Source organism: Phyllobates terribilis, unplaced genomic scaffold (assembly GCF_046119375.1).
Source record: "Phyllobates terribilis strain yellow unplaced genomic scaffold, ASM4611937v1 Scaffold_1__5_contigs__length_1240528914, whole genome shotgun sequence".
Classification (NCBI taxonomy): domain Eukaryota; kingdom Metazoa; phylum Chordata; class Amphibia; order Anura; family Dendrobatidae; genus Phyllobates; species Phyllobates terribilis.
Genome location: NW_027362761.1, coordinates 626,491,500 through 626,563,333, shown reverse-complemented (window position 1 = coordinate 626,563,333; position 71,834 = coordinate 626,491,500). Strand labels below are relative to the sequence as shown.

General features: G+C 48.8%; 1 protein-coding gene across 1 annotated transcript; it reads left to right on the top strand.

Annotated features, from left to right (window-relative positions):
* Window positions 1–40,961: 40,961 nt before the first annotated feature.
* Window positions 40,962–41,519, top strand: LOC141154634 (epidermal differentiation-specific protein-like). The gene has a single exon (XM_073640911.1). The coding sequence runs from the start codon at window positions 40,962–40,964 to the stop codon at window positions 41,517–41,519; it is 558 nt and encodes a 185-aa protein (XP_073497012.1).
* Window positions 41,520–71,834: the final 30,315 nt, after the last annotated feature.

Here is a 71,834-nt window from a genome sequence, read left to right as displayed (position 1 = left end):
CATCCCTCACCTCCTGCTCCTGCCTCAGCTGCTGATGTTTGAAATACGCACACTGTGTGCAGATTCCCGCGCAACATGATTGGGGCGCGAGTGCGCTTCCTCCTTTTTATGGGGGCCACAAGCACCGTCCTAAAGGGTCCCCAGCCAATGGCTGGGCGACAACCATTATTTAAGGCACCTTCACCTGTATGGGGGTGCCTGTGCAACATTGTTCATTTGTTCTCAAAACACGATTGTTAGTTTTCAGGTCCCAGTGCTCGAAGAGGCAGTGGTGACACCTGCAGACACTGATAAGGGACCCATGCGTTTGGCCCACTTAGTCAGGTGCTTTGATGGCATGTGTCTGATGATGCTGTTGGGGGTCTGATTGGTAGTGGTAAGGCCCCTGCTGATTTTAGTGCAGCACAGGTTGCAAATGACCGTTTTCTTATTTTCCACACTTATTGTAAAAAAGTGCAAGACTGGGGAACAATGGACCCTTGACCTAGAATCTGGCCATGTGGGGGTGTTCTGGGGAACAGTTGAACACCTTCTCCTTTTGTCAGCCCCACTGCTTCTTCCTGCCTGTTGCAGCACTGCGGATACCTCCCCCTCTGCACTTCGGTGCTCTCTCTGCATTCCACCTTGCCAGGTTGGGTCAGTGACTTCCTCATCCACCACCTTGTCTTTCACTTTCTCACCTTGGTCCTCCTCCTGACTTATTCACAAAACATGACTTGTTGGCAACTGTGTCTCATCATCATCCACCTCTTGAGACTGTAATTGCCGTTCACCACCGTCGGCTTCTTCTGACCATGGCTGCTGAAATATTCGGGCATCAGCGCACACAATCTCCTCTTGTCCCTCTGGAAACGTGCACAGTGACAGGCCAGAAGAAGCCCTAACTGGAAAGAAAGAGCTCCTTGGTGTGTCCAAGTATGGTGTCACTTGTCTTCTGGGACTCGGCATGGTGGGAGGAAGGTGGATCAAGGTGAGTAATTACTGTATATGGTGTAGACTGTTCGCTAGTGAAATTGGACCATGTGGAAGACAGGGTAGTGCTGGGAAACAGACTGGAAGCATTATCTTCTACCATCCAACCCACAACCTGCTCGCACTGTTCTGGAATTAAGAGTGGTGTTATGCGCCCCCCTGAAAAGTGGAACAGGAAGCTAGGTCTCATGGATGAGCATGTTTGTTGTGCCCCAGCAGCACACCCAAATTCACTTGGACCACGGTCACAGCCTCTGCGTGTACCATCAGCAGCGCTTCCACTTTTCCTTCCCCATCCCTTATCTATGCAGCTAAGAGCGGTATTGTTAGGCTGTGTGCCCACTATGCATTTTTTAAGCATTTCTGCAGTGGCAATTCCGCTGCAGAAACGCTTAAAAAACGCTTGGTAGAAGGTCTGCCATGTTCCCCATTGCGGAAAAATATGTAGCACTACCAATTATTTTGCAGAAGTGCTGCGTTTTTGCCGCCATTGACTTGCATTGAAACACATGGATTCCGCATCACTGCATCTGTACATGCGGAATCCATGCATTTCAATGTGCGGATGGTACCCGGTTGTGGAGGAGAGTAGACTCTCTTCCGGACCTAGGTACCATAGAACCTGTAAAAAAAAAAAGAATAAAATAAAAAATAAATATTATACTTACCTTCTGATGGCCCCCGGTCTTTTCTCCGCTCCATCCTGGCTTGCCGGCAGCTCGCGGTAGTCTAAAGGACCTGCGCTGACGTCATTTAATCATGTGATGGGTTACGCGACCGCTGACGTCGGCAGGTCCTTAAATCTACCGCGAGCTGCCGGCAAGCCAGGACGGAGTGAAGAAAAGACCGGGGGCCATCAGAAGGTAAGTATAATGTATATATTTATTTTTTAACATTTTTACGGTCACACTATATATGCCGGTTGCCGGTTGCATGGATTTCTATAGTGTGACCAAGTTGACAAGCACTTTCCAAGTGATGCTAAAATCTCTTGTCAACCTGCATGTCCCGGCAGGAAAAACGCATGTACAATCTGCATGCGGAAATGCAAGTGAAGAACACTTCACATCCGCACGTACAATCCGCACGTACAATCCGCAAGTACAATCCGCATGTGCAATCCGCATGTACAATCCGCATGCACAATCCGCATGTACAATCCGCATGTACAATCCGCATGCGTTTTTTTCTGCCAGGGAGAGCAGAAACACTCAGGAAAAAATCCGGAGCATTTCTGCATCGTGGGCACACAGCCTGACAGAACAGAGTCTATCTGAGTTGTCCTTGAAAGTATTTTTTCTTATATGTGGAAGCAACAACCTCTGGAATACAATCAAACCTGCCAAATTGTCTCTAATTAGTGATGGGCGAACCCATAACTGTTCGGGTTCTGCTAATTGAGCCAAACTCCAAACAGTTTATTAAAAGGTCAGGTATCAGACCAGTACCCGAACCAAGAACCCGAACACGGACCCCGGGAGAGCCGCATATACCTGGTTTCCCGCTCTGTCACTTGCTGAAAGTAAAAAAAAAAAAAAATGTTAAAATCAATTAAAAAAAATGTTCAAATAAAAATAAAACACATTATACTCGCCTACACCTTGTCCCCGATGTTCTCCGCCCCTGCAAAAAATAAAAAATAAAAAACACCATATATTCACCTTACACCTAATCCCCAAAACCCATGATCACCTGTAATAGAAGTAAAATAATAAACCAACCTCATCCTCACCTGTCCACCGCAGTCCAAATATCGAGGGTCCCACGAAGATCCCATGAACAGAACGGCCACATTGTAAAGTATGACTGCTCTGATCAGCAGCCGGCAATACCATGATTACAAGGTGTAGGTATTAGAGAGGTTAGTAGAAAGGACTATAGGGGAGAGAGTGAAAACATATAGAAACATTGCTTAGTGTGAATGCGTACTATATTTTCAGTGCATAGTTAAAGAGGGTATAAAGTGTGGCTACCTGACTCCTGCAATGACTAATTGACAAATGAAATAGCTGCCCACACTTGGCACTAATGACACTTAACGCTAGAAGACACGTGCATGCACCCCACACCACATGCACCCCTTAAGCAGCTTCACACCTTAAGCAGTGTGACCTGCTGCTGCTCAAAGTCTCTCCAGTATCACCTGCTGCTGCTCGCACAGTCTCTCCAGTATTACCTGCTGCTGCTCACACAGTCTCTCCAGTATCACCTGCTGCTGCTCAAAGTCTCTCCAGTATCACCTGCTGCTGATCGCACAGTCTCTCCAGTATCACCTGCTGCTGCTCACACAGTCTCTCCAGTATTACCTGCTGCTGCTCAAAGTCTCTCCAGTATCGCCTGCTGCTGCTCGCACAGTCTCTCCAGTATCACATGCTGCTGCTTGCACAGTCTCTCCAGTATCGCCTGCTGCTGATCGCACAGTCTCTCCAGTATTACCTGCTGCTGCTCGCAGTCTCTCCAGTATTACCTGCTGCTGCTCGCTCAGTCTCTCCAATATCACCTGCTGCTGCTCGCACAGTCTCTCCAGTAACACCTGCTGCTGCTTGCACAGTCTCTCCAGTATTGCCTGCTGCTGCTCGCACAGTCTCTCCAGTATTACCTGCTGCTGCTCACACAGTCTCTCCAGTATTACCTGCTGCTGCTCGCAGTCTCTCCAGTATTACCTGCTGCTGATCGCACAGTCTCTCCAGTATTACCTGCTGCTGCTCGCACAGTCTCTCCAGTATCACCTGCTGCTGCTTGCACAGTCTCTCCAGTATCACCTTCTGCTGCTCGCACAGTCTCTCCAGTTTCACCTGCTGCTGCTCACACAGTCTCTCCAGTATCACCTGCTGCTGCTTGCAGTCTCTCCAGTATCACCTGCTGCTGCTTGCACAGTCTCTCTAGTATTGCCTGCTGCTGCTCGCACAGTCTCTCCAGTATTACCTGCTGCTGCTCGCACAGTCTCTCCAGTATCACCTGCTGCTGCTCGCACAGTCTCTCCAGTATCACCTGCTGCTGCTTGCACAGTCTCTCCAGTATTGCCTGCTGCTGCTCGCTTTGTCTCTCCAGTATCACCTGCTGCCGCTCGCACAGTCTCTCCAGTATCGCCTGCTGCCGCTCGCACAGTCTCTCCAGTATCGCCTGCTGCTGCTCGCACAGTCTCTCCAGTATTACCTGCTGCTGCTTGCACAGTCTCTTCATTATCACCTGCTGCTGCTCGCACAGTCTCTCCAGTATTACCTGCTGCTGCTCGCAGTCTCTCCAGTATCACCTGCTGCTGCTCGCACAGTCTCTCCAGTATCACCTGCTGCTGCTCGCACAGTCTCTCCAGTATTACCTGCTGCTGCTCGCACAGTCTCTCCAGTTTCACCTGCTGCTGCTCACACAGTCTCTCCAGTATCACCTGCTACTGCTTGCACAGTCTCTCCAGTATCACCTGCTGCTGCTTGCACAGTCTCTCCAGTATTGCCTGCTGCTGCTCTCACAGTCTCTCCAGTATTACCTGCTGCTGCTCGCACAGTCTCTCCAGTATCACCTGCTGCTGCTTGCACAGTCTCCCCAGTATCACCTGCTGCTGCTTGCACAGTCTCTCCAGTATCACCTGCTGCTGCTCGCACAGTCTCTCCAGTATTACATGCTGCTGCTCGCACAGTCTCTCCAGTTTCACCTGCTGCTGCTCACACAGTCTCTCCAGTATCACGTGCTGCTGCTTGCACAGTCTCTCCAGTATCACCTGCTGCTGCTCACATAGTCTCTCCAGTATTACCTGCTGCTGCTTGCACAGTCTCTCCATTATCACCTGCTGCTGCTCGCACAGTCTCTCCAGTATCACCTGCTGCTGCTTGCACAGTCTCTAAAGTATCACCTGCTGCTGCTTGCACAGTCTCTCCAGTATTGCCTGCTGCTGCTCGCTTTGTCTCTCCAGTATCGCCTGCTGCCGCTCGCACAGTCTCTCCAGTATCGCCTGCTGCCGCTCGCACAGTCTCTCCAGTGTCGCCTGCTGCTGCTTGCACAGTCTCTCCAGTATTGCCTGCTGTTGCTTGCTTTGTCTCTCCAGTATCGCCTGCTGCCGCTCGCACAGTCTCTCCAGTATCGCCTGCTGCTGCTCGCACAGTCTCTCCAGTATCGCTTGCTGCTGCTCGCACAGTCTCTCCTGTATTACCTGCTGCTGCTCTCACAGTCTCTCCAGTATTACCTGCTGCTGCTTGCACAGTCTCTCCATTATCACCTGCTGCTGCTCGCACAGTCTCTCCAGTATCACCTGCTGCTGCTTGCACAGTCTCTCCAGTATCACCTGCTGCTGCTTGCACAGTCTCTCCAGTATTGCCTGCTGCTGCTCGCTTTGTCTCTCCAGTATCGCCTGCTGCCGCTCGCACAGTCTCTCCAGTATCGCCTGCTGCTGCTCGCACAGTCTCTCCAGTATCGCTTGCTGCTGCTCGCACAGTCTCTCCAGTATCGCCTGCTGCTGCTCGCACAGTCTCTCCAGTATCGCCTGCTGCTGCTCGCACAGTCTCCCCAGTATTACCTGCTGCTGCTTGCACAGTCTCTCCATTGTCACCTGCTGCTGCTCGCACAGTCTCTCCAGTATTACCTGCTGCTGCTCGCAGTCTCTCCAGTATCACCTGCTGCTGCTCGCACAGTCTCTCCAGTATCACCTGCTGCTGCTCGCACAGTCTCTCCAGTATTACCTGCTGCTGCTCGCACAGTCTCTCCAGTTTCACCTGCTGCTGCTCACACAGTCTCTCCAGTATCACCTGCTGCTGCTTGCACAGTCTCTCCAGTATCACCTGCTGCTGCTTGCACAGTCTCTCCAGTATTGCCTGCTGCTGCTCTCACAGTCTCTCCAGTATTACCTGCTGCTGCTCGCACAGTCTCTCCAGTATCACCTGCTGCTGCTTGCACAGTCTCTCCAGTATCACCTGCTGCTGCTTGCACAGTCTCTCCAGTATCACCTGCTGCTGCTCGCACAGTCTCTCCAGTATTACATGCTGCTGCTCGCACAGTCTCTCCAGTTTCACCTGCTGCTGCTCACACAGTCTCTCCAGTATCACCTGCTGCTGCTTGCACAGTCTCTCCAGTATCACCTGCTGCTGCTCACATAGTCTCTCCAGTATTACCTGCTGCTGCTTGCACAGTCTCTCCATTATCACCTGCTGCTGCTCGCACAGTCTCTCCAGTATCACCTGCTGCTGCTTGCACAGTCTCTCCAGTATCACCTGCTGCTGCTTGCACAGTCTCTCCAGTATTGCCTGCTGCTGCTCGCACAGTCTCTCCAGTGTCGCCTGCTGCCGCTCGCACAGTCTCTCCAGTATCGCCTGCTGCCGCTCGCACAGTCTCTCCAGTGTCGCCTGCTGCTGCTTGCACAGTCTCTCCAGTATTGCCTGCTGTTGCTTGCTTTGTCTCTCCAGTATCGCCTGCTGCCGCTCGCACAGTCTCTCCAGTATCGCCTGCTGCTGCTCGCACAGTCTCTCCAGTATCGCTTGCTGCTGCTCGCACAGTCTCTCCAGTATTACCTGCTGCTGCTTGCACAGTCTCTCCATTATCACCTACTGCTGCTCGCACAGTCTCTCCAGTATCACCTACTGCTGATCGCACAGTCTCTCCAGTATCACCTGCTGCTGCTCGCACAGTCTCTCCAGTATTACCTGCTGCTGCTCGCAGTCTCTCCAGTATCACCTGCTGATGCTCGCACAGTCTCTCCAGTATCACCTGCTGCTGCTCGCACAGTCTCTCCAGTATTACCTGCTGCTGCTCGCACAGTCTCTCCAGTTTCACCTGCTGCTGCTCACACAGTCTCTCCAGTATCACCTGCTGCTGCTTGCACAGTCTCTCCAGTATCACCTGCTGCTCCTTGCACAGTCTCTCCAGTATTGCCTGCTGCTGCTCACACAGTCTCTCCAGTATTACCTGCTGCTGCTCACACAGTCTCTCCAGTATCACCTGCTGCTGCTTTCACAGTCTCTCCAGTATCACCTGCTGCTGCTTGCACAGTCTCTCCAGTATTGCCTGCTGCTGCTCGCTTTGTCTCTCCAGTATCGCCTGCTGCCGCTCGCACAGTCTCTCCAGTATCGCCTGCTGCCGCTCGCACAGTCTATGCAGTATCGCCTGCTGCTGCTTGCACAGTCTCTGCAGTATTGCCTGCTGTTGCTCGCTTTGTCTCTCCAGTATCGCCTGCTGCCGCTCACACAGTCTCTCCAGTATCGCCTGCTGCTGCTCGCACAGTCTCTCCAGTATCGCCTGATGCTGCCGCTCGCACAGTCTCTCCAGTATCGCCTGCTGCTGCTCGCACAGTCTCTCCAGTATCAACTGCTGCTGCTCACACGGTCTCTCCAGTATTACCTGCTGCTGCTTGCACAGTCTCTCCATTATCACCTGCTGCTGCTCGCACAGTCTCTCCAGTATCACCTGCTGCTGCTTGCACAGTCTCTCCAGTATCACCTGCTGCTGCTTGCACAGTCTCTCCAGTATTGCCTGCTGCTGCTCGCTTTGTCTCTCCAGTATCGCCTGCTGCCGCTCGCACAGTCTCTCCAGTATCGCCTGCTGCTGCTCGCACAGTCTCTCCAGTATCACCTGCTGCTGCTTGCACAGTCTCTCCAGTATCACCTGCTGCTGCTTGCACAGTCTCTCCAGTATTACCTGCTGCTGCTCGCACAGTCTCTCCAGTGTTGCCTGCTGCTGCTCACACAGTCTCTCCAGTATCACCTGCTGCTGCTCGCACAGTCTCTCCAGTATCACCTGCTGCTGCTCGCACAGTCTCTCCAGTATCGCCTGCTGCTGCTCGCACAGTCTCTCCAGTATCGCCTGCTGCTGCTCGCACAGTCTCTCCAGTATCGCCTGCTGCTGCTCGCACAGTCTCTCCAGTATCGCCTGCTGCTGCTCGCACAGTCTCTCCAGTATCGCCTGCTGCTGCTCGCACAGTCTCTCCAGTATCGCCTGCTGCTGCTCGCACAGTCTCTCCAGTATCGCCTGCTGCTGCTCGCACAGTCTCTCCAGTATCACCTGCTGCTGCTCGCACAGTCTCTCCAGTATCGCCTGATGCTGCTCGCACAGTCTCTCCAGCATGTGGAAGGTGGAGTTCCAAATCATATATGAAGAGGAGAGCGGGAAGGCAGAAGTATTGCTGCACTAGAGACCACAGAGCAGCAGAGTGAGAATGCCAAAATCGCGCATAGATGGCCCGCACTTTCTGACCAGATGAGGAGATGGTGGAGGAAGCAGAGTAGGTGGAGGAGGCAACATGGACAGAGACAGCTGACTTAATGGCTAGGGGACAGCCTCGGCACTTTGTAGCAGCTGACAAAATAGCTAGGTGAAAACATAATGGCTAGCGGCCGGCCTCTGCTCTTTTGCACCCTGCTCCCTCGTTTGCTGTGCAGCTGGGGAAGACCATTACCTCTTCCTCCGAAATGCCCACATCACTCAGATGGCCTTGACTCCATGTGGGGTCTAGGACCTCATCATCCCCCACCACATCATCACACCTCTCTAGTCTGTCCTTAACTGTGCTGCCCGACTAATCCACTTCTGTCCTCGCTACTCCTCGATTTCCCTCTCTGCTAATCCCTTGATTGTCTCCCAGTTCCACAATGTATCCACTTAAAGCTACTAACACTGACCTACAAAGCCATCCATAATCTGTCTCCCCCATATATATCTCTGAACTAATCTCCCTACATCTCCCACCACATAATCTCTGGTCCTCCAAAGACCTCCTTCTCTCCACAATGGTACATTCCTCATCCAATCCCCTGCAAGACTTCTCCCAAGCATCCTCCATCCTGTAGAATTCTGTGACCCAACACATCTGATTATTGCCTACATTCTGAAATTTCAAGAGGATCTTGAAAACCCATGTCTTCAGAAGAGTTTACAGCTTGCAATGACCCTGCTGCCACCTCACCAACATAGGAGCTGCTACAACCCTCGAGCCTACTGTCTCCTTCCCCATTATCATGTACAGTGGGGAAAAAAAAGGATTTAGTCAGCCACCAATTGTGTTTTGTTTCTGGTGTTGACAGCTCTTTGGTCTTCACCGTAGTGGAGTTTGGAGCGTGACTGTTTGAGGTTGTGGACAGGTGTCTTTTATACTGATAACAAGTTCAAACAGGACCCAGTACTACAGGTAATGAGTGGAGGACAGAGGAGCGAGTACTACAGGTAATGAGTGCAGGACAGAGGAGCCAGTACTACAGGTAATGAGTGGAGGAAAGAGGAGCCAGTACTACAGGTAATGAGTGGAGGACAGAGGAGCCAGTACTACAGGTAATGAGTGGAGGACAGAGGAGCCAGTACTACAGGTAAGGAGTGGAGGACAGAGGAGCCAGTACTACAGGTAATGAGTGGAGGACAGAGGAGCCAGTACTACAGGTAATGAGCGGAGGACGGAGGAGCCAGTACTACAGGTAATGAGTGGAGGACAGAGGAGCCAGCACTACAGGTAATGAGTGGAGGACAGAGGAGCCAGTACTACAGGTAATGAGTGGAGGACAGAGGAGCCAGTACTACAGGTAATGAGTGGAGGACAGAGGAGCCAGTACTACAGGTAATGAGTGGAGGACAGAGGAGCCAGTACTACAGGTAATGAGTGGAGGACAGAGGAGCCAGTACTACAGGTAATGAGCGGAGGACGGAGGAGCCAGTACTACAGGTAATGAGTGGAGGACAGAGGAGCCAGTACTACAGGTAATGAGTGGAGGACAGAGGAGCCAGTACTACAGGTAACGAGTGGAGGACAGAGGAGCCAGTACTACAGGTAATGAGTGGAGGACAGAGGAGCCAGTACTACAGGTAATGAGTGGAGGACAGAGGAGCCAGTACTACAGGTAATGAGTGGAGGACAGAGGAGCCAGTACTACAGGTAATGAGTGGAGGACAGAGGAGCCAGTACTACAGGTAATGAGTGGAGGACAGAGGAGCCAGTACTACAGGTAATGAGTGGAGGACAGAGGAGCCAGTACTACAGGTAATGAGTGGAGGACAGAGGAGCCAGTGCTACAGGTAATGAGTGGAGGACAGAGGAGCCAGTACTACAGGTAATGAGTGGAGAACAGAGGAGGCAGTACTACAGGTAATGAGTGGAGGACAGAGGAGCCAGCACTACAGGTAATGAGTGGAGGACAGAGGAGCCAGTACTACAGGTAATGAGTGGAGGACAGAGGAGCCAGTACTACAGGTAATGAGTGGAGGACAGAGGAGCCAGCACTAAAGGTAATGAGTGGAGGACAGAGGAGCCAGTACTACAGGTAATGAGTGGAGGACAGAGGAGCCAGCACTACAGGTAATGAGTGGAGGACAGAGGAGCCAGTACTACAGGTAATGAGTGGAGGACAGAGGAGCCAGTACTACAGGTAATGAGTGGAGGACAGAGGAGCCAGTACTACAGGTAATGAGTGGAGGACAGAGGAGCCAGCACTACAGGTAATGAGTGGAGGACAGAGGAGCCAGTACTACAGGTAATGAGTGGAGGACAGAGGAGCCAGCACTACAGGTAATGAGTGGAGGACAGAGGAGCCAGTACTATAAGGTAATGAGTGGAGGACAGAGGAGCCAGTACTACAGGTAATGAGTGGAGGACAGAGGAGCCAGTACTACAGGTAATGAGTGGAGGACAGAGGAGCCAGCACTACAGGTAATGAGTGGAGGACAGAGGAGCCAGTACTACAGGTAATGAGTGGAGGACAGAGGAGCCAGTACTACAGGTAATGAGTGGAGGACAGAGGAGCCAGTACTACAGGTAATGAGTGGAGGACAGAGGAGCCAGCACTACAGGTAATGAGTGGAGGACAGAGGAGCCAGTACTACAGGTAATGAGTGGAGGACAGAGGAGCCAGCACTACAGGTAATGAGTGGAGGACAGAGGAGCCAGTACTATAAGGTAATGAGTGGAGGACAGAGGAGCCAGTACTACAGGTAATGAGTGGAGGACAGAGGAGCCAGTACTACAGGTAATGAGTGGAGGACAGAGGAGCCAGCACTACAGGTAATGAGTGGAGGACAGAGGAGCCAGTACTACAGGTAATGAGTGGAGGACAGAGGAGCCAGTACTACAGGTAATGAGTGGAGGACAGAGGAGCCAGTACTACAGGTAATGAGTGGAGGACAGAGGAGCCAGTACTACAGGTAATGAGTGGAGGACAGAGGAGCCAGCACTACAGGTAATGAGTGGAGGACAGAGGAGCCAGTACTACAGGTAATGAGTGGAGGACAGAGGAGCCAGTACTACAGGTAATGAGCGGAGGACAGAGGAGCCAGCTCTACAGGTAATGAGTGGAGGACAGAGGAACCAGTGCTACAGGTAATGAGTGGAGGACAGAGGAGCCAGTACTACAGGTAATGAGTGGAGGACAGAGGAGCCAGTACTACAGGTAATGAGTGGAGGACAGAGGAGCCAGCACTACAGGTAATGAGTGGAGGACAGAGGAGCCAGTACTACAGGTAATGAGTGGAGGACAGAGGAGCCAGTACTACAGGTAATGAGTGGAGGACAGAGGAGCCAGTACTACAGGTAATGAGTGGAGGACAGAGGAGCCAGTACTACAGGTAATGAGTGGAGGACAGAGGAGCCAGTACTACAGGTAATGAGTGGAGGACAGAGGAGCCAGTACTACAGGTAATGAGTGGAGGACAGAGGAGCCAGTACTACAGGTAATGAGTGGAGGACAGAGGAGCTAGCACTACAGGTAATGAGTGGAGGTCAGAGGAGCCAGTACTACAGGTAATGAGTGGAGGACAGAGGAGCCAGCACTACAGGTAATGAGTGGAGGACAGAGGAGCCAGTACTATAAGGTAATGAGTGGAGGACAGAGGAGCCAGTACTACAGGTAATGAGTGGAGGACAGAGGAGCCAGTACTACAGGTAATGAGTGGAGGACAGAGGAGCCAGTACTACAGGTAATGAGTGGAGGACAGAGGAGCCAGTACTACAGGTAATGAGTGGAGGACAGGGGAGCCAGCACTACAGGTAATGAGTGGAGGACAGGGGAGCCTCTTATAGAAGAAGTTACAGGTCTGTGAGAGGCAGAAATCTTGCTTGTTTGTAATTAACCAAATACTTATTTTCCACCAAAATTTGAAAAAAATTTCTTTCCAAATCAGAGAATGTGATTTTCAGGATTTGTTTTCTCATTTTGTCTCTCATGGTCGAGGTCGACCTATGATGTCAATTACAGGCCGACCTCATCTTTTTAAGTGGGAGAACTTGCACAATTGGGGGCTGACTAAATACCTTTTTTCCCCACTGTAGAATGTAAGGCTGTAAGGGCAGGGTCCTATCCCCTCTGTAACTGTCTGTCACTATTAGTTTGTTCATTGTATTTTCTATTTGTATATAACCTCCTGTCATATACAGCACCATGGAATCAATGGTGCTCTAAAAATAATTAATAACAATAATAATAATAATCCTCCGCATGATGTTCCACCCAGTCCTAACTCCTTCCCTCCTTGCCAGACTACACACTGCAGAAAGCTGCAGCAGTTGGCACCTGTGTTTCATCATCAATCATCAGAGATGTGCTGCGGTGGTCCGCTGACCATTTGCACTAACCCTCTCATATACTCATCCTCAAACAGAACAAGTGGTTGGGCATCAGTGCACTCAGTCTCTTCCACTTCTGGAGCAGGGGCAGGTGGATGGGCCACGGAGCCACAGCCAGCGCAGTCACCAAAAAGCAGAAGAGGCTGCTGCATGACGGGGTACAGACTGATTGCCTGATTTGCAAGGGGTTGAGGTAGGAGACAGATGCCCAAGGGCCGCAGGTGCAAAATCTGCGCTTTTATCAATGGACCGGGTGGAAGACGAAGCAAAAGACCTGAAGGCACTCTCAGCCAAACAATCTAAAGCCGCCTCTACTTGATCTGGCCTCACCATTAGTCCAGCAGTACTCGTGCCTACAAAATTACGCAAATCGTCCTTTCACCTGTGTGCACCATAGGACGGTGTTTCATTTAAGCAAAACCTCAGACTCCTCAATTTCCCTGACTCCCGATTCCGACTACACGACTCCGACTTCACAGCACTGCCTCACTACTGAGCATGTGCAAAAAGCGCAGCACAGATTCATCTCCACTAAAAGCCGAGATCCTGAGATCAAGAACAGAACAGACATTTATAGGACATTAAATAACTTTCCCAAATTCTTATAAAAAATAATAATAATAATAATAATAATAATCACTGACAATTAATCACAGGTGAATCTCTTTTGTGATTTACGACAGATGAGTCAAAGTGTGTTTCTATACTAAATTAATGGAAAGGAGCTGATACCAGGGACTGCAGCTTTAGGTTTTTCTATTTTTCCCTCTCATTGTTTTTGGTTTTAAATTATTGTTTATCATTTGCTCTTTTGTATTTTGCTCTTTACACAAATATCACTTGACTCGTTTTTTTCAGGAGATATTCCACATTATGTACTTATCGTTATTGGCACCCATAAAGTTTGAGCAGGACTGTATACTGTATATATATAAAAAAATCAAGCTGAGGAGACACAAATAAAAAGACAACCTGATGTGGTGATTTTTGTTTTCATTTATTATTCTGTTTGTTTGAACTTTGTGTCCTTATTTTGTTTCTTTAATTTATTCTATTTTTTCTTTTTTTCCATTTTTTCTTTTTTTTTCTGCTTTGAGTTAAGTTAAGAATTTTTCTTCTGTTACGGTTTATTTACATGTATTTGGTTTTTGTATTTTGTTTGAATTTATTTTTTGCATTGTATTTCTTTGGTTTGTGTATGATTATATATGTAATCTTGTTTCTGTAAGGTTTTGATTGAAGGTATTTATGTCTTGTTCTGTTGTATGCGTATCCTTTGTAATGTAATGGAACTGTTTGATTTGTGGTATTGTTTTGTGTTTTCTGTAATGTATTTTGTTCTATATAATAAAAAAAAGACTTCTAGCTCCAGTGGCGTGCTCTAAATTCTCCCATCACTAAATGGTACAGTGAAACAGCGAATGGTCTTTAAATTAGTTAATTTTGCCTGCTTTGGTACATTTCTCACTACAGATAACCATAAAAAACATGAATTTGTCAATGAATGTATGGAGAAAAGACATCAAGTTATGGACTGTGGAAGATATGTTTGTGACCAGAATAAACATTAATTTCCCACAGATGATACCAATATGAGACAACAAGAAACACCATAATATGGCAAAAAGTAAAAATTTTACTTGGCCTCTGATAAATTTTGTGACAAATTCAAAAGTATTGTAAAGTGGATTGGATTAAAAAATGTTTTGAACATGAGGCCCTGTACCACAACTGTGTGAACACAGATCGTACAGTGAAACTGTGAATGGTTATTAAACAGTTAATTGTACCTGATTTGATGAACTTCTGACTACAGAACAGCGTAAAAACATGAATCTCTCAATGAATGTATGGAAAAATGGTATAAAGTTATGTACTGTGGAAGAGATGTACAGTATGTGACCAGAATGAACACTCATTTCCAGCCGATGATATCGATATGAAACAAGAAGCAGAACAAGATGACAAAAAGCAAGAACTTGACGGCCACAGCCATGCCCCCGATTTGATGCACTCCTCCTTTTTAAAGTGTTTTTTACTGGCAAATAACTCCCACAGATATGGTTGCAGATTAGAACAATTTATTTTTTATGCACAGTACTATAACAAACACGGGTGCGTAAGAGTCACAAAATTTGATTATATGCAAGTCAAGATCACAACTGGGGAGGTCGCATAGATCCACCCACTGTTATCTTTTTGTCAAGAACAGCCCTCTGCTGCCCCCTATTGTCCAGATAATTACGCAATTGATCGACAATCAAAGTATGAGGCCGCAGGCTATATCCACTAATAGGCAGGTTATTGGGAAACTAACAGTGAGCGTATAGTATATACACCTCTGAATCCAACCCAAGGAATATATATGTATATACCCCGGTACGGTCACTGCTAACTTCACAATAACCCAAGAAAGAATATTAGCTGCCACCACCAATCGTTTTCTGGATGATTGGAAGCCGTTTCAGGTTGTGTATGGCTTTGGGTGCGGTTTACAGAACAAAAGGAACAGAACTATTACATTTTATATTTAATCCAGAATGATATACAGTGTTCATAAAAAATATACAAATTATTTTACAAAGGGGACAAAGCAATACAGCATATACAATTACATAAAATAAAACAGGCTTAACAAAAGAACTTAATACGTTGATTACAGAGATGATTCAGCTTAAAGAAGGAGAGCACTTCGATTAGAGACATTCAGTGAATGGGATTCATGCATACAACGATATTTATCTCTCTACAGGTACAAAGATCATAAATCGCCTTGACCTTTTATCAGAACCTAAGTTACACCCACACACCACCCCTTGATGACCTCGTGCGAATCGGGTTGTGGGATGTTCTCAGCCCTTCAGTATTTTATGAAATTCCCAACTTATGATATATCATCACTACTGACGATCGCAGAAGTTCGAGATCACTGCCATATTTTTTATCTGGATTTTTCACTTTCATAGATAGTAAACATGGCATGGCCATTGTCAGTTATCTTACACTATTGATTTGGGATTTATAGGCAGGTGTTGTAGTTATGAATAAACATGCATATTTTCACCAATTAGCTGTGAAGCTGAAAATGTATGTCCCATTGATATCGGATCTATACAAACTCCAATATTCATAACTCTCCACTTTTGCCCAAGTGGCTACCAAAAGATGTTTTGATGGAATGAAGCTCATCCTGGAGGAACAATAGCTATCTCTAACAAGTGTTAGATATTCGCTTTCCTTCCTTTCAAAACTTAAGAGAACTTTCCTGTCTAATTTCTTGCCCAATATATAAATCTCATTCTTTCACAACAGACACCCTGCTTGGCACTGCAGGGGTCCACTGCTTCAAAATGAGTTTCCTGCATTTTATTTAGGATTCCTCACTACACCATATGTTAACTGTGTGGTCCTATTATCAAAAGAGGTTTGTAGATTGTAAGCTCCTTCTCCTACTGCAATTCTACGGGAGAGGAGGGGGGGCGGGGTTCATAATATTTTTTTCTATGACAACATACATTACTCCAAAGACACGGTTGCATATTAGAAAACTTGGATTTGGCCTGTAGTGCAAATAACCCTTAGTAGATTCTTATAATACGGCATACCTACTCTGCCAGCTAACCTTATGTAACATACCTGGCGGCGTCCTTGCATAGTGGTCCATCTCCCACTGTGCAGGAGCGCGCACTTGATCTTCAGTCCAGTCTGCTAGCCTGGCTTCCCTCCATGCTGTTTGTTTGTCTCTGTGTCTGCGGCTTAAGGGCGGCGCCCGACCACTTCCTGCTTTTTGTACCTGCTGCAGGCACACCCCTTGTGCGTTCTCAGCCTATTGCTGTCTGTCATCAGGTATTTAACCCACCTGCTCTAATGAATCCCTGCCTGAGCATTGTGTTCTGTCAGTTGGCCTTTGGTCACTGATATGCCAGGTCCCGTTTTTGTTTCCTGCCTTCGGTATCAGTTCCCGTGTCTGAACTGTGTCCTGTCTGTATTATCTTCTAGCCTGTTGTCTTCTGCCTATCCTGGAGGCTGTATTTCCAGGCCTGTGTGAACCCGCTCCTGTATCTTGCTGCTGTGTCTGTTCTTGTCTGAATACTCTCCTAGCCTGTTTTGTTTTTCTCTATGTCTGTACTTTCCCTTTTTCTGAAGAGTCTGAACTCATACCTAACTCCTGCTCGTTGTCGCTGTACTTCCGTTTGTGAGTTTGTGGTCTACTCGCTACTTCTCTGCAAGTACCCTGTGGGTATCTGGTTCTGTCTTTCCCTTCTAGTCTGTTCCGTGTGAACTGAGCTCTGTCCACCGCGTCTGCGGTTTTCGCTCTGCTCAGCTCTGTCCACCGCGTCTGCGGTTTTCGCTCTGCTCAGCTCTGTCCACCGCGTCTGCGGTTTTCACTCTGCTCAGCTCTGTCCGCCGCGTCTGTGGTTCTCGCTTTGCTCAGCTCTGTCCGCCACGTCTGCGGTTTTCGCTTTGCTCAGCTCTGTCCGCCGCGTCTGCGGTTTTCGCTTTGCTCAGCTCTGTCTGCCGTGTCTGCGGTTTTCGCTTTGCTCTGCCCTGTCCGCTGCGTCTGCAGTCTTTGCTTTGCTCTGCCCTGTCCGCCGCGTCTGCGGTTTCGAATTTGTCTCCCAGTCTGTACTGGACCCTACCCAGCCTGTGCTCTAGTCTGCCTGTTCCTGTATTCCCCGGTGTGGGTCAACAGCCGTGTCCGGAGTCTGACCTGGAGTAGACCCTGGTTCCTCTGCTCGGTTCCTCCCTGGTGCACTGGCGTCGTATGCCGTCGTGCGACCTTGGTCGGATCGGGCAGATACTTAGTTACGCCCCTCCAGGCACTCTCCGGTTCATGGCACAGTGGAATCACTACACAAACACGCACAAGCCAGTCAGTCCGGGCGTGTGCATTACAACATGCTCAGGCCATGGTTCCCGTTGAGCCCCACGGCCTTCGCTCTCTGAGACTTTTTCCAGCGAATACGTGCATTAAAAATAAATATTTTTTTTTTTTTTTTTTCTCCAGCTGAGTTCCAGGCGAATTACGCACCCGTCCAGATGGATCTTTCTGCACTCGTTCCTGTGGATCCGCCACGGTACTATGGGGATCCAAGACAGAGTCGTGCATTTGTGGAGCAATGCATGCTACACTTTAAGGCCTACCCTCTCTATTTTCCTTCCGATTGGGCTAAAGTGGCCTTTATGATTGACTACCTAGCGGGTGATGCCTTGAAATGGGTCACTCCCCTATGGGAAGCATGGGATCCTATCGTCCTTGACCTGCAGGCCTTCCTGGTGGCCTTTCTAATGGTCTTCGATGACCCTAACCCGGAGGCTCCTGCTGAAGCTTCACTTCCCAATATCCCGGAGCAGCCCCGATGGGTAATGTGTGTGGGTAGCGCAATAGTCCTCCAGCCCAATGAGACTACTGCCCACCCAGAATCCTCACAGGATGACTATGCTCTCCGGAATACTTCTCCCAACCTCAAGAGGCAGTCCAGACGTGCTAGACGCAGAGGCAAGCCGTCACACCAGGGTCTGTCCTCCCTGAGACCTCCTGACCCCAACCTTGAAGTCCCTACTGAAGCTTCATCTCCTAGTATCCCGGAGAAGCCCCAATGGGTAATGTGCGTGGGTAGTGCACCAGTTCTCCTGCCCGAAGAGACTACTGCCCATCCAGACTCCACACAGGAGAACTTCCTGCACCCAGCATCAGATACTACATCCACTTTAACCAGTGTGCATGTCCAAGGATGCTCCGAAGCTGTGATTACCTCCGAGTCTGTGCACCTCTACTACCTGGCGGAGGACCCCCTGTTGCCTCCTGAATCCTCCGGGATACCACTCGATGACAATTGGAGAGAGACTTCCCTACACTCGGTACCCGATACTTCGTCCGCTCCGTCCTGTGGGCCTGACAATGGGTGCCTCAAAGCGGTAGTTAACCCCGAGTCTCTACACCCCTCCGACCAGGCGGAGGACCTCCAGTTGTCTCCAGAACCCTTCGGGGTGTTACCTGGTAGCGAAAGGACAGAGACTCTCCTATACTCTGTACCTGATATCTCGCTCGCTTCGTCCAGTGAGTCCAACTTAGTGTACTCCGAAGCAGAGGTTACTCCTGAGTCTCTACACCCCTCCGACCTGGTGGAGGACCTCCAGTTGTCTCCAGAACCCTTCGGGGTGCTACCTGGTAGCGAAAGGACAGAGACTCTCCTATACTCTGTACCTGATATCTCGCTCGCTTCGTCCAGTGAGTCCAACTTAGTGTACTCCGAAGCAGAGGTTACCCCCAAGTCTCTACACCCTTCCGACCAGGCGGAGGACCTCCAGTTGTCTCTTGAACCCTTCGGGGTGCTACCTGATAGCGAATGGACAGAGACTCTTCTATACTCGGTACCTGATGCCTCGGCTGCTTCATCCAGTGAGTCTGAACAAGTTTGCTCCGAAGCAGAGGTTATCCCCGAGTCTCTACACCCCTCCGACCAGGCGGAGGACCTCCAGTTGTCTCCTGAACCCTTCGGGGTGCTACCTGATAGCGAATGGACAGAGACTCTCCTATACTCGGTACCTGATACCTCGCCTGCTTCTTCCAGTGAGTCCGACCTAGTGTACTCCGAAGCAGAGGTTACCCCCGAGTCTCTGCACTCTTCCGACCCGGCGGAGGACCCCCAGTTGTTTCCTGAATCCTCCGGGGTACCACCTGATAACAAAGAGACAGTGACTTTTCTACACCTTGTACCTGATACCTCAGCCATTTCATCCTGTGAGCTTGACAAGATGTACCCCGAAGCAGAGGTTACCCCCGAGTCTCTGCACCCCTCCAACCCGGCGGAGGGCTTCCAGTTGTCTCCTGAACCCTCTGGGGTGCTACATGATAATAAGTGAAGAGAGACTTCCTTGTGTGCTATTCCTGGTACTCCACCTGTTTCGTCTGTTGCTGAGGATGGCTGGATAGGAGGTAGCATCCTAGCTACCCAGATGAGACCAGTTTTTCCGGTGGACAGTGAAAGTGATCTCCTTGAAGTAAAGGATTGGCCCTCAAATTCCCTGCGGAACATTCTGGCAGGCCTGAAGAAGAGGGGGCGTAAGGGGGGGGTACTGTAACATACCTGGCGGCGTCCTTGCATAGTGGTCCATCTCCCACTGTGCAGGAGCGCACACTTGATCTTCAGTCCAGTCTGCTAGCCTGGCTTCCCTCCATGCTGTCTGTTTGTCTCTGTGTCTGCTGCTTAAGGGCGGCGCCCGATCACTTTCTGCTTTTTGTACCTGCTGCAGGCACACCCCTTGTGCGTTCTCAGCCTATTGCTGTCTGTCATCTGGTATTTAACCCACCTGCTCTAATGAATCCCTGCCTGAGCATTGTGTTCTGTCAGTTGGCCTTTGGTCACTGATATGCCAGGTCCCGTTTATGTTTCCTGCCTTCGGTATCAGTTCCCGTGTCTGAACTGTGTCCTGTCTGTATTATCTTCTAGCCTGTTGTCTTCTGCCTATCCTGGAGGCTGTATTTCCAGGCCTGTGTGAACCCGCTCCTGTATCTTGCTGCTGTGTCTGTTCTTGTCTGAATACTCTCCTAGCCTGTTTTGTTTTTCTCTATGTCTGTACTTTCCCTTTTTCTGCAGAGTCTGAACTTGTACCTAACTCCTGCTCGTTGTTGCTGTACTTCCGTTTGTGAGTTTGTGGTCCACTCGCTACTTCTCTGCAAGTACCCTGTGGGTATCTGGTTCTGCCTTTCCCTTCTAGTCTGTTCCGTGTGAACTGAGCTCTGTCCACCGCGTCTGCGTTTTTCGCTCTGCTCAGCTCTGTCCACCGCGTCTGCGGTTTTCACTCTGCTCAGCTCTGTCCACCGCGTCTGCGGTTTTCGCTCTGCTCAGCTCTGTCCGCCGTGTCTGCGGTTTTTGCTTTGCTCAGCTCTGTCCGCCGCGTCTGCGGTTTTCGCTCTGCTCAGCTCTGTCCGCCGCGTCTGCGGTTTTCGCTCTGCTCAGCTCTGTCCGCCGCATCTGCGGTTTTCGCTCTGCTCAGCTCTGTCCACCGCGTCTGCGGTTTTCGCTCTGCTCAGCTCTGTCCACCGCGTCTGCGGTTTTCGCTCTGCTCAGCTCTGTCCACCTCGTCTGCGGTTTTCGCTCTGCTCAGTTCTGTCCACTGCATCTGCGGTTTTCGCTCTGCTCAGCTCTGTCCACCGCGTCTGCGGTTTTCGCTCTGCTCAGCTCTGTCCACCGCGTCTGCGGTTTTCGCTCTGCTCAGCTCTGTCCACCGCATCTGCGGTTTTCGCTCTGCTCAGCTCTGTCCACCGTGTCTGCGGTTTTCGCTCTGCTCAGCTCTGTCCGCCGCGTCTGCGGTTTTCGCTCTGCTCAGCTCTGTCCGCCGCGTCTGTGGTTTTCGCTTTGCTCAGCTCTGTCCGCCGCGTCTGCGGTTTTCGCTTTGCTCAGCTCTGTCCGCCGCGTCTGCTGTTTTCGCTTTGCTCTGCCCTGTCCGCCGCGTCTGCGGTTTTCGCTTTGCTCAGCTCTGTCCACCGCGTCTGCGGTTTTCGCTTTGCTCTGCCCTGTCCGCCGCGTCTGCGGTTTTGAATTTGTCTCCCAGTCTGTACTGGACCCTACCCAGCCTGCGCTCTAGTCTGCCTGTTCCTGTATTCCCCGGTGTGGGTCAACAGCCGTGTCCGGAGTCTGACCTGGAGTAGACCCTGGTTCCTCTGCTCAGTTCCTCCCTGGTGCACTGGCGTCGTATGCCGTCGTGCGACCTTGGTCGGATCGGGCAGAACCTTAGTTACGCCCCTCCAGGCACTCTCCGGTTCATGGCACAGTGGAATCACTACACAAACACGCACACGCCAGTCAGTCCGGGCGTGTGCATTACACCTTAAATGAATTGCAGATAAGAGAAAATTAGAATATGGCACTATGATACACCATGGAAAAGATCAAGAAGTGGTCCTCGGAAATATTTGGAAGGAGTGTGACTCCTAAACGTGTAGAGGCAATGCGATACACCCTGGAAGAGATGTAGAGGAGTCCGTCAGCAAACATTTTTTTTTATTTGGAAGGAGTGGGACTCCTAGACTTGAAAAACCGATGCACTATGAGCAAGGGATGCCAAAAATTAGAAGGAAACATTGCGATACACCCTGGAAAATAGATAGAGGAGGGCCTCAGAATTTGTTTCTTTACTATTTGGAAGGAGTGGGATTCCTACACTGGTAAAGCCAATGCAGTATGTTCAAGGGCTGAAAATGTTTTACCCCTGAGGGGTATACATATAAATATATTTAAGATGATTTGTCAGGTAAGCCTTTAAAAGCTATATAGTAGGGTATCATACACACCCTTGAAAAATTAAGAGCGAGGATCGGATGATGACCCTGTAGATATGGTGAAAGAGGACAATAAAAAATAGAAAACAAGAACTGCATACCCTTGTTTAGGTGGGAAAGGGTGCATGGGAATAAACCAGAAAAAAGGAACATTTTTTGTGACTTTATGTTCCTGTGGTGTTGAGAAGTCTTGGCCAATCCAGGCCTTCTTCATTTTGATAAGAATCAGTATGTCAGCATTTTCAGTTGACAGGTAGATGCGCCTATCAGTTATTATGCCCCCGATGGCAATAAAAACTCATTCTCACAAAACATTAGTGGCAGGGCAGGCCAGCGCCTCCGGGGTATAGAGGAACAGTTCATGCCACCTGACCAGCTTAGACACCCAATAGTTTTATGGCACAGAGGAATTATGGATGATGCTGGTACCGTCGACTAGGAAATCATTCACCATCTTCATTGACTTTTCCCTCTCTGTCAGAGTACCCCACACATCAGGGCATGGGTGCTGGGAGGGTCTGAGAAAACTGTTGCAGACCTTTGATAGTGTTCCCCTGCCTTTGCTGCATCTCGTGTGTTTCTCCCTCCTCTCTACTCCTTGGTTGTCCAAAGAACTCTGATCTCTTCAGCCAGCCTAAGGCGTTCTGGTATTGCACTATTTAGGTAGCCATCTCCACCGCAGTAAGGAGAGATTGAAAACTCTCCTTATAGCATGTGACAAGAAGGGTAAATATGGCGCCCCTAAGGTCCAGTTGGCACAGAGGTACTGTTTCTCAGCCAGAGGTGTGGTACCCCACTCTCAGGTATGGAGGGAGCGCTACCCGGGACCCAACCACTCACATCCAACACTACGCCACTTCATAAGGGAAGGTCCAGATAGCTCCTAAGGGAGAGCACAAGCCTGGTCCCTGTTAGGAAGGTGGAACTAAGTAGAGGAGGTGGGTGGAGGACGTAGTTTAGGGGAGCACTGAAGGAAGAGTATAAAAGGAAGGGTAGAAACATCTAGAAGGGTTGATTCCTGCTTCCAGTCCTTGGAGCAGGCGTTTGTTGGTTGTTCAGAGGACCGTGAGGAGTAAGGTTCTGACGGCGAGGGGGCCCAGACAAAGGGGCCCAGGAGGAGAGTGAGGAGAGAACACCGGAGCAGTGAGAGGGGCTCCAGAGAAAGAAAGGATCCTAGGGGCACGGAGAGTGTGGGAGGCCGCCCGTGCACCCGAGTTCACGCTGACTGTGGAGAGATCAGGCCGCAGTAGGGGACCAGCCCCAGACTAGTGGAGTACTTTAACCCCTTTACTCCCCAGGTTTGCACGTTAATGACCAGGCCAATTTTTACAATTCTGACCACTGTCACTTTATGACGTAATTACTCTGGAACGCTTCAATGGATCACCCTGATTCTGTGAATTTTTTTTCGTGACATATTGTACTTCATGATTGTGGTAAAATTTCTTCAATATCACTTGCGTTTATTTGTGAAAAAATTGGAAATTTGGCGAAAAGTTAGAAAATTTCACAATTTTCAAAATGTATCATTTTTATTCCGTTAAATCAGATAGATATTTTACACAAAATAGTTAATAAATAACATTTCCCACATGTCTACTTTACATTAGCACAATGTTCGAACCAAAAATTTTTTTTTATTAATGCGCTATAAGGGTTAAAAGTTGATCAGCGATTACTCATTTTTCCAACAAAATTTACAAAACCATTTTTTTAGGGACCACATCACATTTGAAGTGACTTTGAGGGGCCTTTATGACAGAAAATACCCAAAAGTGACACAATTCTAAAAACTGCACCCCTCAAGGTGCTCAAAACCACATTCAAGAAGTTTATTAACCCTTCACGTGCTTCACAGGAATTTTTGGAATGGGGAAGAAAAAAATGAACATTTAACTTTTTTCCCAAAAATGTTACTTTAGACCCCAATTTTTGTATTTTTGCAGGGGTAGCAGGAAAAAATGGACCCCAAAATTTATTGTGAAATTTCCTCTGAGCACGCAGATACCCTATATGAGGGGAAAAAACACTGCTTGGGCGCACAGCAGGGCTCAGAAAGGAAGGAGCGCCATTTGACTTTTTGAATGTAAAATTTGCTTCAATAATTAATGGACTCCATGTTGCGTTTGGAGAGCCCCTGATGTGCCTAAACAGTGGAAACCCCCCACAAGTGACACCAGTTTGGAAACTAGACCCCTCAGGGAACTTACCTAGATGTGAGGTGAGCACCTTGAACCCCCAGGTGCTTCACAGAAGTTTATAACATGGAGCCATGAAAATAAAATTATCACATTTTTCCCACAAAAATGTTTTTCAGCCCCCAGTTTTGCATTTTTATAAGGGTAACAGGAGAAATTGCACCATGAAACTTGTTGTGCAATCTCTCCTGAGTACGCCGATACCCCATATGTTGGGGAAAATCACTGCTTGGGCGCACGGCAGGGTTCGGAAGGGAAGGAGCACCATTTGACTTTTTGAATGTAAAATTTGCTTGAATAATTAGCGGACGCCATGTTGCGTTTGGAGAGCCGCTGATGTGCCTAAACAGTGGAAACCTCCTACAAGTGACACCATTTTGGAAACTAGACCCCTCAGGGAACTTATCTAGATGTATAGTGAGCACATTGAACCCCCAGGTGCTTCACAGAAGTATATAACATGGAGCCATGAAAATAAAATTTTCACATTTTTCCCACAAAAATGTTTTTCAGCCCCCAGTTTTGCATTTTCATAAGGGTAACAGGAGAAATTGCACCATGCATGAATCTTGTTGTGCAATCTCTCCTGAGTAAGCCAATACCCCATATGTGGGGGAAAACCACTGCTTGGGCATACGGCAGGGTTCGGAAGGGAAGGAGCGCCATTTGACTTTTTGAATGTAAAATTTGCTTGAATAATTAGCGGATGTGCCCCTGATGTGCCTAAACAGTGGAAACCCCCCACAAGTGACACCATTTTGGAAACTAGACCCCTGAGGGAACTTATCTAGATGTGTGGTGAACACCCTTAACCCCCAGGTGCTTCACAGAAGTTTAGAACATGAAGCCTTGAAAATAAAAAAATCTAACTTTTTCCACAAAAATGATCTTTTTGCCCCAAATTTTTTAGTTTCACAAGGGTAAGAGGAGAAAATGGAACCTAAAAACTGTTGTGCAATTTCTCCTAAGTACACCAATATCCCATATATGGGGAAAATACACTGTTTGGGCGCATGCCAGGGTTCAGAAGGGAAGAAGCACTGTGTGACTTTTTGAACGAAAAATTGGCTGGAATCAAGAGCGAACACCATGTCGCATTTCGAGAGCCCCTGATGTGCCGAAATAGTGGAAACCCCCCACAATTTACTCCATTTTGGAAAATAGACCCCTCAAGGATCAAGGATTTTGTCAAGGGGTATGCTGTACATTTTGAACCCAAAGGTACGACAGAATTTGATAACATTATGTAATCATATTGAATAAGTTGTCATTAGTCTTGAGCGCAAGTGCTCCCTACTTGAGTTTGTATCGGGTACTTGGGTAGGCACCAAGTATCGCATGTTCTCAAGTGACATGCTCGAGTCCCTGCCCTGCATGTTTCACGGTTGTTAGACCCCCAAAAAAAAACATGCGGGGATCACTCGTACATGGCAGGCGATCCCAGCAACATTTTTTTTGGCCACGAAGCATATGGGGCAGAGACTCGAGCTTATCACTCGAGCACCCACAATACTCAGTGCATACCCAAGCACCTGATGCAAACTCAAGTAGCGAGCACTGGTCGCCATATTGTCATCATTTTTTTTTCTTTACTTTTGAAAAAATTCCAACCCCAATTCTAATACAACCCTAACCTTAACCCCAACCCTAGCCCTAACCCTATCCCAACCCTAACCCTAGCCCAACCCTAACCCTAGCCCAACCCTAACCCCAACCCTGACCCTAGCCCAACTCTAACCATAGCCCAACCCTAACCCCAACCCTAACCCTAGCTCAACCCTAACCCTAGTCCAACCCTAACCCTAGCCCAGCCCTAATCCCAACCCTGACCCTAGCCCAACTCTAACCATAGCCCAACCCTAACCCCAACCCTAGCCCTAACCCTAGCCCAACCCTAACCCCAACCCTGACCCTAGCCCAACTCTAACCATAGCCCAACCCTAACCCTAGCTCAACCCTAACCCTAGTCCAACCCTAAGCCTAGCCCAGCCTTAACCCCAACCCTGACCCTAGCCCAACTCTAACCATAGCCCAACCCTAACCCCAACCCTAACCCTAGCTCAACCCTAACCCTAGAGTCTTTTTTTACACCGTTCCTCGTGTGGTATAAGTGATTAGACAGCTTTGGGTCGGTGTGACTACAGTGATACCAGATTCATATCAGGTTTTTATGATTGACAGCTGTCACACACTAAAAGACGCTTTTTTTGCAAAGACTAGTTTTTGCATCACCATATTTTGAGAGCTATAATTTTTCCATATTTTGGCTGACAGAGTCATGTGACGGTTTGTTTTTTGCGGGACAAGTTGACGTTTTTTTGTTACCATTTTCGGGCATGTGACATTTTTTGATCGCTTTCTATTCTGATTTTTGGGAGACAGAATAAACAAAAACCAACAATTCAGGAATTGTTTTTCTGTTTTTTTTTCATGCTGTTCCGTGTGTGGTAAAATTGATAAGGCAGCTTTATTCTTCGGGTCAGTAAGTTTACAGCGGTACCGCATTTATATCGTTTTTTTTATGTATAGCTTTATTCTGAGAGCTATAACTTTTTAATTTTTTTCGGATGATGGAGCTTTATGGCGGCTTGTTTTTTGCGGGACCAGATGACATTTTCAGCGGTACCATTTTTATTTACAATCGTCTTTTTGGTCGCGTGTTATTCCATATTTTGCTTGTTGCTGTGATGATAAAGCATTGTTTTTTGCTTTGTTTTTTATTTATTTTTTTTACTTTGTTCAATAAAGGGGTTAACTAGTGGAACAGTTTTACAGGTCAGGTCGTTCTGGACGCGGCGATGCCAAATATGTGTACTTTTATTGGCTAATTTTTTTTATTCATAATAAATAAATATTATGGTTCAATATATTTTTATTTTTGGGGATTCTTTTTTTCATTTTTTTTAAAAATATTTTTACAATTTTTTTTTTTCACTTTTCTACTTTTTTTTTTTTACTTTTACACATTGTCCCACTATGGGACTTTCACTTTTTGCAGCCTGATGGGCTGCATGGCATAGAGAGCAGCAGTTCCCTATGCCATGCAGCCTATCAGCGCTGCACACAGGGGAGACATTACTTTGGTCGCGCACTGCGCATGACCAAAGTAACGTCCTGCCTCCTGGTGACCCGGATGTTGTCATGATGACATTGGGTCGTCATGACAACATCCGGAAGCCGCCGCAGACATTGCTGTATGCCGGCAGGAGAGGTGAGTATAACGATCACCTCCCCCCTTGCCACCGCAATGCTGCGATCGACTTCGATCACAGCATTGCGGGGATTAATGTGCCGGGAGCGGTGCGGGACCGCTCCCTGCATATAGCACCGGGTGTCAGCTGTGACAATTGCTTGTGTGCGGGCGCGATTGCAAAGTGCGTAATAACGAGTAGCTGGTCCTTAAGTCCCAGGACACAGCTACGTACTATTACTGACAAGGTCATAAAGGGGTTAAGGCTCAGCTAGCAAACCAGAGGTTGTGGTATCTTCATGTGTTGTAGTCAAAATCCACACACACTCGCTGAAAAGGTGGTCATATAGGGCCAAGGGGACAGAGATGACGTCGCCCAACAAGGCCCACGGCCACTGGCTCGGGACACTGTGTGTGAGGCGCAGGGCAGGAGGACGATAGCAAGAGCAGAGAGAGATGACCTGGGAAGGTACACAAGATAGGGGTCCCGTTCAAGTGCACCCAACTTATCTGAGAGTTGGCTGGATCACTTCCCCGGAGGACACAGGACGGGGAGTTGTAACCTGGAGCATCTTAATAACTGTGAGTAAAGCCTGAAGATTGCAACCCGCTGTGTCCTTGACTTAACTGCTGCATCACCGACCCTGCACGACACTGTCCCTGCCAACAACATCTACCTCATCAAGTCCTATATACTGCCCTGGGGCTTAGCTCTGCCCATGGAGAGCTGCACAATCTCTGCTGCGTCACCATCAGCCCCAGGATCTGCACTGCAGCGGCGGCCCTTAGCCGCATACCATGGGTGGCGTCATGAAGCAGTATTCTCCAATTGACTTTGCTTTATTGACCACCCTGGGCCACGGACCGGGTCATTGTCATCGTGTTCTCCCCAAAAAGGACCGGCCCAGCTACCGGGTACCCCACGGCCCCAGGGAGCGTGTCATAAACAACCAGTAATCGGTGGTGCCTAACAAACGTATAAAGCTAGGGTCACGTGAAAGGCAGAGGAATATAAAGTCTGCCATGTGTGGCAGACTCTCAGCAGTCGAGACTTCCCTGTCCTCACCAGGAGGATGAATCTCCATCGCCTCCTCCTTTTCCACCTCCTCCTCCCTCTCTTCCTCCTGTTCCTCCTTTTCAGGCCATCCAAGCTGAACAGAGAAGAAGCTGGTTTTGGTAGTACCTGTTAGAGCCCTCCTGTTAGTCTTTTTTCTATTTTGTTGGTCACATGACTTTCTGCCTATTTAATCCAGCTCTGCCCTTCTGGTCTTGCTGGACTTCAGTGTTACATTTACTCTTAAGATAGCCAGGTGCCTTGTACCTAACTCTGTAGTTTGCTTGCTCCTTGGACCACTAGTACTTTTTGATTGTTTGTCTTTGCTCTGCTACAATTTCTGCTAGAAGGTGTCCAATTATATCCCAGTCCTTAGTTCTTGTAGGGACCCCTCCCTTATATCTATAGGTCTGCGTTCAGACTAGCCGAGGACTTAGGCGGGTCTGTTCACAAGGAACAGGTCCCCCGCTGCATCGTAGGGAATCAGCTTAGTCCTATTATAGGGACAGTTTTCCTATCTTTCCTTAGTGCTTGTAGCAGTTCATAACAGTAAGTCCAGCCCAAAATAAAACACTCTAAGGAAAGAAATCCAGATATCAGCATGGCGTCGGTTCAGGAGTTGTCTCAACGCCTGCAGGAACTGTCTTTGGAGGTGGCCGAGCTTCAGCAACACGTGAGTAGCTGTCCTGGAGCCCATTTTGTGGAGCCGAAGGTAGGCCTGCCAGATTTTTTTTATGGTAAACAGCAAGATTTTTTTTCCTTTAAAAACACTTGTTTATTATATTTTAGTTTAAGACCCAGATCCTCTGGGAATGAATCACAGCGCATTGGGTTTATAATGTCATTTTTGTGCAAAGAACCATAGGGATGGGCCTTTTCTCTCCAACCTAATGATCCGTGTTTTAGATCAGTGGAAGATTTTTTTTCTGCTATGGGGTTGTTGTATGATTATCCTGATCGAGTCTCATCTCCTGAAACTGAATTAAGACGTTTGAAGCAGGGATCAGGTGATGTGGAAAATTATTGTACATACTTCAGAAGATGGTCGGCCGAAGTGGAATAGAATGACTCAGCATTAAAATGTTTGTTTCTTGCTGGTCTAGGTGAAAGGGTTAAGGATCTGCTGATTGCCTTCCAACACCTGGAACCTTGCAGGAAGCAATGCAATTAGCTATACGTGTGGACAGGAGACTGCGTGCTAGGATTAAGGAAGAGAAATCTACTGCAATGGTAGCTCCTAGTTTTCAGAAGGTCTGCTCGGAAGGTGGAGAACCGATGGAGATTGGGGCGATGTCACCCTACTCTTAGGAAAAAGACCGCAGGTTTGCTAAGGGATTATGTTTTTATTGCGGTAAATCTGACCACTTTATTAAGAACTGTGTGCTTCGTTTGACAAAGAAAAAAAAAAGGCAGTTACGCCCATATAGCTTGTTTAAACTCAAAAGGAATATTTCTTTCTGGGAGCACCTCATTCCAGGAGGAATTGATTGAATTTCGGGTATTTGTGGATTGTGGTTCTACACTCAATGTGATTGATAAGGGATTTTTGGAAAAATTTAAATTAGAATCCAAACTTTTGTCATCTCCTATTTTTGTGGTTGCTGTTGATGGCTCTCCCTTGAAATGTATTACTCACAAGGTTTTTGAATTTCCCCTCACCATTAATGGTATTCTCCAAGAGAATTTGGATTTGGCGGTATTAAATAATTTGCCTTCTCCAGTGGTTTTGGGATTACCTTGGTTAAAATTGCACAATCCTGTACTGGACTGGTCTACCAGTGAAATTAAGTCTTGGAGTCATAAGTGTTATGATAAATGTTGTAACGGGCGCATTGCTACTGTAGTAAAAGGGGAATTACCTGTACCTATTCACGATTTTTGGAAGTTTTTTTCTGAGGAGGAGTCGCAAGTTTTGCCCCCTCATAGGGACTATGATTGCACCATTGAGTTTGTCCCTGGAGCTACTCTTCCCAAGAGTCGCTTATTTAATCTGACTATCCCCGAGAGAAAGGCTTTGGAGGAATACATACAGATGAGCTTGGCCGCCGGTCACATTAGACCTTCTAAGTCACCTGTGACTGTTGGATTTTTTTTTGTAAAAAAAAGGACGGCGGTTTGCATCCATGTCTGGACTTTCGCGAAATTAATAAAATTACCGTACGCAATTCCTACCCACTGCCATTAATTCCTGACTTGTTCAACCAGTTAGTGGAGGCCAAGTGGTTCTCTAAAATTGATCTCCGGGGGGCATACAATTTGTTACGAATGAAGGAAGGTGATGAATGGAAAACTGCTTTTAACACTCCTGTGGGTCATTTTGAGAATCTGGTGATGCCTTTTGGTCTTACCAATGCACCAGCGTTTTTTCAGAACCTTATTAATGACATCCTAAGACCGTTGATCGGTAAGAATGTGGTGGTGTATTTGGATGACATTTTGATTTATTCGCCGGATCTGGAGTCTCATTGGCAGAGTGTATGTGAGGTATTGCAGTTGTTAAGTGACAATTCACTTTTTGCTAAGCAGGAGAAATGTGAGTTCGCTGTTCTTTTTTTGGGCTACATTATCTCCAGCGAGGGCTTTGAGATGGACCCGGTGAAGGTTCAGGCGGTGCAGTAATGGCCTAGGCCTATTAGTTTGAAATCGATACAGAGATTTTTGGGTTTCACCAATTATTACAGGAAATTCATTGAGAATTTTTCTATAATTGTTAAGCCGCTGACCGATCTCACCAGGAAAGGTGCGAATACGTTTCAGTGGACTTCTGAGGCCATTGAGGCTTTTGTGTTTCTAAAGGAGAGGTTCAGTTCTGCCCCCATCCTTATGCAGCCTGATGTGACTAAGCCGTTTTTGGTTGAGGTTGATGCTTCTTCGGTAGGGGTCGGTGCTGTTTTGTCTCAGGAAAACAAGGATGGAGTACATCCCTGTGCTTTTTTTTCAAAAAAAAATTCTGAGACCGAACTTAATTACGATGTCGGTAATCAGGAATTGCTGGCTATTAAACTCGCATTTGAACACTGGCGTCATCTCTTGGAAGGTGCTAAATTTCCCATTCAGGTTTTCACTGATCATAAAAATCTGATCTATCTTGATGCTGCCAAGCGCTTGAATGCCCGTCAGGCTAGGTGGGCACTTTTTTTTTCGCGGTTTAATTTTTCTGTTACTTACATCCCGGGTACCAAGAATGTTAAAGCTGATGCTTTATCTCGCAGCTTTTCTCCCATGGTCGGTGCTGAGGAGGAGGAGAGCATTTTACAAGAAGGTGTTGTGATTGCTGCTTTGGACTTTGTTTTGGAGGATGAGATTCTTAAAGCCCAGGAGGATGCCCCATCTAACACTCCCCATGGGAGGTTGTTTGTGCCTGGGAACTTTAGGAGAGATTTGTTTGTGGAGTGTCATGAGTCTCGGTTGGCAGGTCATCCAGGAGTTTCTGAGACTAAGAGACTTGTAGGTCGCAGTTTTTGTTGGCCTGGATGGCAGAAGGAAGTCATTAAGTGGGTGCGTCAATGCACTGTGTGTGCTAGATCTAAGTCTTCACATGCTCCTGCTGCGGGGTTGCTTTGCCCTCTGGAGGTTCCTAGTGCACCTTGGACACATCTGGCTATGGACTTTATTACTGACCTTCCCTCCTCTGAGGGTTTCACGGTCATCTGGGTGGTCGTGGACCGTTTTAGCAAGATGTGTCACTTGGTTCCTTTCATCAAACTACCCTGCGCTAAGACACTCGCTAAGGCTTTTGTTAAGGAAATTGTCAGACTTCATGGCGTTCCTACTGACATTGTTTCTGATAGGGGACCTCAGTTCGTGGCTCGTTTTTGGCGTGCTTTTTGTGACAGGCTGGGAGTCCATTTGTCATTTTCATCTGGATATCATCCTGAGTCTAATGGCCAGACAGAAAGAAAGAACCAGGATGTTGAACAGTTTTTGCATTGTTTTGTGGCAGAAAATCAAGAGGGGTGGTCTGAGTTTCTGCCACTTGCTGAATTTGCTCTTAACAATCATACATCCTCCTCTGCTGGGTGTTTTCCATTTTTCTGTTGTACTGGGAGACATCCGTCGTTTGGGTCATTCTCCAAATTGGTGTCGGCTGTGCCGGAGGAGGAGAATTTTTCCGGTGATTTGGAGAGAGTTTGGACTGATGTACGTTCTAACCTTCAAGAGGCTAACAAAAAATCCAAGAGGTACTTTGACAGGGAACGTCAAGAGGTTTTGTTTACGGTTGGTGACATGGTTTGGTTGTCCTCTAAGAATCTGCGGTTGAGGATTCCTTCTAAGAAATTGGGCCCGAAGTTTGTAGGGCCGTTTAATGTGCTTCAGGTAGTTAACCAATCGGCTGTTAGGTTGGAGGTTCCTACCTCCTGGAAGATTAACCCGGTGTTTCATGTTTCCTTATTGAAAAAAGCTGATGTTTCTGATAGGGACGCCTCTGTCTCTGTTCCTCCGGTGGAGGAAGACGGTGAATATGAAATTTCTTGCATTCTTAATTCTAGATGGCATAGAGGGAGATTGCAGTATCTCGTCACTTGGAAAGGTTTCGGTCCCGAGGATAACTCCTGGGTAGGGGCGGATGATGTCTCTGCTCCTAGACTTGTCGGAGCGTTTCACAGGAGGTTTCCTGATAGACCTGGGCCTGGAGGATCCGGAAGATCCTCATAGAAGAGGGGGTACTGTTAGAACCCTCCGGTTAGTCTTTTTTCTATTTTGTTGGTCACATGACTTTCTGCCTATTTAATCCAGCTCCGCCCTTCTGTCCTTGCTGGACTTTAGTGTTACATTTACTCTTAAGCTAGCCAGGTGCCTTGTACCTAACTCTGTAGTTTGCTTGGTCCTTGAATCACTAGTACTTTTTGTTTGTTTGTCTTTGCTCTGCTACAATTTCTGCTAGGAGGTGTCCAACTATATCCCAGTCCTTAGTTCTTGTAGGGACCCCTCCCTTATATCTATAGGTCTGCGTTCAGACTAGCCGAGGACTTAGGCGGGTCTGTTCACAAGGAACAGGTCCCCCACTGCATCGTAGGGAATCAGCTTAGTCCTATTGTAGGAACAGTACCCTCTGTAGTGCAGTTAACCATCTCCTCTTCCTTTTCCTCAGCCTCCACCTCCTCATTATCGTCCAATTCACACTGAGAAAATGAGATGAGGCAGGGCTGGGTAGTATCACTTTGTCTTCTTCCTCCATCACCACCTGCTCTGCATTCAATGCTTCCTATTTTATTTTGAGTAGTGAACATTTTAGTAGACACAGAAGTGGGATGATCATTCTAATTATGTCAGCATCACCGCTCACCATCTTGGTTGAATTTTGGAGAACCACACAGACATCCATGGTCACTCGTCGGTTGTTATGTGAGAAGGCTGAGTGAAATACTGACGTGCATGTTGGAGCTGGTATTCAACTATTGTGCCCTGCTGCTCACAAAACCTTGCCAACATGTGCAATGCTGAGTTCCAATGCATGGGCAGGTCTCAAACCAGTCAGTGTTCTTGCATTTGCAAGCACTGCTGCAGCACTTCCAGACCGGCGGCAGCTGTAGGTGACTTGCGGAAATGGATGCGGCATGTCTTCACAAGTAGTTCGGGCAAATCGGGGTAGGTTTTCAGAAAGCGCTGGACCACTAAGTTGAGCATGTGGAAAAAGCATCATATGTGTGTTAATGTGGCGCCCCTGAGGGTTCAGTCGCCACAGAGGTACTGCACCTCACCCCGAGGTGTGGTGTCTCCCTTCTCTCAGGCAAGGAGGGAGTGCTGCTGCACGGAACCCAAAACACCTACATCCAACACTACACTGCTCCAGGCCAGCAGGAGGGGCAAGACGCAATGTAGTTTCCTGCTGAGCCCTGTCCCTGGCTGGAGTGGGGGGAACCCAAATGTAGGGGGAACCAGTAGTGGGTGTGGGTGGAGGAAGTAGTTTAGGGGAGCACTCATACAGTAAAGATATAAAAAGAAGCCATCTTAGAATAGTGCAGTTCAGTCAGAGGGATCGGTTGCCGCATTCTAATCCCCAGGGGGTCAGGTTGGTCCCGGATCCGACGTACAGGAAGGACTTCAGCATACCCGAGCGGGATTGAGAGTGGGCAGCGCAGGGCAGCAGGGAGAAGGGCCAAGTGTGAAGACGGTCAAAGTAGAAACACGAGAAAGTGGGGTTCTGCCAGGCATTCCTAAGCCGCCTGAGGAAGGACTGAACCCCTGCCCGGTGAACGCAGTGCGACGCTGGAGGCTTGCACCTGTACAGTGCACCTGTGGACTGTCTAGGAAATGTGAGTAAATCTTGGATGACTGCACTGAACTGCCTCCGTTCCTTCTTTATACGGTGCCATTTCTGTCCCTGCACTACAACGCCCAGCGCACCTCCATTTATATTACACTGCCCTGAGGCCCGCTCCACCTGTGGGGAGCTGTCCCATCACAAGCTGCCCTATCATCTGCCTCAGAGGACTGTTTCAGCGCTGGTGATCCTCACCAGACACCACAGGTGGCGTCACGACAAATCCCCTACAAATATCCCCTTTTTGCACTGACCGCCCTGGGTCACGGACCGGGCCAGCCACCGTGATATCCCCTGCAAGCAGCCACAAGGCCCGGCTGCCGAGTACCCCACGGCCCTGGGGGCGAGTCACTAGCTTGCTGAGCTTCAGAGACACAGATCTATCTGGTCTGTTAGACCTTTCAACAACTCTGCTGTGGTTTGCTGTTTATCATCTAAACATATGAGTTTAAGCAGAGCCTGTTGCCACTTCACCGAGACAGTGCTGCAGTGCTTCCAATCTGTGACTGATATGGACGATAATTCTGAGATGGAGGATGAGGAGGAGGAGGGAGTGAAGGAACTGGTTTAGGAGCAGGGGGAAACCCAGATGTAACTTAGGCCCGCAATTATAGGCGTCGGTAGCACATGTGGAGTCCCAAGTCAAACTCGGTCCCAGCTTCCAGCAGGTTCACCCAGTGTGCTTTCAGGGAAATGTACCGTCCTTGGCCAAAAGCACAAATCCATGTGTCAGTGGTTAAGTGGAACTTCCCAGTAACTGTGTTGGTCTGGGCACGGGTTATGTTATGGGACACATGCTGGTGTCTGGCGGGGATGGCTTTGCAGGAGAAATAGGGGTGGCTGGGGACTGAGTACCGAGGGACGACTGTCATGAGATTGCGGAAAGCTTCAGTGTCCACAGGCATAAATGGCAATATTTCCAAAGCAAGGAATCTTGAAATGTGGCCTTTTAGTTTTTGGGCCTGTGGGTGGTTGGCTGCATATTTCCGCTTGCATTCAAAGGCCTGTGGTAGAGACAGCTGAGCGCTGTGCTCGGACAAGGAAGTGGACGTGGTTGCTGATGGTGTTTGAGTATGGGCAATGACAGGTTCAAGGAGGGAGGTATCTTCGTCTGTGTCCTGGACAGGGGATTGGCAAGCACGTAGCACAGGGGAAGAGGCAGTGGTGTCATCCGCAGTCACTGATTGCAGACCCATGCATTTAACCCACCTAGTCAGGTGCTTGGATGACATGTGCCTGAGCATGCTGGTGGTGGTCAGTCTGGTAGAGGTCTGGCCCCTGCTGAGCTCGGTACAGCACAGGTTGCAAATGACCGATCTCTTGTCTTCCGCACCTTCTGTAAAAAAGCCCTATACTGGGGAACAACTAACCCTTTGCCTGGGATCAGGCCACATGTGTGTACTCTGGGGAACAGTTGACGTCTTCTTATTTTGTCAGTCCCATGTAGCACTGGTGTCTCTGCCTTCTACCTCCATAACCCGACAGAGATGCCGACTCACTCACCACTGTGGCTCCCATCCCTCACCTCCTGCTCCTGCCTCAGCTGCTGATGTTTGAAATACGCACACTGTGTGCAGATTCCCGCGCAACATGATTGGGGCGCGAGTTCGCTTCCTCCTTTTTATGGGGGCCACAAGCACCGTCCTAAAGGGTCCCCAGCCAATGGCTGGGCGACAACCATTATTTAAGGCACCTTCACCTGTATGGGGGTGCCTGTGCAACATTGTTCATTTGTTCTCAAAACACGATTGTTAGTTTTCAGGTCCCAGTGCTCGAATCCCAGTATACTTGCTTGTATATTCCCGCCTGCCGTGTCCACCTGTGTTAGGGTCTTGCCTTTCAATCTACCTGCCTGTCTGTTCATCAGCCGTGCCTGCCAGCACCTGCACGCTTCCACCCACCTTTTTTTGTATCAGCAGTTCTCATCTGCCTGTCCATATACGAGTTGTGGCCCCAGTACTTGCCTGCCTGAGTGTCTGTCATGCCAGTCACCATACCCACTGTGCTAATCAGTACTATCCAAGTCTACCATTCCTGCCTCCTGTTCCTTGGGGGTCAGTTGCCATCCACCCAAGGTCAGTCCTGGTGTAGCACCTGGTCTGCCCCCTCGTCTCTCCTCGGATTGCGGCATCGTCAGCCGCAGTGCTTCTGAGGTCAGACTTGATGTGTCACCTAGTCACGCCCCTCCAGGGTCTCCTTGGTTCACGGCACAGTATTTCAACCACCCAGTCCGTTACACCCCACTGCCTCTTCCTGCCTATTGTGGTGCTGCGGACCCCTCCCTGCTGTGCTTGCTCTGCATGCTATCTTAACAGGTTGGGTCAGGGACTTCATTATCCACCACCTCGTCTTCCACTTCCTCACTGCGGTCCTCCTCTTGACTTGTTGTCTTAACATGACTTGTTAGCAACTGTGTCTCTTCATCCTCCACCTCTTGAGACAGTAATTGCTGATCACCACTGTCAACTTCTTCTAACCATGGATGCTCAAATATTTGAGCATAACCGCACACAATCTCCTCATATCCCTCTTGAAATTTGCACAGTGAGATGCCAGAAGAATCCATCAATGGAAAGGTAAATAGCTCCTCAGAGTGTCCAAGTATGGGGTTACTTGTCTCCTGGAACTGAACATGGTGGGAGGAAGGAGGATCAGGGTGAGGATTATGTGGCCCAGACTCTTGGATAGTGAGACTAGAATGTGGTGAAGACAGGTTGGTGCTGGGAAAAGAACTTGAAGCATTATCTGCCATCCAACCCACAACCTCCTCGCACTGTTCTGGCTTCAACATTGATGTCCTGCACTCCTCCTGCAAAAGTGGGACAGGAAGCTAGGTCTTGTGGATGAGCGTATTTGCCGTGCTCCGGCAGAAGGTACAGTTTCACCTGGACCACGGCCTCTGCGTGCACCATCAACAGCACGTCCACTTCCCCATTCATTACCGCACGCCTTGCGCATTTTCATTTATTTTACGCAGCTATGAGCGGTCTTAATAGAGAATAGAATCTATTTAAATTGTCCATGAAAGGAGTTTTGCTTGTAGGTGGCAACCCTGTAACGCAATCAACCCTGCTGAAAAGTCTCTAATATGCTAAACCCTACTCCAGCAGCAAATATCCCATAATTGCGGTTAAGAGCAGTATGAAAGAACAGAATCTATTCACAGAGTTGTTGGTTGCATCTTCCACCAGCAGGTGAGCGTTTAATTGTTCATACTGTTCCTTCTGTAGCAGCGATTCCCTACAATATGTCCAGGTACAATGCACCCAAGATGGCGTCACTGGGTCTTACATAGACGACTATGCCGGCCGGCCAACCACAGTAATGCCTATACCCAACATGGCTACAGCATTACCGTGATTGGCAAGCAATCCCCACATGTTTAGTGGATGACAATCAGGTGCCAAACATGCATTAATAATATTTAATATATATAATATAAAATATATAATAGGTAATAGCGATCATAATATTATCAATTTTAAAATGCCCTTCAGTAGGGTTATCAATAAGGGAACAACTAAAACATTAAACTTTAGGAGGGCGAAGTTTGATCAGCTGATAGAAAACCTTCAACTTATAGACTGGGACAAAGTTCTTAATCAATGGAATACGAATAGTAAATGGGAAACCTTCAAAAGAATTCTGAATACTCAGTGCGAGAGGTATATACCGTATGGGAATAAAAGGGCCAGAAATAAGAGGAAACCAATATGGTTGAATAAGAACGTAAAAGGGGCGTTAAAAAGCAAAAAAGAGGCATTCAAGAGATTAAAACAGGAAAACAGTAAGGAGGCACTAATGTGTTACAAGGAAAAAACGAGAACCTGCAAAAAACAAATAAAAATAGCGAAGGAGGAAACAGAGAGACGTATTGCTAGAGAAACTAGATCAAATCCCAAACTGTTCTTTACGTATATAAATAGTAAAAGGATTAAATCGAATAATATTGGACCAATAAAAAGTGAGGAAGGCAAAATCATAGAGAAAGATGAGGATAAAGCTAATCTATTAAATAATTTTTTTCGTCAACTTTCACAAAGGAAAAAGAACTAACAGGCGAAATGAGAAGTGACAAACTTAATCCTCCACTAAGTATGACAAATCTAACCCAAGCTGGGGTACAGAAACGCCTCAGTAACATTAAAATAAACAAATCACCAGGACCTGATGGCATACACCCACGGGTACTAAGGGAACTAAGTCATGTGATAGACAGACCGTTATATCTTATATTTAAGGACTCTGTTGAGACTGGGTCTGTACCACTTGATTGGCGACAGGCGAATGTAGTGCCAATATTCAAAAAGGGAGCGAAAAGTGACGCCGGAAACTATCGGCCGGTGAGTCTGACGTCCGTTGTGGGCAAAATTTTTGAAGGCTTTATTAATGAGGCAATCATGGAGCATCTTGATGCTAATAATCTATTAACCCCGAACCAACATGGATTCATGAGGAATCGCTCCTGCTAAACTAACCTGATTGACTTCTACGAGGAGGTTAGCTCTCGAGTAGATCAGGGGGAACCAGTGGATGTCGTGTATCTCGACTTCTCAAAAGCGTTCGATAGCGTGCCACATAATAGGTTGGTATACAAAATGAGAATGATGGGGCTGGGGGAAAATGTCTGCAAGTGGGTAGCTAACTGGCTAAAGGATAGAAGGCAGAGGGTGGTTATAAATGGAATATACTCAGATTGGGTAAGCGTCACTAGTGGGGTACCACAGGGGTCTGTACTAGGCCCAATGTTATTTAATATCTTTATTAACGACATAGTCAACGGGATAAATAGTAAAATATCAATATTTGCAGATGACACAAAGTTATGCAAAACAATTAATACAAAAGAGGACAGTGCAGACCTACAGAGGGATTTGGATAAGCTGGGTAGGTGGAGCATTAAATGGCAAATGAGGTTTAACGAGGAGAAATGTAAGGTCATACATATGGGAAGGAAAAATGGAAGTCACCAGTACTCACTGAATGGGAAATCATTGGGGAATTCAGAGATGGAGAAGGACTTGGGCATCTTGATTGATAGCAAACTAAATTGGAGTGCCCAAAGTCAGGCGGCTGCTGTAAGGGCAAACAGGGTAATGGGATGTATCAGAAGAGGTATAGCTGCAAAGGATGAGAACATTGTTCTTCCACTGTACAAAGCACTGGTCAGACCACACTTGGAATACTGTGCTCAGTTATGGGCCCCAATATATAGAAAGGATAGAAATGAGCTTGAAAAGGTACAAAGGAGGGCAACAAAATTAATAAGGGGAATGGAGGGACTGCAATACCCAGAGAGGTTGGCAAAACTAGGACTATTCAGCCTGGAAAAGAGAAGGTTGAGGGGGGACATAATAAATGTGTACAAATATGTTAGGGGACAGTATAGAGACCTTGCCCGGGATTTGTTCAAAAGGAGGGATATTACGGTAACAAGAGGGCACTCACTAAGACTGGAAGAGAAAAGGTTTCAGCACCAGCATAGGAAGGGGTTCTTTACGGTAAGAGCAGTGAGAATATGGAATTCACTGAGTGAGGAGACGGTAATGTCGGATTCACTAAACCAGTTCAAGCGGGGACTGGATGCTTTCCTAGATACCAGGCAGATTTCTGCATATACTTAAAAATAGAGTAAAATAGTAGGTTGATACAGGGATTTATTCTGACTGCTGGTTTCAGAGTCGGGAGGGAATTTTTCCTCAGGTGAAGATTGGCCAAATCATTTGGGGTTTTTGCCTCCTCTGGATCAACTTTAGCAATTACAGAACTAACAGGTCGAACTTGATGGACGCAAGTCTTTATTCGGCTTTACTAACTATGTATTATGATGAATCGAGCATGGCGTCCAAGTATCCGGACACTTGATCGAATACCGAGCTTCTCAAGCACCAGGATGCTCGGTTGACTATCGAGCAGTGCCGAGCATGCTTGCCCATCACTAATGATCACCCCTCAGAGCTGAATGCAGCTCCCATGGTAAGAAAGGTCGGGGAACCAGGGCTGGAACATAACAGTGTGGTATTTGCAGAATAAGTCTTTACTTTTTGTAAGAGGATGTCTGACATGGAGCATGCAGTTATGTGGTCGCACAAATGTGCTATCAGGACAGGGTCCATGCATAGTGTCCAGCAGATAGGCGGAATGATGAACCAGAACCACATTGGAAGGATTTATTGAGCCTTTTTCACATTGGGAAAGCTCCAGCTCCAGATGTAGGCTTCTTATGGGGGGTTGTTATAAGAAATGAACTTCCAGTTCCTATAACGTTTTATCCTCAGGATCAGGTCACAAATTGTTGAGCAGCCAAGTATTAATCTGCAATTTCTTGAGAAATCAAGGAGAGGAGGAAATAAATTCTGCATAAACATACCGGGTAACACCCAAGTTAAAACCTATATAATGAGCAAGGGATTCGCAGGAAAGGAAAAGGCTTTGAGGCTGCAGAGGACGCTGTATCTCCTCCACAACAACAATCATCATGAACACAATTGAGCTGTTTGAGTTTCCAGACTTCAAGGGAGACTCGGTGTCTTTGGACGGTGATAATGCTGACCTCACCACTGTTGGGTTCCTCAAGAAAGCTCAGTCCTTGAGAGTTCACGGAGATCCTTGGGTTGTGTTTACAGACACCTATTACTGGGGAATATTCCTCTGCTTCTCTGAAGGAGACTACAGCTCAATCCCAAGTACTGCTGAGAAGATCTCCTCTGTCCGGATGGTTAAAGGTGGCCTTTATAAGCCCAAAATAACATTGTATAAAGACATCTACTTTAATGGAGCATCTGTGGACCTGGAAAAGGCTGCAACTTCACTGAAAAGCTACGGATTTGACAATGTGGCCTCATCTGCGAAGGTGGAGAGCGGAGCCTGGATCCTGTACTCTGAAGATTATTTCAAGGTTGACAAGATGGTCGTTGTGGCTGGAGAATATTTGCCAAATTTCTACTGTCGTGGATGGAATGACAGAGCAAGCTCCCTGAAGCCCATCTCACCAAAGTCAGTATTTGGGGCCTCTGAAGCTGAAGCTTGTGAGTGAGACTTTGCAGTCTTTTCCTTAGATCGGTGCGGTGCCACATTGATGATTGCTGCTGCCTTACTTATCCTATCTCTGATAATTCACTCTATGACGATGATGATGATCTCCCTGCAGATCTGCTTTGGGTTTAGTGGGACATTTCATCCGCCATGTTGTATTCTCTCATATGGTCTCCACCACACACTGCACCATGTGATGGAGCCGAGTTTTCTGTGTCACCAATGTCACTCTGTGCCACGATGTCGGATTCTATGAGGACTAGACCAGCTACAATCTGTTCGGTGCCTTCTTCAGGCCTTCGTCCCTCTTACAGAGCTCAGTGGAGCTCGGGGCATGGACATTACTGTGTGCAGTGTACATGTCGCCTCCATAGATTTACATCTACATACAGCTGTGTGGACCCGAGATGCTCCTATTATACCTCTATGTTATCTGCCTTTCTGTAATATGATATAATCCAGTTATAATGTGTAATCCGCCGTTTTCATACCCGATCCTTATATTCTGAGCACAATGAAGATTTGACATTTGTGATTCTTTTTCTTCAATCACTGATATAATAAAATGTTTGCTCACATTGTGACTTGTGTCTATTATGAAGGGGCAGATTTGTGAATGCTCACATCGCGCGCACTGCCCACTGTTAGGATTCTCAGGTGCCGAGAGCGAGCGGCTTGTGACTACATGTCTGTGATTTGCAGACTTCCAGCCTCATTCCAACTACACTGAAATTGAGCGAGGCCGCTCCCATCTAGATGGCATGTGATCACATGTATGTAAATCACACATGCACAGTCACATGTCCGCCATTCCCATCACCGGCACCTAAAAAGCCTCAGAGCGCACAATGAGGGCCACCATAGAGTCTGGGGACCATTGATGGGTCGTCATATAGATTGTGGACCACTGTGGGCCATCATACAGTGTAGGGAATAATATATGGCTATCATGCAATGTAGATACCAGTGTGGGGTCGTCACACTGATTGGGGACAACTGTGGGGCTGTCATACAATGTGGAGACAATTGTGGGGTCATCATACAGTGTGAGGACCACTGTGAGGACCATCATACAGTGTAGGGACAACAGTGGGGGACATTATACAGTGTGGTGACCACTGTAGTGGCCGTAATATAGTGTGTGGGCCCGACAGGAGTCCTCACATCGTATGATTGCCAAATTGTAAACCCCCACACAGTATGATGGCCCACAAAATGGCCTGCAATATAAATGCTGGCCCCACAGTTGTCCCCACACTGTATGATGACCCCCGCAGTGAACGCCATAGAGTATAATGGACTCCATAGTGGTCCTCACACTGTATGATTGAATAAGGGTTTATGGTGGCCACATGGTGGTCTTCATACTGTATGTTGGCTCACAGTGGTACCCACGCTGTACGATGGCCCCTACAGTGGTTCCTACACTGTATGATTGTCCACACCTTATATGATGGTACCACAGTAGTCCCCACACTTTATGGGGGCCCCACAGTGGTTCCCATGCTGAATGATGGCCCACAGCAGTCCCAACACCATATAATAGACCCCACAGAAGTCCATACACTGTGTAATGGCCCCCACTGTGGTCTCCATGCTATATGATAGCCCCCATAGTAATCCCCACACTGTACGATGGCCCCTTAGTAGTCCCCACACTGTACGATGGCCCCACAGTGATCCTCAAACTGTAATATGGCCCCTACAGTGATTGCCAAGCTATGTGAAGACCCCAAAGTTGTCCACACACTGTATAGTGGCCACACAGTGGTCTCCATGCTGTATTATTGTCCCCACAGGGGTCCTACACTGTATGATGGTCATCACAGTGGTCCTCACACTGTATTATGGCCCTACAGTGGTCCCCACGCTGATGACCCACAGTGGTCCCCACGCTGTATGATGGCCCACAGTGGCCCTCACGCTGTATGATGGCCCACATTGGTCCCCACGCTGTATGATGGCCCACATTGGTCCCCACAGTGTCTGATGACCCTCAGTGGTCCCCACGCTGTATGATGGCCCACGCTGTATGATGGCCCAAAGCGGTCCCCATGCTGTATGATGACCCACAGTGGTCCCTACACTGTATGATGGTCCAAAGTGATCCCCACACTGTATGATGACCCTCAGTGGTCCCCACACTGCATGATGACCCCACAGTAGTTCCCTTAGTGGGGAGGGGCCATGATTCGGTACAATATAAAACTGTATCATTGATATTATGGGTTTCTCCCTATGTTTGGTAGAGAGGGTGCAGCATTCTGCACCACCAATAGGGTGTACCTATCACTATAGGATACCCTTTTTCAGGATAGATTTCTATATATTACCTGGTAGATTATACATATTGAGGTGGTGTTTTTGCTCTCTTTTTGAACAATCTAGACCTCTTTTTTCTCCCCTCTACATGTACACTCCCCTAATGACATCTCATTATTGAGACAGAAATGTGTCAGGTGGGAATTGTTCATTTCAGAGTAATATAATCAGGACTATACTTGGGTACTGCCCTTGTTAGGGTGGGAGTATCTTTATGGGGCATGACAGGGTAGATTAATGTGATATTGAACCTCTGCTACCTGTGGAGCCCCGTGGACTTCTATAACCCTTCCCCCTCTGAAGTGGGTGAAGTCTAAAAAATGTAAGAACTTTCCATATGGTTTGTCACAGAATTAGGTGGTACTTACCAACATCGGTCCCTTCTATACTGATGATATTGGTACAGGCATTTTTGTTTTTTGGTTTTGTATGTGTTTTTCCTCCCTATTTATATAACAACTAGATGGTGGCCCGATTCTAACGCATCGAGTATTCTAGTATATGTCTCACGACGGTGGCGTACTTATTTTAAATCCGGCACCAATTGGCCGGAGAGCGTGTTTAAATTTGGCGCCAAAATCGCTAATTGGTCGCAACCGCCGGCCGCGACCAATCAGCGATATTGGAACCAAATTTAAACACGCTCTCCGGCCAAACTGAACCGTGTTAGTGAGGACCGGGTAGCGGCGCTGGCTGTGCGGGTCATCTCCCAGCTGCATCGCCACTGACCTCCATGCGGCTACCGTCGGGAGATAGGGCCGCTGATCTCCCGACGGCAAGTGTGAAGGGAAGACCGGGGAGCGAGGACGCCGGTTGGGGTACTTCTGCTACGAGCAGCCGGGAGATGACCGGCTAGCACCGCTCATCTCCCGGCTGCATCGCCGCTGATCTCCTGACGGTGGCCTGCATGTTTCAAATCCGGCGCCAACTCGCGGCCGGCTGGCCGCGACCAATCACAGAAGCGAGGTTTTAAATTTCGCGCTAATATCACTCATTGGTCGTGGCCGGGCAGCCGCGACCAATCAGCAGAGCGGTGTTGAAATTTGGCGCCAATATCGCTGATTGGTCGCAGCCGGCGGCCACAACCAATCAGCGAACCGTATTAGTGAGGACCGAGGAGCGGCGCTGCTTGTGCGGGTACTTCCGCTGCGAGCAGCCGGGAGATGACCGGCTAGCGCCGGTCATCTCCCGGCTACTCGCAGCAGAAGTCTCCCGACCAGCGGCGCTGCTCCCCGGTCCTCCCTTCACAATTGCCATCAGGAGATCAGCGGCCCCAGCCACTGATCTCCTGACGCTAGCCGCATGGAGGGCAGCGGCGCCTCTGGTCGGGGTACTTATGCTGCGAGCAGCCGGTAGATGACCGGCTAGAGCCGGTCATCTCCCGGCTGCATCGCCGCTGACCTCCGTGCGGCAGATGAGCCGCTAACGGCCGCCATCTTGTTCTGAAATCCCGCGTCGCTGATTGGCCGCGGCCGGACCAATCAGCGACGCGGGAATTCCTGGACAGAAGGACAGACAGACGGGATAAAATGATTATATATATTAGATAATTAACCCCTTCACACACAAGCTTGTTTTCACCTTTTATCTTTATGACCAGGCAAAATTTTACAATTCTGACCAGTGTCACTTTATGAGGTAATAAACTCTAGATCACTTCAACGGATTCCACTGATTCTGGGAATGTTTTTTGGTGACATATTGCACTTCATGATATTGGTAAAATTTCTTCGATACGACTTGCGTTTATTTGTGAAAAAATGTAAATGTTGTTAATTTTGCAATTTTGAAACTTCATTTTCATGCCTTTAAATCAGAGAGATATGTCACACTAAATAGTTAATACATATTTCCCACATGTCTACTTTACTTCAGCACAATTTTTGAAACATATTTTTTTTGTTAGAAAGTTATAAGGGTTAAAAGTTGACCAGTGATTTCTCATTTCTCCATCAAAATTTCCAAAACCATTTTTTTAGGGACCACATCACATTTGAAGTGACTTTGAATGGCCTATATTAAAGAAAATACCTAAAAGTGACACCATTCTAAATATTGCACCCCTCAAGGTGCTCAAAACCACATTCAAGAAGTTTATTAACCTTTCAAATGCTTCATAGGGATATTTGAAATGTGTAAGGAAAAAATAAACATTTAACTTTTTTTCACAAACCTTTTATTTTAGACCCAATTTTTTTTATTTTTGCAAAAATAACAGGAAATTATTGACTTCAAAATTTGTTGTGCAATTTCTCCAGAGTATGCAGATACCCAATATGTGGAGGAAAACTACTGTTTGGGCGCACAGCAGGGCTTGGAAGAGAAGGAGCACCATTTGACTTTTTGAATGTAAAATTTGCTGGATCAATTAGCAGATGCCATTTCGCATTTAGAGAGCCCCTGATGTGCCTAATCAGTGGAAACCCCACACAAGTGACACCATTTTGGAAACTACACCCCTCAGGTAACTGATATAGATATTGGTGAGCACCTTGAACCCCCCAGATTATAACATTAAGCTGTGAAAATAAAAAAATCACATTTTCCCACAAAAAAAAATGTTAGCCCCAAATTTTGCATTATTATAAGGATAACAGAATAAGTTTCACCATACAATTTGTTGTGCAATTTATTCTGAGTAAGCAGATACACTATATGTGGGGGTAAACTACTGTTTGGGCGTATGACAGGACATAGAAAAGAAAGAGTGACGTTTTGGAATGCAGACTTTGATTAAATGATCTGCCGGTGTCATGTCTCAATTGGAGAGCCCCTGATGTGCATTAACGGTGGAAAATCCCACAATTAAACCAATATTGGAAATTAGACCCCTCAAGGAATTTATCTAGATGTGTGGTGAGCACGTTGAACCTACCGGTGCTCCACAGAATATTACAACATTGATCTGTGAAAATGAAAAAATATATCTTTTTCCCACAAAAATGTTGTTTTAGCCCCATTTTTTTTCATTTTCAGAAGGATAGAATGAGAAAATGGACCCCAACATTTCTTGTGAAATTTCTCCGGAGTACGCCAATACCCCATATGTGGTCAAAAACTACTTTTGAGGCACATTGCAAAGCTCAGAATGGAGGAGGCTCCATACTGGAGTTCAGATGTTGCTGAACTGGTTTGCAGGTGCCATGTCACATAGGCAGAGCCCCTGAGGAGCCAGAACTGCAGAACCCCCCATAAAAGACCCCATTTTGCAAACTACACCTCTCAATGAATTCATATAGGGGTGTAGTGATTATATTGACACCCCAGGTGGGTCACAGAATTTTATAATATTGGGCATTGAATAAAAAAATAATCAATTTTTCCCACCAAAATTTGGTTTAGCCCCAGATTTTAGATTTTCACACTGGGAAATGGGTAAAAATGGCACTAAAATTTTTCCCACAAATGTTGCTGAATGTAGAAATACCCCATATGTGGCAGTACAGTACTGCTTAGCCACACCGCGAGACTCAGGAGGGACGCAGCGCTATTTGCCTCCTGGAGCACAAATTTTCCTAGAATAGTATGCGGACTCCATATGCATAGACCCCAAGTGCTAGAAAAGAATCCTCCCTCAATTGACACCATTTTGGACATTATACCCCTTTGTGAATTTATCCACAGTAGTGATGAGTGAGCACTAAAATGTAAAATGCTTGGGTGCTCGTTGCTCGGGTCATGCAAATCGTAATGCTCGGGTGTTTGACCTGAGCAACGAGCCCAATGTAAGTCATTGGGAAACTCAAGCATTTTTCCGGCGGCCACCAAAAATTGCCCAAATTGATGGGAACAGTGCTGAAATGACATGGGAACAGCATGGGGAAGATCCTGGAAACATCACTGACTCCCAGGTCACTGCTGTGAACAATGTTGTCAGAGCATTACGCCACTTTTGCAGACTCACATTAAATCATACAAAAACCAAACCAAAATGAATTTTCCTGGAAAAAATGTTAAGAAACATTTTTTCCAGGGAAATGACATGCATATAAAGCAAAATAAATACCCCCCCCCAAAAAAAAAGCTCCTCCACACCTTGGCCTATATTCACACGTAGCGTTTTTGATGCGTTTTTGCACTTTTGCATTGCTTTCAACAGTGAAAAATACATTGACAAGTAAATGTCATTTTAACATTTTACTACCTTACCTGCCCATGTGGTGTGTGAGACATCATCAGACACATCCTGTTTCATTTATGAAAGAGGGACTCTGAAAATCAAAAAGCCCTTTTTTATAGGGCCATCAAGCGGCCTTTGCTATTGTTAAAGGGCCAGCAGTCGGCCCTCATTATTGTTAGAGGGCCATCAGCTGGCTATGCTTTGTTGTTCCCATTATTAAGGAGTGGGTTCCTTATACTGTTATTGCATATGCAGTGACTGCAAGGCCTGCCCAAAATTTGTAAAAACCCCAATACACCTATGAAGAGAAACAGAGGAGGGCCTCAGTTTAAAAAATGTTCCCATTATAAAGGAGTGGGTCTCCTGTACTGTTTTTGCGCATGCAGTGACTGTTAGGCCTGCCCAAAATTGGGAAAAACTCCATGTGATGATACAGCTTAAAATCTTAATAAGCTAGACGATTAGATTAGTTAAGCCAAGAGAAATACACTATTATGTTTTAATTGACTGTTTGTGTATTTCTAAAGGACAGACCAGTATTTGTAGAACTCTGATTGCTGTCTCCTCTGGGTTAGGTGAACAATGTTGTTTGTTAACATGCTAATTACATATTGTACTAAGTCAGCTGAAAGTTTATTTACAATAGCCCCTGTGATACCAACTATGTAAATAGATTAGCTCAAACAATGAGAGCTGAGCTATGTGAGTAATGCCCTTCCTAACCCCAACCTGTGGCTGATGAACTACACAGATGTAAATATGAACAGGGATGTCTGTAGTACTGCAGACAGAATCAAGGAGGATCAGAAAGACTTTACCAGGAGAATGAGAGACATCCTTGAGGAAAATAGATGGATAGCATGGCATCCAAAGAGGCACAGATTTGGATTTGACATGATTCTAGCCTAATGGTATCGGCCCTGACTGGAAAGATTCGGATCTGCTCCATTGACCATCAGAGAGACATGGATACATTTTGGGGAGACCAGGGTGGGACGAGGAAGTCACCTGGCCCAATGGATATGTTGTTTAGAGTTGCTAGGAGGGACCCACCAGTCGCCTGGAACTCATGGAGACATTCGGAGAAGCCAGATTGGGACCCACCGGTCATCTGGCACCATGGAAACCCTTGGAGAGGCCAGGTTGGGATCCTCGGGTCTCCTAGCCTTGTACCTCGATGGACTGCTAGCTTTCTAAGCTTGCCACTACCTTCTCTCTGTGGGGGCCCACCAGAAGCTGGGGGCCACTGGTTGAGGTAGTCGGCCCTGGAAGTCTCCAAAGTCGCAGCTGTTCTATTCCAGGCAGAGAAGGAAGGATGAGATTGTGTAATTTGCACCATCTTGGTTATTTGCTAGGACTGTTCTATGTGTTTATTGTCCGCTTTGTGGTTCAATAAAATATTGCCACGCTGTTTTACCCTCACCCTGTGTTGTCTGAGTAGCATTGCACCTACGGAAGACCCCGGGTATTCACACCCCAATACACCTTTGAAGAGACATAGAAGGTTAACCCTGCTGTTCTGTTTGGTCAAAAATGACAGAATTTTCAATTTGATATTTTTTTAAATATTCTTTCTGCGGTTCTGAAATTTGTGGTTAATTGACTTTTCCTCATTTGAGGGCTTCTTACTAGGGGTATTTTAATTTTATTTTTTTTGTTTACTTTTTGCTCCCCGTTTTTTTTTACACTTGTACTGTTCGGTCAAAAATGACCGATAGCCTTTTATACTAATCTCCAGCCATTTTTTGAGTAAAATAAAGGAGTTATAATCTCATTTTGGACTATATATTGCATCTACTACTATTTATCAATGTATCTAGGTCCTTTTGGTCAGTGCAGATTTACACATACATACATTTTCAAATTACGATACAGCAGATGGATTCGCTTCCAGTATAGTTATGTGCAAAATTTTTTTTGCTGTATCTTAATTACCCAGCTGTTCATTTAGAAATAGTCCAATTCAGTTATCAACATTTCACATTGTAAATGAAAAGATTTTCTTATTTTCCTCGTGTTAGCTGCTTCTATTACTGTGTAATGCCGACCTGAAAAGAGCACTAATAAATTCTGTTTGACAAATTTGTTTGTTTTACTGTGGGCTATCTTATGCTAAAGGGTGGTGTTTTCTCTGATCTTATCAGTGGACAATTACCTTACTAGTCTATACAGTTATTTCACTTTCAGTACAACTGGAGAGAACACAGAGAGAGCACATGTATAGACGTCAGAGCTCTGAAAACTCATCTTTACAGGTATGTAGCAGATACATACTTTTATTCTCAATTTTTTTAATTCTTTTGATTACATTGTATAGTGTAAAGCAGCAATTTATTCTATTTTGCTCAGTTATTGGTTGATTACTGTGCCATGATGTAAGACAATGGTCACTGCCTGCTTGTTCAAATAATGCCCAGCACTTATTTCATCTTGCATGAGCCTTGTACTTTTGATGACCCATTCTTTGATATGCAAGCGGGGGGAACATTAAGGCTGTGTAGACTCAATGTCTGCTTATGAGGAGGATATATTCTCACTGCTGTGATAGAATGAGTGCATGCTTATATGGATGGTCTCGTGCGGGACGCTCCAGCATCGCAATCGCATTGGATGTCTCAATGTGTGACGGGGCCCTTATTGTGTGTATTGTTGTGAAACTGATAATAGTTAGTGATGGGCGTGCTCAATGCTCTGGTTGAGCACATTGGAATACTCGGGTGCTCGACCCGAGCAACGAGCCCAATGTAAGTCTATGGGAAACTCGAGCATTTTTCAGGCGGCTCACCCCGGCGGTCTGCAGAGGGCCTGGAAATTGTGGAAATTGATGGGAACAGTGCTCAAATGACATGGAAACAGCATGAGGAAGACCCCTGGAAGCATTTATGACTCCCAGGTCACTGCTGTCAACAACGTGATCAGAGTATTACGCCACTTTTAAGACTCACAATAAAACATACAAAAACTAAACCAAAATGGATTTTCCTGGGAAATATATTAAGGAACATCCTTTCCAGGGTAATGACTTGTATAAAAGGCAAAATAAATAACCCCCCCCAAAAAAATGCTCCTCCACACCTTGGGCTATGTTCACATGTAACGTTTTTGATGACGTTTTGCACTTTTGCATTGCTTTCAACCAAGACAAATGCTGAGAAATGTAATTTTAACATTTTACAACCTTATCTGGCCATGTGGTGTGGGACACATCATCAGACACATTACAGTGCTGAAAACACATGGGAACAGCATGGGGAAGAACTCTGAAAGCATCTCTGACTCCCAGGTCATAGCCTAAAAGTGTGCCCATCATAAGTGATCCTTGGCACATGCGAAGATGCCTCGCGCCATGCACCTGTCGTTGCAGACTTGCAGCAATCACCATCCACGTCCTTGTCCCAGTGCAGCGTTCAGTTGTCCCTACCCAATTCCTTGGAATGCAAGCGCAAGTATGCAGCCAGCCACCCACCCTCCCACAAGCTGCAATACTATGCTGCCAAATTTTTGATAGCTGCTTGCACTTGAAATGTGGCTTTTTAGGCTCGTTTAGGCGGAAGCTGTCTGTAGAGATCTGAGGTTGTGGGTTGTAAATAATCACCTAGGCAGGTTAACAATGCAACAATATTTTATTAATCACATCCATGGTAATGCAGCAATTCCACGTAAATGGCCAAAATACAGTTCTCTCAGTTCTTAAGTTCTCAACCTGGGATCAGTAGTTCCACTTGCTTTGTATCAGGCCATACACACTGTCTCCCAACTTTTGGTTGGCCCACAGATTTTGTATCTCCTGCCAGTATAGTCTGTTGCCACAGTCCACGATCCTCCAGATGATGGATAAAACAATGGAAGCACAGGTATCCAGTAGCAACAGTCCTAGAATAAATTTTATATCCAACGACATATCCACAACTGTAGTACGTTTATCCATTCATCCTTCCAAGTCCACGATCGCCATCCTCTTCTTTTCAATCCCTAAACACAACTCCCCCTAAAACATCTCTGTCCTTTCTTCCCCTGGGCTCAGTCCCCTCCCAGGTCAGAAGTGATCACACCCTCCCCCTTAAACATTCACTGTTAGCTAAAAACAATGAATAAAAGTCTAGAAGCCTTCATCTGAGACTGCCTGTAAGACCCCCTGTGGTGACAGCTCCACTGTGTCTCAATCTACACTCACCTAATGAGATTATTGGCTGTTGAGACAATGGACTCCTGAGATAAAGATGAGATTAGTGGAATGTTGGACATTTTACAAGTGAATCTTACATACTGACAAGTAAGCAGAACTATATAAAACATAACAAGTAAATCACTAACATACAATAATAATATTAACAAAATGGTGGTCCGTTGCTGGAAAAGTATCATAGTCTTTAGAAAGTGGGCAGCTCCTCACACTGTCCACAACCTTATGACGGCAGCAGCCAGGTATCCATACTCGGTCCCCAGTCGCCACTATTTGTCCTGGTGTCTTCTCCGACTTCCACAAGCACGGATCCTACAACATTACTTGTGCCCTCCCCAGTGCACTTACTGGGAAGAACCGCCTACCCACAAACACGTGGTCAAGTGAATGTGGCCAGGGACGGTACGGAGCCAGTCCACAGCTTTTTTGCTGAGTTGCATTTCACCACAGTCATATTCTTTAGCTTAGTAAAAGGTCATGGGAAACCATATCTACCCAGCTGTCATTTCTCCCAGGAAGTCCTCTAAAGCTGCTTTCACTTGAAATGTGGCCTTTTAGGCTCATGGAGGCGGAAGCTTTTCACAACCTCATGCCCGCGGCGGCCTGGAGTCCATACTTGGTCTCAAGCCACCACTATTTCTCCTGGTGTCGTCTCCTCCTTCCACAAGCACAGCTCCCACAACATTACCCATGTCCTCCCCAGTGGACTTGCTTGGAAGGACCGCCTAACCACAAACACGTGGTCAAGTGAATGTGGCCAGAGACGGTACGGAGCCAGACCACAGCTTGTCGATGAGTTGAATTTCACCACAGCCATATTCTTTAGCTTAGTGAAAGGACTTGGGAAACCATATCTACTCCATCTATCATTTCTCCTTGGAAGTCCTCTAAAGCTGCTTGCACTTGAAATGTGACCTTTTAAGCTCGTGGAGGCGGAAGCTGTCCAAAACCTCATGCCGGCGGCAGCCGGGTGTCCATACTTGGTCCCCAGCCGCCACTATTTCTCCCGGTGTTGTCTCCGCCTTCCACAAGCATGGGTCCCACAACATTACCCGTGCGCTCCCCAGTGGGCTTACTGGGAAGGACTACCTAACCACAAACACATGGTCAAGTGAATGTGGCCAAGGATGGTACGGAGCCAGTCCACAACTTTTTTTGCTGAGTTGTATTTCACCACAGCCATATTCTTTAGCTTGGTGAAAGGACTTGGGAAATGATATCTACCCAGCTGACATTTCTCCCAGGAAGTTCTCTAAAGCTGCTTGCACTTGAAATGTGGCCTTTTAAGCTCGTGGAGGCAGAAGCTGTCCACAACTTCATGCCGGCGGCGGCCAGGTGTCCATACTTGGTCCCCAGCCACCACTATTTCTCCCGGTGTTGTCTCCGCCTTCCACAAGCATGGGTCCCACAACATTACCCGTGCGCTCCCCAGTAGGCTTACTGGGAAGGACTACCGAACCACAAACATATGGTCAAGTGAATGTGGCCAAGGATGGTAAGGAACCAGTTCACAGCTTTTTTTGCTGAGTTGTATTTCACCATAGCCATATTCTTTAGCTTGATGAAAAGACTTGGGATACCGTATCTACTCCTGCTGTCATTTCTCCTAGGAAGACCTCTAAAGCTGCTTTCACTTGAAATGTGGCCTTTTAAGCTCGTGGAGGCGGAAGCTGTCCACAACTTCATGCCGGCGGCGGACGGGTGTCCATACTTGGTCCCCAGCCGCCACTATTTCTCCCGCTATTGTCTCCGCCTTCTACAAGCGCGGGTCCCTGAACATTACTGCTGGTACTCTTCTGTGGGAATCATCTTGGCTCCTACCAGCCTGGAATATTTCCAGTGAACTATGGTACGACGCCATGGTATTAGCACTGCCCCCAGTACCAGTAGCGAAGCCATCACCAATTTCCTTCTCAGCAATTCTATTTGGTAGACTGAGTGGCTGCCAAATACATTCGTTTCTCACGAAGAAGCTGAAGATAGAGTGGCAGTAGGTGCAAGTTTCTCCAGCCTGTTAGATATCAGAGGGTGAATGGCAGCACATTGGCTCAGTGGTTAGCACTGAAGCCTTGCAGCGCTGGGATCCTGGGTTCAAATCTCAGCAAGGACAACATCTTCAAGGGTTTTGTATGTTCTCCCCGTGTTTGTGTGGGTTTTCACCTCAGTAAAAAAGGAAACACAGAGTGGAGAACCTTCCCACACGCTTTTCTTAGCCAAGACTGCTTCTCAGCAGGGTTGGACAGTCCAACCGGAGAATCCTCGGTTGGGCCTTGGCTTCTCCACCAGTAGAGTTCATGATAACGCAAACTTTGTAGCAGGTATGGGGCCCTTGAGCGGGGGAGAAAGGTTAGCCCTCTGAATCAAATCCTCTGGTGGGCACAATGTTTTTCAATCTGAAACAGCTTCTCAGTGAGAGTTGTATTTGACCACAGCCATATTCTTTAACTCGTTGAAAGGACTGGCATAGAGGAAAACCGTATCTACTCCTGCTGTCATTTCTCCGTCGCCAGGTTCTGCCCATTGTCACACACGACCATGCCTGGCTGTATGTTCAGCGGTGAGAGCCACAGATCAGGCTGCTGTGTTACTGCTTTCTACAACTCTGCAGAGATGGGCGGCTTGTCACCTAAGCATTAAGCATGTTATCTTTGGCACAGCTTGTTGCCACTTGGCCAAGGCAGTGCTGCAGTGCTGTCAGCTTGTGACTGATGTGGTCATTTCGGAGATGGAGGCCGAACTGGAGGAGGAGCTGAACAATGAGGTTATATTGGCGACTCTGGTTTCTATACGAAAGAAAGATCCTATTGTTTTGGGGTTTTTTACGTTATTTTTTTAAAAAAATGCATTCACCGGGAAATGTCATTTTAAGATTTTACAACCTTATCTGGCCATGTGGCATGTGACACATCATCAGACACATCTTGTTTCATTTGTGATGGAGGGACTCTATTGTTAGAGAGCCATCAGCCGGCTATGCTTTGTTGTTCCCATTATTAACAAGTGGATCTTCTATACTGTTATTGCTTATGCAGTGACTGCAAGCGCTGCCAAAAATTTGGACGCAACCCAACACCCCTTTGAAAAGACATAGAGGAGGGTCTCAGTAAAAAAAATGTTCCCATTATAAAGGAGAGGGTCTGCTCTCAGTTATAGGGTATGCAGTGAGTCCAATGCCTGACAAAATATAGGAAAAACTCCACTAACAATTCAAAGACACATAGAGCAGGGCCACAGTAACGACAAATTCCCATTAGAAAGGAGAGGGTCTCCCATATTGTATGCCTATGCAGTGAAGCAACGTCTGCCAAAAATTTGGAGGAACTCCAATGCCCCTTGCAAGAGACGAAGAGGTCGAAGGGCCTCCTGAAAACAATGTTCCTATTATTAGGAAGTGGGTTTTTCATACTGTTTGCCTATGCAGCGAAGCAACGGCTGCCTCTTGCAAGAGATGTAGATATGTTGATATGGTACATATGGTGGTGATATGGTGGTGGAGGATGAGGATGCGGAGGAGGAGGACAAGAGCAAATAGACAAAATCAGAAAGCATATACCCATGTCTGGGTGTGAATACAGAGGTGCATGTAAATATGGTTAGACCTCCCCAAAAAAATACACTGTATTTGAGTATATGTTATGCTGCTGTCATTTGGTGGTGTTGAGAAGTCTGGCCCAATCCAGCCCTTGTTCATCTTTATAAGAGTCAGCCTGTCAGCATTTTCAGTTGACACGCGGATACGCCTATCAACCCATCTAAAAACCCGCTCTGAAAAAACGCTAGTGGCAGGCAAGGACCTCAAAGGCGTAGAGAGCCAGTTCATGCCACGTGTCCAGCTTGGATTCTCAATAATTAGAAGGCACAGAGGACTCACGGAGGACATTGGAACGGTCAGCAAGGTACTCCCTCACCATCTTCTGAAACTTTGCACTCCTTGTCAGAGCACCCCGCGCCTCAGGGCCTATGCGATGGGAGGGTCTGAGAAAACTGTCCCAGAGCTTTGACAGTGTACCCGTGCCTCTGCTGGATTGCATTTTTGGCTCTCTCGCCTGTACTCCTTGGTTGTCCAACGAAATGTGACCTCTGACGCCAGCGTTTTCAGATGGGAATATTTTCAATAATTCTGCAAGAAGGGCCTTCTCATACTGTACCATTTTATTAGCCCTGTCCTGCAAGGGAATAAGAGACATAAAGTTCTCCCTGTAGCGTGGGTCTAGAAGCATCACCAACCAGTAATGACTGTCATCCAAAATTTGGATAACGCGAGGGACACGGGAAAGGCAGCCATGTGTGTCAGAGGCAATACTTCCATGTCCTCACCAAGAGGACGACTGACCATGCTCTCCTCATCCTTCTCCTCTTCCTCCTCCTCCCTGTTGTCAGGCCATCCATGCTCAACAGACAGTATGACAGTTGTGCAGGTAGTACAATCTATAGCACAGGAAACTAGCTCCTGTTCTTCCTCCTCCTCCTCTACCTCATTGTCATCGAATCCACATTGGGATGAGATGAGGCTGGGCTGTGTGTAATAACCCTGTATGGTTCCTTGCTGCATCTCATTGTGCTCCGCCTTCAATGCATCCTCTTTAATTGAGAGCAGAGAGCATTTTAGAAGACAGAGAAACAGGATGGTGATGCTAATTATGGCATCATCGCCGCTCACCATCTTGGTGGAGTCCTCAAAGTTTTGGAGGATGGTACATATGTCTGACATCCATGTCCACTCCTGAGGTTTTATGTGTGGAGTCTAGCCTGAATACTGACTGCCTTGTTGATGCTGATAATCAACAACTGCCCTCTTCTGCTCACAAATCCTTCACAATATCTGCAATGTAGAGTTATAACGCGTGGTGACATCACAGATCAGTCGGTGAGCTGGAAGCTGCAAAAGCTGCTGAGGCATTGTAAAGGTGGCGGAAGCTGTAGCTGACTTTCTAAAATAGGCACACAGGTGGCATATTTTGACAAGCAGATTCAGCAGATCCGGGTAGGTTTTGAGAAACTGCTGAACCACGAGGTTAAGCACATGGGCCAGGCATGGTATGTATGTGAGCTCGCCTCGCCTCAGAGCCGCCACCAAATTCCGGCCATTGTCACACACTACCATGTCTGGCTGTAGGGTCAGCGGTGTCAGCCACAGATCTGCCTGTTCTTTCAGAGCTGTCCACAACTTTTCAGCGTTTTGTGATTTGTCACCTAAGCATATTAGCTTCAGCACAGCCTGTTGCCGCTTGGCCGAGGCAATGCTGCAGTGCTTCCAGCTTGCGACTGATATGGTCATTTCGAATATGGATGCTGAAGTGGAGGAGGAGGAGGTGCAGAAGCTGCAGAATGTGGGGGCAATCCTTATTGACCCAGGGCCCACAATCCTTGGCGTCGGGAAGATGTGCTCCGTCCCAAGGTCCGACTGGGTCCTGGCTTCCACTATATTAACCCAGTGTGCAGTCAGCAAGATGTACCATCCATGCCCACAAGCACTTGTCCACGTGTCCGTGGTTAGGTTGACTTTCCCAGTAACTGCATTGTTGAGAGCACGTCTAATTTTGTGGGACACGTGCTTTTGTAATGCGGATACGGCACACCGGGAGAAATAGTGGCGGCTGGGGTCCGAGTACCTAGGGACGGCTGCCGCCATCAGGTTGCGGAATTATTCCTTCTCCATGAGCCTAAAAGGCAACATTTCGAGCGCAAGCATTCGCGAAATTTGTGAATTTAGTAGTGTGGCCTGTGGGGCGTTAGCTGCGTATTCGCATCGATTTGGGCAATTTTTAGACCCTCTGTAGACCGCTGGGGGAGCCCCCTGAAAAATGCTTGCGTTTTCCATAGACTTACATTGGTTTCATTACTCGGGTCGAGCACCCGAGTATTCCAATTTGCTCGACCCGAGCATCGAGCACCCGAGCATTTTAGTGCTCGCTCATCACTACTCGCCATTAGTCCAGCAGTACTCGTGCCTACAAAATTATGCAAAACGTCCTTTCACCTGTGTTCACCAGAGGACGGTGTTTCATTTAAGCGTGTAGCAGGCAGGACTATAGAGTCGGTAAGCCAAACCTCAGACTCCTCAATTTCCTTGACTCCCAATTCCGACTACACGACTCCGACTTCACAGCACTGCCTCACTACTGAGCATGTGCAAAAAGCGCAGCACAGATTCATCTCCACTAAAAGCCGAGATCCTTAGATCAAGAACAGAACAGACATTTATAGGACATTAAATAACTTTCCCAAATTCCTATAAAAAAAACAGTGGCCAGCAGATTATTACACTGCCTGTTTTCAGAGTAGCCCTCCCCCCAATAAAAACAAAACAAAAAAAACACAAACCAGTGTTAGCTATTTCCTCTTCCTACGCCTCTTCCACCTACATTTCCACCTCAACCTCCTCCTCCACTTGGATCTCCGCCTCCTTGTTCAAGTAGATTATTTTTTCTTTTTTTATTCTGTGTCATTTTCCTATCCACATTTGTTTGCAGGGCAATTGTCCTACCCCCATTTATCTTCATTTTTTCAGCCCCCTAGCCCTGACTATAACCATTTTAGAGCCATTTTAAAGCACCGAAGGTTGGGTCCCCATTGATTTCTGTTGGGTTCGGGTCTGGGGTCAAGTTCGGTCCCGAATCTTTTTCAGTGAACCCGATGAACCCAAACAACCACAGGTTCTCTCGTGACTATACGTATACCATAGTGTATAGACATACTGTATCGATATAGATAAGTGTCCATGCAAAAAATGCCAATGAATAAATTGCCCACAGCAAATATCACTAATAATAAATATAGGTGATAAGAGTAACAGTAATAGTAACAGCGGAACTGACACATGAAACACGTGCATTCCACAAAAACTTTGTCAGGGTGTGGGTGAGCTCCTCACACTGTATAATGCTCACCTCACTTTATAATGGCCCCCACAGTAGTCTTCACATCATATGATTGACATATAATAATCATCACATTGTATGGGACAGCTTCTATATTCCTTAAACTGGATGATTTTATAAACTCTGATAATAAAACCCAGAACAACATCCTGTTGAGTGGAAAGTGGAAAGATAGCCACAGCTTTATTAATGTTATCCGAAAACCATACCACAATCGTTTGACCCAACTTTTTTTCAAAACTCCCAACAGGCCAGTGACTGTACCACAGTGAGCATGTGATCTCAAGGGCCAACATTTCCTCCAAGGGAGGAGGTCGAAAAGCCTCTTCGACCCTCCGACTACCGCCACCAGACAAGGACAAAACACTCTCAACGCCATCTTGTAAATAAGTTAACGAAATGTAATTTCCGATGGCATTGAAATGAACTCCATCAGCCAACAGAATATCTTTATTGTCACCTTCCAGCATATGGTGATGAACCGCCACACCTCCTGTGGAACGCACAAAATGGGACACTGTGGGGACACGGGTTCTGCTGTGGGTGGAATACTACTCAGACAACACAGTGTGAGGGTAAAACAGTGTGGCAATACTTTGTTGAACCAATAAACAGACAATAACATATAGAACAGTCCCAGCACATACACAAGATGGTGCAAGTTACAGAGACTCACCCTTCCTCTGGCCCGCCGGGAATAGAGCAGTGAGGTATGTGGCCAGGTAACCTGATTATCCCAACCTGGATCTCCTCATAACATCTCTGAGAGTTCAGTGATAATCAATGGAGCAGATCTGTATTCCTCTTGATGGAGCCATGTGTCCTGGCTGCTGTGCTGAAGATTCTCTCTTGGCCGTCTTTGTGTAAAGTCTCCTTGATACAGAGGCATATGCCTCTTAAATAGTTCCCAATTGAATTGTCCTTTCAAGCACACATCTATAGGTCAAAGATAAGGGATGATAATATTATTTCACAGGGCTCGAGTATCCACAGCTCATCACCCAATGTTTACTGGCAAACATCCTACAATGGTATTTAACTTATCTAGCAAACATCCATTGTTCAAAGATCCTGAGTCGCTGTATTGCAAAACTAGCAGACGATTCAGTGTAAGAGTTGATATAAGATGTAAATAACAGCCATTCATCAATTACCAAATATCAACTCAAGTGATCAACATTTAGGTTTATACAAATAATAGTCTGTGTTGGTCAACCAAAGAAGAACACAAATTCAAAAGTCACCATAAAAATGAAGTTGTGTGGCTCCTGGTCTGCTGATTTATAAGTCTGGATAATTAAGAAGACATGCTATGTTGTCACAGATACACTCATGTTAAGCAATCTCCGAGCCCTGTACAGGACTGCTAAATCCTGGTCTCCTCTCCAAACTCGCCGAGGAACTACCTCGGACCAGACTGAAGTGCATTACTTTGTAAACAGCTTTCTAAAATTAGTACAATGGTATTTAAACAAGCCAATAGATTCAGAGAATTTTATTTTGCCCAAATCATTACTGCTCGTGTGTATTACTAACACGACCGGATTTTTGCATACCTTGCTTATTGTTACAATCTAATCCAGCATTTGGAACCACCGCAAACCTCAATAACCTACCCAATGAAAAACAGCATTTGTCTGACCTAATGTTGTCCTGAAAGACGCTCTTTTGCCAATCTCTCAGCCCATTATAAATATACTAGATGGTGGCTCGATTCTAACGCATGGGGTATTCTAGAATATGTATGCGGCCGACCGGGCACGACTAATCAGTGAAGCAGTATTTAAATGGGTTGTGCACTACTTTAAATTAACCCCCCAATGTATCCCCCGGTGAGCCTAATGAATTTTGGAGGACCGGGGAGCGAAGCCGCCGGTCGGGGTACTTCTACTGCGAGCAGCCGGGAGATGACTGGCTAGCATAGGGTGAGCGTGTGAGGGAGATGACCGGCTAGCACAGGGTGAGCATGTGGAGGTGTGCGTGTGAGCGTGGGAGGGTGAGCGTCTGAGGGTGAGCTGGTGGGAGGGTGAGCGTCTGGGGGTGAGCGTCTGAGGGTGAGCGTCTGAGGGTGAGCGTCTGAGGGTGAGCTGGTGGGAGGGTGAGCTGGTGGGAGGGTGAGCGTCTGAGGGTGAGCTGGTGGGAGGGTGAGCATCTGAGGGTGAGCTGGTGGGAGGGTGAGCGTCTGGGGGTGAGCGTCTGAGGGTGAGCGTCTGAGGGTGAGCGTCTGAGGGTGAGCTGGTGGGAGGGTGAGCTGGTGGGAGGGTGAGCGTCTGAGGGTGAGCTGGTGGGAGGGTGAGCGTCTGAGGGTGAGCTGGTGGGAGGGTGAGCGTCTGAAGGTGAGCGTCTGAGGGTGAGCTGGTGGGAGGGTGAGCTGGTGGGAGGCTGAGCATCTGAGGGTGAGCTGGTGGGAGGGTGAGCGTCTGAGGGTGAGCTGGTGGGAGGGTGAGCGTCTGAGGGTGAGCTGGTGGGAGGGTGAGCTGGTGGGAGGGTGAGCGTCTGAGGGTGAGCATCTGAGGGTGAGCTGGTGGGAGGGTGAGCGTCTGAGGGTGAGCATCTGAGGGTGAGCTGGTGGGAGGGTGAGCGTCTGAGGGTGAGCTGGTGGGAGGGTGAGCGCCTGAGGGTGAGCGTCTGAGGGTGAGTGTCTGAGGGTGAGCGTCTGAGGGTGAGCGTCTGAGGGTGAGCTGGTGGGAGGGTGAGCTGGTGGGAGGGTGAGCGTCTGAAGGTGAGCGTCTGAGGGTGAGCTGGTGGGAGGGTGAGCTTTTGGGAGGGTGAGCTGGTGGGAGGGTGAGCATCTGAGGGTGAGCTGGTGGGAGGGTGAGCGTCTGAGGGTGAGCTGGTGGGAGGGTGAGCGTCTGAGGGTGAGCTGGTGGGAGGGTGAGCTGGTGGGAGGGTGAGCGTCTGAGGGTGAGCATCTGAGGGTGAGCTGGTGGGAGGGTGAGCGTCTGAGGGTGAGCGTCTGAGGGTGAGCTGGTGGGAGGGTGAGCGTCTGAGGGTGACCTGGTGGGAGGGTGAGTGTCTGAGGGTGAGCGTCTGAGGGTGAGCGTCTGAGGGTGAGCTGGTGGGAGGGTGAGTGTCTGAGGGTGAGAGTCTGAGGGTGAGCTGGTGGGAGGGTAAGCGTCTGAGGGTGAGCATCTGAGAGTGAGCTGGTGGGAGGGTGAGCGTCTGAGGGTGAGCTGGTGGGAGGGTGAGCGTCTGAGGGTGAGCTGGTGGGAGGGTGAGCTGGTGGGAGGGTGAGCGTCTGAGGGTGAGCATCTGAGGGTGAGCTGGTGGGAGGGTGAGCGTCTGAGGGTGAGCATCTGAGGGTGAGCTGGTGGGAGGGTGAGCGTCTGAGGGTGAGCTGGTGGGAGGGTGAGCGTCTGAGGGTGAGCTGGTGGGAGGGTGAGCGCCTGAGGGTGAGCGTCTGAGGGTGAGTGTCTGAGGGTGAGCGTCTGAGGGTGAGCGTCTGAGGGTGAGCTGGTGGGAGGGTGAGCGTCTGAAGGTGAGCGTCTGAGGGTGAGCTGGTGGGAGGGTGAGCTTTTGGGAGGGTGAGCTGGTGGGAGGGTGAGCATCTGAGGGTGAGCTGGTGGGAGGGTGAGCGTCTGAGGGTGAGCTGGTGGGAGGGTGAGCTGGTGGGAGGGTGAGCGTCTGAGGGTGAGCTGGTGGGAGGGTGAGCGTCTGAGGGTGAGTGTCTGAGGGTGAGCTGGTGGGAGGGTGAGCGTCTGAGGGTGAGCTGGTGGGAGGGTGAGCTGGTGGGAGGGTGAGCGTCTGAAGGTGAGCGTCTGAGGGTGAGCTGGTGGGAGGGTGAGCTTTTGGGAGGGTGAGCTGGTGGGAGGGTGAGCGTCTGAGGGTGAGCTGGTGGGAGGGTGAGCGTCTGAGGGTGAGCTGGTGGGAGGGTGAGCTGGTGGGAGGGTGAGCTGGTGGGAGGGTGAGCGTCTGAGGGTGAGCATCTGAGGGTGAGCTGGTGGGAGGGTGAGCGTCTGAGGGTGAGTGTCTGAGGGTGAGCTGGTGGGAGGGTGAGCGTCTGAGGGTGACCTGGTGGGAGGGTGAGTGTCTGAGGGTGAGCGTCTGAGGGTGAGCGTCTGAGGGTGAGCTGGTGGGAGGGTGAGTGTCTGAGGGTGAGCGTCTGAGGGTGAGCTGGTGGGAGGGTAAGCATCTGAGGGTGAGCGTCTGAGAGTGAGCTGGTGGGAGGGTGAGCGTCTGAGGGTGAGCTGGTGGGAGGGTGAGCGTCTGAGGGTGAGCGTCTGAGGGTGAGCGTCTGAGGGTGAGCGTCTGAGGGTGAGCGTCTGAAGGTGAGCATCTGAGGGTGAGCGTCTGAGGGTGAGCTGGTGGGAGGGTGAGTGTCTGAGGGTGAGCGTCTGAGGGTGAGCTGGTGGGAGGGTGAGCGTCTGAGGGTGAGCTGGTGGGAGGGTGAGTGTCTGAGGGTGAGCGTCTGAGGGTGAGCTGGTGGGAGCGTGAGCGTCTGAAGGTGAGCGTCTGAGGGTGAGCGTCTGAGGGTGAGCGTCTGAGGGTTTGAGGGTCTGAGGGTTTGAGGGTGAGTGTCTGAGGGTGAGGGTGTGTGTGTGAGGGTGAGCGTGTGAGGTTGTGAGCATAGAATCATAGAATCATAGAATCATAGAATCATAGAATGGGAGAGTTGGAAGGGACCTCCTGGGTCATCTGGTCCAACCCCCTGCTCAAAGCAGGATTCACTAGATCATCTCAGACAGATGTCTGTCCAGCCTCAGTTTGAAGACGTCCATTGAAGGGGAACTCACCACCTCTCGTGGCAGCCTGTTCCACTCATTAATCACCCTAACTGATTGGGAGGGTGTGAGCATGTGAGGATCAGCATGTGAGGGTGAGCGTGTGAGAATGAGCATGTGAGGGTGAGAGCGTGTGAGGGTGAGCTTGTGAGGGTGAGAGCGTGTGAGGGTGAGCGTGTGAGGGTGAGTGTGTGAGGATGAGCATGTGAGCGCTTGAGGGTGAGCGCTTGAGGGTGAGCGCTTGTGGGTGAGCGTTTGAAGGTGAGCGTGTGAGGGTGAGCATATGAGGGTGAGCGTGTGAGGGTGAGCGTGTGAGGGTGAGGGTGTAAGGGTGAGCGTGTGAGGGTGAGTGTGTGAGGGTAAGCGGGTGAGGGTGAGCGTCTGAGAGTGAGGGTGTGCGTGTGAGCATGCGAGGGTGAGCGTGTGAGGGTGTGAGGGTGTGAGGGTCAGCATGTGAGGGTGAGTGTGTGAGAATGAGCATGTGAGGGTGAGAGCATGTGAGGGTGAGCGTGTGAGGGTGTGAGTGTGTGAGGGTGTGAGCGTGTGAGGGTGTGAGCGTGTGACGGTGTGAGCGTGTGAACGTGTGAGGGTCAGCATGTGAGGGTGAGCGTGTGAGAATGAGCATGTGAGGGTGAGAGCGTGTGAGGGTGAGAGCGTGTGAGGGTGAGCTTGTGAGGGTGAGAGCGTGTGAGGGTGAGCGTGTGAGGGTGAGCGTGTGAGGGTGGGGTTGTGTGAGGATGAGCATGTGAGCGCTTGAGGGTGAGCGCTTGAGGGTGAGCGCTTGTGGGTGAGCGCTTGAAGGTGAGCGTGTGAGGGTGAGCATGTGAGGGTGAGCGTGTGAGGGTGAGCGTGTGAGGGTGAGGGTGTAAGGGAGAGCGTGTGAGGGTGAGTGTGTGAGGGTAAGCGGGTGAGGGTGTGCGTGTGAGGGTGAGCGTGTGGAGGTGTGCGTTTGAGCATGTGAGGTGTGACAGTGTGAGGGTGTGAGGGTGACGCTGTGCGGGTGTGAGCGTGTGAGGGTGTGTGTGTGTGAGGGTGTGCGTGTGAGGGTGAGCATATGAGGGTGAGCGTGTGAGGGTGAGCGTGTGAGGGTGAGGGTGTAAGGGTGAGCGTGTGAGGGTGAGTGTGTGAGGGTAAGCGGGTGAGGGTGAGCGTCTGAGAGTGAGGGTGTGCGTGTGAGCATGCGAGGGTGAGCGTGTGAGGGTGTGAGGGTGTGAGGGTCAGCATGTGAGGGTGAGTGTGTGAGAATGAGCATGTGAGGGTGAGAGCATGTGAGGGTGAGCGTGTGAGGGTGTGAGTGTGTGAGGGTGTGAGCGTGTGAGGGTGTGAGCGTGTGACGGTGTGAGCGTGTGAACGTGTGAGGGTCAGCATGTGAGGGTGAGCGTGTGAGAATGAGCATGTGAGGGTGAGAGCGTGTGAGGGTGAGAGCGTGTGAGGGTGAGCTTGTGAGGGTGAGAGCGTGTGAGGGTGAGCGTGTGAGGGTGAGCGTGTGAGGGTGGGGTTGTGTGAGGATGAGCATGTGAGCGCTTGAGGGTGAGCGCTTGAGGGTGAGCGCTTGTGGGTGAGCGTTTGAAGGTGAGCGTGTGAGGGTGAGCATGTGAGGGTGAGCGTGTGAGGGTGAGCGTGTGAGGGTGAGGGTGTAAGGGAGAGCGTGTGAGGGTGAGTGTGTGAGGGTAAGCGGGTGAGGGTGTGCGTGTGAGGGTGAGCGTGTGGAGGTGTGCGTTTGAGCATGTGAGGTGTGACAGTGTGAGGGTGTGAGGGTGACGCTGTGCGGGTGTGAGCGTGTGAGGGTGTGTGTGTGTGAGGGTGTGCGTGTGAGGGTGTGCAGGTGAGGGTGAGTGGGTGAGGGTGAGCTGGTGGGAGGGTGAGCTGGTGGGGAGGTGAGCGTCTGAGGGTGAGCGTCTGAGGGTGAGCATCTGAGGGTAAGCATCTGAGGGTGAGCGTCTGAGGGTGAGCGTCTGAGGGTTTGAGTGTCTGAGGGTTTGAGGGCGAGTGTCTGAGGGTTTGAGGGTGAGCGTCTGAGGGTGAGGGTGTGCGTGTGAGCATGCGAGGGTGAGCGTGTGAGGGTGTGAGCGTGTGAGGGTGTGATCGTGTGAGGGTGTGAGCATGTGAGGGTGTGAGCGTGTGAGGGTGTGAGGGTCAGCATGTGAGGGTGAGCGTGTGAGAATGAGCATGTGAGGGTGAGAGCATGTGAGGGTGAGCGTGTGAGGGTGTGAGTGTGTGAGGGTGTGAGCGTGTGAGGATGTGAGCGTGTGACTGTGTGAGCGTGTGAACGTGTGAGGGTCAGCATGTGAGGGTGAGCGTGTGAGAATGAGCATGTGAGGGTGAGAGCGTGTGAGGGTGAGCGTGTGAGGGTGAGCTTGTGAGGGTGAGCGTGTGAGGGTGAGCGTGTGAGGGTGAGCATGTGAGGGTGTAAGGGTGAGCGTGTGAGGGTGAGTGTGTGAGGGTGAGCGGGTGAGGGTGTGCGTGTGAGGGTGAGCATGTGGAGGTGTGCGTGTGAGCATGTGAGGGTGACCGTGTAAGGGTGTGAGGGTGAACGTGTGTGGGTGTGAGCGTGTGAGGGTGTGTGTGTGAGGGTGAGCGTGTGAGGGTGAACGGGTGAGGGTGTGAGCGGGTGAGGGTGTGAGCGGGTGAGGGTGTGAGCGGGTGAGGGTGTGAGCGTGTGAGGGTGTGAGGGTCAGCATGTGAGGGTGAGCGTGTGAGAATGAGCATGTGAGGGTGAGCGTGTGAGGGTGAGTGTGTGAGGGTGACGCTGTGCGGGTGTGAGCGTGTGAGGGTGTGTGTGTGTGAGGGTGTGCGTGTGAGGGTGTGCAGGTGAGGGTGAGTGGGTGAGGGTGAGCTGGTGGGAGGTGAGCGTCTGAGGGTGAGCGTCTGAGGGTGAGCATCTGAGGGTAAGCATCTGAGGGTGAGCGTCTGAGGGTGAGCGTCTGAGGGTTTGAGGGTCTGAGGGTTTCAGGGTGAGTGTCTGAGGGTTTGAGGGTGAGCGTCTGAGGGTGAGGGTGTGCGTGTGAGCATGCGAGGGTGAGCGTGTGAGGGTGTGAGGGTGTGAGCATGTGAGGGTGTGAGCGTGTGTGTGTGTGAGGGTGTGAGGGTCAGCATGTGAGGGTGAGCGTGTGAGAATGAGCATGTGAGGGTGAGAGCATGTGAGGGTGAGCGTGTGAGTGTGTGAGGGTGTGAGCGTGTGAGGTGTGAGCGTGTGACGGTGTGAGCGTGTGAACATGTGACGGTCAGCATGTGAGGGAGAGCGTGTGAGAATGAGCATGTGAGGGTGAGAGCGTGTGAGTGTGTGCGTGTGAGGGTGAGCTTGTGAGGGTGAGCGTGTGAGGGTGTAAGAGTGAGCGTGTGAGGGTGAGTGTGTGAGGGTGAGCATGTGGAGGTGTGCGTGTGAGGGTGAGCGTGTGAGGGTGAACGGGTGAGGGTGAACTGGTGAGGGTGTGAGCGGATGAGGGTGTGAGCGGGTGAGGGTGTGAGCGTGTGAGGGTGTGAGGGTCAGCATGTGAGGGTGAGCGTGTGAGAATGAGCATGTGAGGGCGAGCGTGTGAGGGAGAGCGTGTGAGGGTGAGCGTGTGAGGCTGAGCGTGTGAGGATGAGCGTGTGAGGATGAGCGTGTGAGCGGTTGAGGGTGAGCGGTTGAGGGTGAGCAGTTGAGGGTGAGCGCTAGAGGGTGAGCATGTGAGGGTGAGCGTGTGAGGGTGAGCGTGTGAGGGTGAGGGTTTAAGGGTGAGCGTGTGAGGGTGAGTGTGTGAGGGTGAGCGTGTGGAGGTGTGCGTGTGAGCATGTGAGGGTGAGCGGGTGATGGTGAGCGTGTGCGGGTGTGAGTGTGCGGGTGTGCGTGTGAGGGTGTGCGTGTGAGGGTGAGCATGTGAGGGTGAACGGTTGAGGGTAAACGGGTGAGGGTGTGAGCGGGTGAGGGTGTGAGCGTGTGAGGGTCAGCATGTGAGGGTGAGCGTGTGAGAATGAGCATGTGAGGGTGAGTGTGTGAGGGTGAGTGTGTGAGCGTGTGAGGGTCAGCATGTGAAGCTGAGCGTGTGAGGACGAGCGTGTGAGGATGAGCGTGTGAGCGGTTGAGGGTGAGCAGTTGAGGGTGAGCGCTAGAGGGTGAGCATGTGAGGGTGAGCATGTGAGGGTGACTGTGTGAGGGTGAGGGTGTAAGGGTGAGCGTTTGAGGGTGAGTGTGTGCGGGTGTGGGTTTGCGTGTGAGAGTGTGCATGTGAGGGTGTGCGTGTGAGGGTGAGCGTGTGAGGGTGAGCGTGTGAGGGTGAGCGGGTGAGGGTGAGCGGGTGAGGGTGAGCGTGTGCTTGTGTGCGTATGAGGGTGTGCGTGTGAGGGTGAGCGTGTGAGGGTGTGCGTGTGAGGGTGAGCGTGTGAGGATGAGTGTGTGAGGGTGAGTGGGTGAGGGTGAGCAGGTGAGGGTGAGCATGTGCGGGTGTGAGTGTGCGGGTGTGTGTGTGAGGGTGAGAGTGTGAGGGTGAGCGGGTGAGGGTGAGCGGGTGAGGGTGAGCGGGTGAGGGTGAGCATGCGAGGGTGAGCGTGTGAGGGTGTGAGCGTGTGAGGGTGTCAGCATGTGAGGGTGTGAGCGTGTGAGGGTGTGAGGGTCAGCATGTGAGGGTGAGCGTGTGAGAATGAGCATGTGAGGGTGAGACCATGTGAGGGTGAGCGTGTGAGGGTGTGAGTGTGTGAGGGTGTGAGCGTGTGAGGTGTGAGCGTGTGACGGTGTGAGCGTGTGAACGTGTGAGGGTCAGCATATGAAGGTGAGCGTGTGAGAATGAGCATGTGAGGGTGAGAGCGTGTGAGTGTGAGCGTGTGAGGGTGAGCTTGTGAGGGTGAGCGTGTGAGGGTGAGAGTGTGAGGTGTGAGCATGTGAGGGTTTGAGGGTGAGCGGGTGAGGGTGTGCGTGTGAGGGTGAGCGGGTGAGGGTGTGCGTGTGAGTGTGAGCATGTAGAGGTGTGCGTGTGAGCATGTGAGGGTGACCGTGTAAGGGTGTGATGGTGAGCGTGTGCGGGTGTGAGCGTGTGAGGGTGTGTGTGTGAGGGTGTGCGTGTGAGGGTGAGCGTGTGAGGGTGATCGGGTGAGGGTGAACGGGTGAGGGTGTGAGTGGGTGAGAGTGTGAGCGGGTGAGGGTGTGAGCGGGTGAGGGTGTGAAGGTCAGCATGTGAGGGTGAGCGTGTGAGAATGAGCATGTGAGGGTGAGCGTGTGAGGGTGAGCGTGTGAGGGTGAGCGTGTGAGGCTGAGCGTGTGAGGATGAGCGTGTGAGGATGAGCGTGTGAGCGGTTGAGGGTGAGCGGTTGAGGGTGAGCAGTTGAGGGTGAGCGCTAGAGGGTGAGCATGTGAGGGTGAGCGTGTGAGGGTGAGCGTGTGAGGGTTTAAGGGTGAGCGTGTGAGGGTGAGTGTGTGAGGGTGAGCGTGTGGAGGTGTGCATGTGAGGGTGAGCGGGTGAGGGTGAGCGTGTGCGGGTGTGAGTGTGCGGGTGTGCATGTGAGGGTGTGCGTGTGAGGGTGTGCGTGTGAGGGTGAGCGTGTGAGGGTGAACGGTTGAGGGTAAACGGGTGAGGGTGTGAGCGGGTGAGGGTGTGAGCGTGTGAGGGTCAGCATGTGAGGGTGAGCGTGTGAGAATGAGCATGTGAGGGTGAGTGTGTGAGGGTGAGTGTGTGAGGGTGAGCATGTGAAGCTGAGCGTGTGAGGACGAGCGTGTGAGGATGAGCGTGTGAGCGGTTGAGGGTGAGCAGTTGAGGGTGAGTGCTAGTGGGTGAGCATGTGAGGTTGAGCATGTGAGGGTGACTGTGTGAGGGTGAGGGTGTAAGGGTGAGCGTTTGAGGGTGAGTGTGTGCGGGTGTGTGTGCGGGTGTGCGTGTGAGGGTGTGCGTGTGAGGGTGAGCGGGTGAGGGTGAGTGTGTGAGGGTGAGCGTGTGAGGGTGAGCGTGTGAGGGTGAGCGTGTGCGGGTGTGCGTGTGAGGGTGTGCGTGTGCGTGTGAGGGTGAGCGTGTGCGGGTGTGCGTGTGAGGGTGTGGGTGTGCGTGTGAGGGTGAGCGTGTGAGGGTGTGCGTGTGCGTGTGTGCGTGTGCGTGTGTGCGTGTGTGCGTGTGAGGATGAGCGTGTGAGGGTGAGCGGGTGAGCAGGTGAGGGTGAGGGTGAGCGTGTGCGGGTGTGAGTGTGAGGGTGAGCGTGTGAGGGTGTGCCGCTAACGGCCGCCATCTTGTTCTGAAATCTCGCGCCGCTGATTGGCCGCGGCGGGTCCAATCAGTGACGTGGGATTTCCTGGACAGAAGGACAGACAGACGGGATAAGACAATTATATATATTAGATATAAGTGTTCAATGATCCAAAGATGAGGTGCTGTTGCATCTGAAACAATAAAACCAGAACAAACACTAAAGTATTGAAAACAACCATTTTACAACAAGTGCGGTTTTACATATGTAAGGAAGCAAGAGGACTTCCATCTGCCCAACTTTTTTATTGCTTCTTCGCCCATCCCTAAAGCGTTTGCTTCCGCAGCTTTCCTAATCCGAAAGTAGTGTGTCCCGAACTGTGACGCATCCATGCCCACCTGCCTCAAGCATGATTTGAAAATGGCTTTGAACTGATACAATGTCAATAAAGTACCAGATTCGTGAACCAAAAAAGTGCCCGCATGCTGGACGCCTAGTCGTATAATAACGCCGCCTGCTGCCAAACCACCAACGCCCCTTGCGCTTGGAGCTACCAACTCACCAACCTGCAATGCCGCAAAAAAGTCCAAAGAAAAAGCAGCTGAAAAGAGGCACTATGTGAATGGACTGTATCAGCCTCTAGGCCGTGTAAGCCAATAAGCCGTGTCAATAAAACAAAAGACACCGGATGCCTCCCGTCCTACAATGCTGTTTCTTCTTTCAACCTTTCAAAATCTGCCTAACAATAAATTCCTTAGTTCCATCTCTAAATCCCCAAAGCTGTAACATAATAGATACCCCAGTAAGCCTTTTATGTACACTTGAACCAGACAGACCTGTTTTCCTCCAAACATCCAACAATGATAATATGACTTCTAAATGAACCTGATCATATGTGGGAAAGTCGACCCCACCGACCTCAACCAATCGTTTCATGCCGTAATATCACTCTGCCATGTAGATCGAGATACCGAGGACTCAACTAAACCCCCCAGCTCGACACTACATTGATCCACAAGTGGTCTAGGCAAATAAGACCTATTAATAATTATAGGCCGGGACTTTTGTTTATTTTGCGATCTGTGGAGAAATGATTCCGGGTTCGCTGGCTCCGATAAGAAACCAGTTAATCCTGGTGAGGTATTGCCACACCCAGGGTTTCCCTTTTGTGTCCTTGTGGGGGATGAGGAGGTAGTGTCCCCTGAGTTTGACATTCTGGAGTTAGGGGTGACCAGCGAGAATTTTGGGTCTGCCCAGCATAGGGACCTAACTCTGAGGGAAGCCTTTAACAATATCACGGTCATAAATGGGATTGCACAGGAGCCGGGGGCTGACACAAGGTTTCCCTATTTTATGTTGATTGGGGAGTTGTTGTACCATGTCACGAAAGTGAGGTAGGAGCTTGTGGAACAGTTATTGGTGCCGGGGCCCTATAGACGGAGGGTGTTGGACATGGCCCATTCACATGTCTTGGGGGATATCTGTGAGTGGAAAAAATGCAGGAACAGATAGTGCAGAGGTTCTACTGGCCTGGATGTCACCGGGAAATATTAAAGTATTGCAGATCCCACCCTACATGCCAGTTAACTGTTCCCACTTCTCACTTTCGAAGTCCCCCCATGCCATTGCCCATGATTGAAGTGCTATGGACTTGGTTGGTCCCCTGGTCAAATCTGCTCATGGGCACCAATATATATTGGTAATCTTGGACTCTGCCACCTGCTATCCTGAAGCAATCCCTCTTAGAAACTCTTCAGCCAAGAGTATAGCCTGTGAGTTTGTCCATGTTTTCTCCCAGACAAGGTTGCCAAAGGAGATGCTGACCGACCAGGGTACACCCTTTATGAGTAAGGTGAGGAGTGAATTGTGCAAGGTCCTGCAAATATCCCAACTGAGAACATCAGTATACCATTCTCAGACAGATGGTCTCGTGGAGAGGTTT

Bases quoted from the DNA above. Each gene is read 5' to 3' on its own strand.
- LOC141154634 (XM_073640911.1), top strand. From the start codon at position 40,962: ATGAACACAATTGAGCTGTTTGAGTTTCCAGACTTCAAGGGAGACTCG.